At 38.0% G+C, this 72,089-nt stretch overlaps 1 protein-coding gene and 1 long non-coding RNA gene across 3 annotated transcripts; both read right to left on the bottom strand.

The window, feature by feature from the left end:
* Positions 1-5,535: 5,535 nt before the first annotated feature.
* LOC130927438 (uncharacterized) lies at positions 5,536-37,209 on the bottom strand. Its single transcript, XR_009066429.1, has 3 exons — positions 37,096-37,209; positions 36,888-37,010; positions 5,536-5,652 (listed from the first exon to the last, which is right to left on the bottom strand). It is a non-coding gene; the product is annotated as an uncharacterized LOC130927438 (long non-coding RNA).
* A 6,106-nt stretch (positions 37,210-43,315) lies between these two features.
* On the bottom strand, positions 43,316-58,017 carry sp3a (sp3a transcription factor). Of its 2 annotated transcripts, XM_057853474.1 has the most exons (7): positions 57,860-58,017; positions 57,511-57,608; positions 57,088-57,183; positions 48,782-50,030; positions 46,218-46,404; positions 45,923-46,119; positions 43,316-44,826 (listed from the first exon to the last, which is right to left on the bottom strand). In XM_057853474.1, exons 1-7 carry the CDS (start codon positions 57,864-57,866, stop codon positions 44,534-44,536), a joined length of 2,127 nt encoding a protein of 708 aa, XP_057709457.1. In that variant the 5' UTR covers positions 57,867-58,017; the 3' UTR covers positions 43,316-44,533. The 2 variants fall into 2 exon arrangements, with proteins under 2 accessions (XP_057709457.1, XP_057709458.1); XM_057853475.1 differs by lacking the exon at positions 57,088-57,183 and having other exon boundaries at positions 43,317-44,826.
* Positions 58,018-72,089: the final 14,072 nt, after the last annotated feature.

Raw genomic sequence — 72,089 nt, forward strand, 5'->3', positions numbered from 1 at the left:
GTGGCAGGAAATTATCGGTTATCGATATTGGTTGAAAAATGTATTATCGTGCATCACTAGTTCCAATGCCACAGCTTTATTGGGTCGCACAGCGGATCAAGCAGGTTCCTGAAACAAAAAGTGGTCAAAATGTTGCAGGGAAGTAAAGAGAAAAATAGCACGATAAACTCCAAATTGGGCCAACCAAAGTTTGTTCTCAGATCTAAACAAAAACTTCCTTCAGGTCTGGCAGTCCAGTTTTCTAGGTCTAAGTCTCGTCTCCTCCACCACCCTCCTCCTCTCAGTCTGGGTCTTTTTTATTCACTCTTCCAGGCCGGCTTTAATCAAGTGGCTTAAGCAGCCACACCTAGGTGAGCTGTGCGGAATGCTGGGAGACGTAGTCCCGAGACTGGCGGCCATATTGTCTGGATTCCTCAGCTCCTGCCAAGGAATGTAGCGCCCCTCCATTACTTGCCCCTGTGTGATGTCACCAGTGTTGTTAATAAGAGCGTGTCCATCCATCCATCCATCCATCCATCCATCCATCCATCCATCCATCCATCCATCCATCCATCCATCCATCCATCCATCCATCCATCCATCCATCCATCCATCCATCCATCCATCCATCCATCCATCCATCCATCCATCCATCCATCCATCCATCCATCCATCCACTGCTTAATCCTGGGTCGGGTCGCGAGGAGAGCAGAAGACAGACGTAATGTATTGTTTTACTGACCTGGTTCTGATGGCGCAGCATGTCAAATACGTAACACTCAGCTATGTACTTGTATTCCATGAAGCCGGAGGTGTTTAATCATTTTGGTCAGGCAGCCACCTTTGCATGATATACTGTAGTTGTGTGGCAAATGTTGCACTGAGCTGACTGGTCTTTTTTTTTTTTTTTTTTTTGTAATGTTGAACCAAACTTTTGAGCTCCGCCGCACCGTGTCCATGATTGTAATCAAGTTGCAATGCACAAACATGCGCTTCCTGGCTTCTTCTCCGTGGTTTTCGGCAGCAATTTTTTCTGCTCGGTGGTCAGGGCATGGAAACATGGAATCAAAATTAAAAAATTCGAACGGTTCCGGGAGAACCGGAGTGTACGAACCGGGTCTCATCGATGCTCGATGTTTGATGCACAACCCTACTAACAGCGTTATGTTTTTTCAGTTTGAAGCGGGAAGTAACTGTAATATACTGTACACAGTATATATTTTTCTATTACCCAAAAAGTCACTTGCCCTAAACTTTTCTTGAATGACATAACACATGTCAAGTTTCAGTGTGTATCTCGGTACGGGGGTCACGGTTCAGTACAACAGGAAAAACAAAAACGCTTTTTTTTCTCACATCATTTGATAGTTAAAATTTGTATACTGTCACACTCTTACATTGGTAAAATTTTAAAAAATGCATAAAGTGTGACCTACCTTTTTTTTTTTTTTTGAATAAAAAAAATATCAGTTCAATTCAATCACTTATAAACATCTTTGATGTGAAAGATGTTGTAGAATGTAGAATGCAAGAAGGTCTAGAACATCCAGAACATCAGTTACTTTGCTGAGTAACTCATTACTCTTACAATGAGGTAACTGAGTTACTAACTCAATTGTTTTAGTAAGATTAACAACACTGGATGTCACAATATTTAGACTGAAAGGCATGCATTGGATTTCGACCATTTTTGATACTAGATAACATGTGAATAAAAAGTGCTAAATGAACACGTCAACAATGAAATCTCTCTTTTGTTGATCAAAATGTAATAAAAACATCATCATTTCACCAAAATTCAAGAAACATCTTAAGATTTTTATAAAAACGCATTGATTCTAAAAGGGGTAAATTTTCACCACACTCATAGAAGAGTGCTGGTAGGTAGGGGAGACATCCTAGGGTTAAAATTTCACTTGGTGGTTAAAACGGACAGATTTGTCATTGATATGTGGCATGCACCATATTTTTCAGACAATAAGTCGCACCTGAGTACTGTATATTAATCGGACCAGTCCAAAAAATGCACAATCAAGAGGGGGAAAAAAGCATCTATGTCTCACTGGAGTATGAATTGGATTTTTGTAGGTGGTTATTATTTTAGCTGAGAAGAACAACAACTATTAATAATTCAAATAATAGTAATAATAATTTAAAGCAGAAATTGGTGAACAACAGAATAAGTAGGGGTGTGTTAAAGTGCAATATTAACAGTTATTCAGATAACTAAAGCCTGAACAACACAACTTGCTTACAAAACTCTCGATCTTGCACCAAATTAAAACAAATCAATAATTGTCTTCATCCTCAATATTACTTTTGAACAACGCCGCCATCTCTGGCGCAAGTCGCGCCTTTCTCACGGCTATCAGTGTGGGAACAGATTAGAGTCGAAACTGAGTATAAGTCAGCGGTACAGACGAACTACGAAAAAACGCGCAATTTATAATCAGGAGATCATATGGTAATTAATTATTTCTAATTGGAAACATTAATTAAGATAGAAAAAAATTAGAGGTGGATTGACATGTACAAGGAAACAACCCACAGTCACAAACACATCCTTGGTTTAAAAGGGAGTTCAGTCATGATTGCCTGAGTGTCACTTATAACTGTTTTTGACTCAAAGAAATTTTGGCAGAAGAGGGCATAGCAATTAACATCTCAAGCCAAGTAATAGCAAAAGGAGCACCAATTTTAGATCCTCATCTGCAAGTGGGCATTCCCTGCTGAAATATCCTGTTCCTCTTAAGGTTGCTTCAACAACTAAGTGAAACAAAATGCTACGTGCCTCCGCAGTCTAGCACATATCAAGAAGCGTGCAAAATTGGGCTGAGAGACTCTTTCGCTAGGCAAACAAAAGGCGATGTTCTGGGCCATGACAACTTTTTGAGAATGACAAAACCCTGCCTGACAAGCATTCAAGGGATGGTTAAGCACTGGCAGATTACACAGATCTTTATCTTTTCATAAAACAGAGTGCAGCATTTAAGTGCCACTGACTGAGAATACAATCTGAATTGTAAAGAGTGTCACAGCCATTACATGGAGATGTTGGGGACCGTAATGGTGGGAGTAATTGTGTGATGACAGTTTCACTGTGCGGTGACATTCTCTAGGGCATTTTCAACCATCCCTGCCAGGTAATGCGGGTTAGTCCGCTGAGAATGGGCCGTGTCTTACGGTTAGACTCTCCTTCACGGTAAACACCCACCGGTCCCCCTAGCCTTCTGTACTTACAGCTCTGTCAAACTCACCAAGTCACACACTACAGCTGCAGGTCTAAGTGAGGTAATTAGATGTTAATGTGAAAGAATGGCATCATGGTAGATTGTTACATAGAGAGAACGGTGGATGTAGATGTGATTTCCGAGTGAGGAGAACAATGGCTTGAAAATCAAAACATGCTGTCAGAGGCTCAAGTAAGCAGCAGCAAATGCCCTGACTCTGGAATACATTACAGTGGTAATTGCTCTGACAAAATTACCTTGTCTAAGATGAGCTCAGCGAGACATGCGAAATGTGCATGTCGATCGCCTCAATTTCCTGATCGTTTGGAGGATGAAATGACCATTGATATAATTTATTTTTTGGTTTTAAATCAACTATAAATGACATGGAATATTTTTGGAATTAATAGTGCATACACTGCTTTTGGGAGGTATGTGTTTTTTTAAGTTTAGAGGTCAAATAAGTCACAACAAGGAATAATTTGCGTCTGTGACAAAGCTCAGTTTTATTTATTGAACAACTATAGCTAAATTAAACAATTTAAAATTGATCATAAACATAATATTATTGAAAACAAAGTTAAAATAGTAATGACACTACAACAAGGAAAGAGTCTAACTCTGTGTTGAAAGTCGAGGAATAAAAATTAATTTTAAAGTATGTCTTCAAAATAGCGACTGGGGAGTTCCACAATTTGAGCCAGTTTTGTTTTCGGCAGCCCTTTTAATTTTCGTCTTAGGCGCAGTTTACATGGCGACTCTGCGACATGCAGACGCAATGACTGTGTTGTGGAGTGGCCTCACGTGCATACGGTGTCGGTGAAGACGAAAAATTCTGAATCCTGCCTCCAAAGTGGAAGAATTCGATTGTGGGGGATTGAGGGGGGGCTATCATGCATATCAAAAGGCGACACCGCGCCGATAAAGTCAGCACTCGTACACGTCACATTGGGCGTGCGCAGCGGTGCTACTAAACATTAAAAACAGCAAATATTACGGAATGTTGGCTTTAATTTACTGTTTTAACAATATTTTTTAATTAAATATGTTGAATGTTTCCATTTTTGTGCCTTTTTGAACAAAAGAAAAATGCCATCGCTTCGAGCGGGCATATTTTTTCCGGGCTGAGGAGCTTTGGTGGGGTCAAAGTGCATCATTCGCTGTCGTCTTGTAAATCTGCACTGCCCCCTAGGCCCTGGCATAAATATTACATCGTTTTCATGCGGAATTGCGACATTTGCCACGTTTACATGGAGCCAAATATTCCAATTACAATCGGAATATTTGTTCAAACCGAATAAATGTGTTCCATATAAACACCTCATTCGGAATGAACAGGCCCAAACCGAACGGAATTTCATTCCGATTCACAGGGGTGGAATATTCCTTTTCCCAAACCGATTAGAAGTAAAATTATATCATGTAAACAGGGAAGCGGAATTGTGTCTGGTTGCGTTCTTTCTGCGCATGCTCCGTACTGACGTGGTGACGTCACTTTGTGACGTAAGTAACGTCACTTGCAACATGGCTTCCAAGCACACGCACAGCGCACCCACACAACTTTTTAAATGAACGGCGTATCATTCTGAAGTTTTGTTTCCACTCGAAAAGTTAAAACAGCAGCTGATCTGACGATCGATCTCCATGTTTTGCAACGTGACGCTTTGTTTTGATTAATCTGCGCATGTCAGACGGCAGTTGTCAAACGTCCTTTCGGAATAAAGGCAGTCATATGTAAACGCTGGATCGGAATAGATGAAGTGACATGTAAACAGCTGATGTGAAATTTCCATTCGGAATGATTTGAATCGGTATGAATAAAAGTCAGCATGTAAACGTGGCTAGTGTTCGAATGGAGACTGGTCCATATAAATCCAAATTTGAAATTTTTCGTATTCTCGGAGAGTCACCATGTAAATGGCCGCTTAGTCATATTTTATTCATTTGAAAAAAATGTGTTTGTCTTTGTCTAGTTTTAGTCGACCATTACTCAAAAGGTTTTCGTCTATAAACTTCAAAAGTTTTAGTCCATGAATAAATAAATAAATGGTTTCCAACAATTTCGAATCAACATCGACAGATGAGCAAATTGTTGAGTCTACAAGGACATCACCCTCTTCGTGAGGATAATAAACTCATCAGGAAAACAGTACATTATTTTCAATTAAATAAACTCACCTGGATGCCACGAACTGTATGTTTTCCAAGACTTTCAGACGACACTGACCACGCTAAATGCAAATGCTAATGTGAAAGCTATGCTAATGCTACAAGTTACATTTATTGTGTGATGATCACTGTGCACAGACCTTTAAAGGCTAAAGCAGCATGGCATATTTAGCCAAGATAAGAAAACAAAACTTACCAAGCAGCTCCTGACATGTTTCACAAAAGTCTGGAGTCTGGAGAGGACAAACACTTATTCGCCGGTTGGTGAGTAAGCCTGTGTGTGGGGTGAGAGGGGAGCACAGCACGTCACATGAGTGACACGGCCAAACACTTCTATGATGCGTGTTAACTACACATACGATAAGAAAATGTCACACATTGTGAACTTATGACGGAAACGCCAATTTTCAACTCGTTCTCGTCAGACGAAAGCTGACCTCCATCTTGTTACGTTTTTGTCGCCCAAGACACATTTACAGCTTGTCACCGTCACGTCATCGTCATGAAAAGAATTAGTTGTTGACAAAATATTTTTGTTATCATCACCGTTGACGAAAACAAGACGGATTTGAGCAATACGGGAAAAAAATTCCTTTATCACGAAATAGGCCATTTTATATTGCGATAACGATATTCCACGATGTGTCTTATTAACTATTTGATGAAAAAATGTTATTTGTTCATTTACCGTTATGCTTATCCTCATGAGGTTCGCGGGGGTGCTGGAGCCTATCCCACCCAGCAAAGGGCTGTATAAACGGTTTGATTTATTTAATTCACCACATGTTTATGTTGTGTGGTGATTTATCACAACACTGGCTTGCTGATTTAGGCACTTCTAGTGGCTTTTCCACATCATTGATCATAGTGTTCACTATCAGTTGACGAGACAGCTCCTACAGCCATGGTGTGACGGCTTCCCGTAGGAGGCCGGGCCAGGGAGAGCGTTGTGTCACCTTACACTGCGATAAACTCAAACACACGCTTCGTTCTAACGCAGAATTTCGGTGGAAACAGGATGAACGTTTTAGTGCATACAAGCAGGCAGGAGTGTCTCAAGAGTGAATTGATTGAGGATTCAAGATAGTTGTTATATAAAATAGCACCATGCATGCACTTTGAAACATTGTGAAAAATATTACATGAATGGGATAAAATTTGCGTAACTTCAGCTTCAAATATTTACATAAAATTAATGATAATTGCCCGTTTTTTCACTTTTTAATCAAGAATCTAGACTGTTTTACATTCATATCTACAGAAATTCCGGGATTTACGCATTTACTTACAATAATTTTCACCTTAAAAAAACCCTTTGTTTTGTGACGGCCGCCACGATGTATTTTGTATCTTTACACAATAACATAACTTTACATTCAAATAATCAGGTAATTTCCCACCTACTGCCCGTTTTTGGGGGAAAAAAAATAGTAATTCAGACTTTTCTGTGTCCGTACCAAAAACAAATTCGGGTTTTACGTGTTTTATTTTATGTAACATTTCAATCTAAAAACGATGAGGGCAAGATATAGTCGGAAAGATGTGCTGAAGCAATAGTAACATTGGAATTCAACCTAAATAAGTAATGATTGTATATAGAAAAAAAATGCTTTTCTTGAGTAAAATTGATTCTGCATGTTTTCCTCAAATATTAAGTTTCTGATGAGAAAATTGAGTGATTTATTAGCTGTTGAAAACTTAAGTCAAAATTGCACTAAATTAAAAAAAAAAAAAGTTGCTGTTTCGGGCAAAAACTTACACGATACTTTAATTATTGCTATTGATCCTGAAAACAAAAGTGATTATCTCTGCATTTGGTAATTTTTTTGCATCTAGTGTAAAATCTGAGCATTTTATAGCCATTTTAAGTTTTGTTATACTTATATAAAAAAATAATCGGGATTTTATTTGGGAACGAGTTGGAATTTTTTTATGTCACTGCTCACGGAGACTCATATTGTATATGCCTAAGGGAGGAGCCTGTTTTGGTTTTAGGTCGCTTGCGGCTTTGGTTTCAAAAATTTCTGAAAAAGGGCCCCCTAGGGAACGGCCCTGCGCCCCATTTCCCGTTAACTGATAGTGAAGTCTATGCATTGATTTGAGAAATATTATTTCCACTATAATATACTATTAAAATTGATGATAGTGATGATTGAAGGCATTTGTGACGATACAGGATTTACTATCCTGTGAAACCTCCCAGCACAAGTTTGAAGGAAACCCAGTTATATTTCCTGTTAAAAGTAAAGATGCGAACTTTTTTTTGACCAAAATGCAGAACATTTTTCCTTCCAAACAACACTCAGTTAAACTGACAGTATATAACTTGAAATGAAAATACTCTAAATCTCAGGTAGTGGACCATAGCATATATTTCAAAACTCTTATTTTGTGGTACAATTTTGACACATCGCTTTAAAGTGCCTACGTAACAACAGTAACGGTGTAGTCCAGTTTTTTTAAGTGACAAAATGTTACCAGTGCTGTGAGTTTGTTAAACCAGTGATTCTGTAACTGTGAGGTGAAAAAAAGGGGGCTGAACGACTGCCAAAACTGAAGCAACCGTCTTAATAAACAAAACCACAGCATCACGCATGGACTTCAGCTTTGATTATAAGTTTTGCTTCTTCGCGGTGGGCGTTCACATTAGCAAAGGAACAGTAACAATCCCCTAGTGTCTAAGATCCGATGAGGATAACCTTCACCCATTTGAAAGGTGATTTCTGAGCAAAATTGTGTCTCCTAACACATTCCGCCTGAGGCGAGAGCACATTTTTCCAGCATGTTAACAAACATGTAATTTCCATAAACATGTCTGATAATTGACAGTTTGATTTGGGCTGTGCCAGTGAGCTGACAGGCTGCTCTTGGCTCGCTTTAATGCAAACAGAGCCGGACGGTTTAAGGCCTCACCAGGCTCTAATGAGCCTCTCAGGGCTTTGTCTGGATTAAGCTTCCGACAAGAGTCACACACAAATCCCATCCAGCATTCTTTATCTTGTTAGATGACATCATTTACTGTCATCAATGATATCACTAAACAACTCCATTCAGTAACAATGAGTCTTTTAATCTCATTTGCGTGCTTTATTTGTTGACAAATCATTGCTAAATCTTTAATCCCCTCACAGTTACAAACAGCAGATGTTTAAAAGGGATGTACATGTTAAGATACGTTACAATTTGAAACACTGAGTACAAGAGCATATCTGCCGTATCTGATCGATGTGAAAAATTACACCCAGGGTCGCGTTAACCGAATATTTTCCGTCGTTGACCGATTTTTTAAAACGGTGACGGAAAAAACTGAAGTCCATCCGTCATTTTGACCGGTTGCAATTCACACCCCAGACCACAGGGTGGCGAGTGAGCATATTAATTAGTTATTGTCTCTCTTGATGCATGACGTCGTTGGCCTTACTCTGAAAAATGTCAAGGCAACTGAGTGTCCGAAGTTTCTTCAAAAAGCCCCAAAACGACGATGGTGTTGATAAAAGAGGTGATAAAACAGGGACTGTACAAGCTGGCACGCAATTCAAGTCCATGCGCACCAGGAGGAAAGTGTGAGACTAAGTTCAGGCCACAGCAGGTGATTGTTCCATATGCTACATATGGTAGGCTACCTAACTACTGGGGCCACAGTCAGCTGTTTTTGTCACTGGGGAGAAAAGGTTACATATTCATCTGCTTGATGTGTGATGGCACGGTGTGGATTCTCTGTTAAGCTTGTTCGGACAGAATATTAATTTAAAATGAATGAAAACTAAATACTATTGAATATGTTGAAGCGGTATGCAATGTTAAGAGTCTTGTTAGCTGTAGGCTCACTATCCTAGAACCCTCACTATCCACTCGCGGGGGCCTGCGCTTGTCAGTGACGTTCCTTATTCTCGCTAGATGATTATACAACTTTAACATTTGTTAATAATACGCTCTGTGTGTAGTATCATCCATCACTTTTCCTTTTTAAATGGGCACTTATAAGCGAACGCAAGAAGTAACAACGGGAACATTTTTAAACAGGAAGTTCACGGGAGAGCATTTCGACTCGTCGGCCAATCATATAGCGAGAGCGAGTGGATAGTGAGGGGACCGCGCGCGGCTCTTAAAGGCTCAAACACACCAGCAACGTGAACGTCGCGTCAACGATCTCGCCGCGATTACGCTTCGAAACGCGGCCGTTAAAGTCAATCAGCCAATGCACACCAGTCGCAGTGCGTCCGCGTGTTAGACGCGTCCCAGAAGCGCTAAACGCGACGCACGCGAAAAAAACAGCAGAGTTTGTTTTTTGACGCGAGACGCAGCCCCCCTGCGTCAATACTACTAGGTAGGATCGGGCAGGCCGGAAGTCATTCGTGTAAAAATACGGTGGATCCGGTCGATTTTCAAAATAATATGCAATCGTAACTTCCTATATAAATAAAATAAACTGAAATGAGCCAAAACACCTGCAATTAATACGAATAACACACAAATCCTGCTACACAATAAAATTAATTCCTGCGTGGTGCTTTAACTTGAGAAAAAAACATCAATAAAGCTTAGAAAAATGTTCATATAAAAAAAATGTTAAAATCTTTGTCATTGGGATTGCTTTTTGCTTTAGCACATGACTTCTTTTTTCTTCTTTCAAAAAGAAAGCTCGCCAATACGCGGGGTCTGAAAGGCAAAGTGTTGTTGTTTTATTACCTTTAAATACCCGCTATTCTCGCGCGATCTTGCAATCCTCGCGTGAACAGATCAAGCCGCTCCACAGACGCGCTGCTCGTGAAACGCGTCCTATGGAAATTGACGCCGAGCGTCACTGGTGCGTAATCGCGGCAAGATCGTTGACGCGACGTTCACGTTGCTGGTGTGTTTGAGCCTTAAGTGTCTCTGTGACGTGACTGTCGTAGCCGGGAACGCGCTCGGCCAAATGGACACACAAGTACAGAAGGTGAATTATGCCAAGCAAAGGGTCACCACAATGTCATTATCATCATTTTAAAAATTTAAGTGACGGGTAAAAATAGATTATGACTGGATTTTTATGACCCTGTCAGTCAAAACGACAGACAACGAAAAAGTCTAGCGCAACCTCTGATTACACCCGAACAAAAGATAATACAACATTTTTGTTTATGATAATTGTTGCAATTTCTAGCATTTAGAATGTTTGAGAGGAAAACATTTATTTGAAAAAAGAAAAGAGTGCAGTTACAGCAAATATTTTTGGTAAAGTGTATATCAACCTCAAGTATAATACATAATTGCATTTGGAATTAAAGAATTGTTACATTTAAGTCACTGATTCTCATACTTTTGACCGCACCAGAAAAAAAAATACTTGAATCTTCATGTACTGTTAACATACCTGTCAAGTTGTACAGTTTCGGTGTAATTTGTACAAGTGACCACTGATTTTTAAATGTGTGCGCCGTACATTCAAAATCTGTACGTTTTTCATGCATTACGTTTTTTTTCCCTCCGCTCAGATTTTGTCACTGTTTTGGCAACGAGACAATGTGCATTACTATGCGTTACTATGTTGGTTGAATGACGCGAGAAAAGTCACAGACGGAGAGAGAAGAGCGGGAGTGGGAAAGAGGAAGTTGTGACGCTGTTGCAAACGCGATGCTCGGCTAGGTGGCTCCAATAATACCTGACTGGAGCCGACAGCCTACAAACTACGCCCACATGATGCTACGCCAGATATCACATGTATATGAACTAGATGCGAAATGATACACTTGCCGGCGTTGATAAACAGCCACCATCTTAAAGCAGTAGACTTCTCAGAAAGGCTCTGTTTAGTAACTTTTTACTTAAAACTTTTACTTTTTTACTTAAAACTTAAACCGTTTTAAAACTTTCACATGTCGAAAGTAAACAGAAGGGAACTAATGCAAAAATGGGAACAGTTTTAACAACTTTAACGGTTGATTCACAACATTAAATGACTTCCAAACATAGCAAAGGTTACTACGTTTTTTATTTTTTGTTGTTGAAAAAATGAAAAAAAAAAACATGAAGGGTAACACCAGTTACTTGCCAAATAACTAATTACTCTTATATTCAGGTAACTGAGTTACTAACTCAATAACTTTTGGGGAGAAGTAATTTGTAACTGTAATTAATTACTTTTTTAAAGTAAGATTAACAACATTGGTCATAAAGATGAAGTCTGCAGAATGAAAAGCTATGCTGTGACGAAAGCGAAGATTTTAGTCTGCCAATTTGTTGCCGAACACAATTTGCCTGCAACTATTGCTGATCACTTCTCGGAATTAGCAAAAGAAATGTTCCCGGACTCAAAGATTGCATCAGTAAGTTAATTTCATCAATTGACCTTTTTAATTTATAATTGGACACACTAAAGAACTACCTTCAAGTCAAGCTGAATTGCGAGCTGAAGTGCCATGAAGTGCCGCCATCAAAAGACATGATAGAAATTGCCAAAAGTGCTACATACAATTATAACAAAAGTCACTGTTAAATTTTAGTAATCAAGATGTAGCTGAAGATATTGATTTTTCTATGATTGCACCAGGTTATAAGTGACAATATTACCAATAAATTCAAATCATTTTAAAAATTGAGTTTTATTTTTGTTTCATTTTGCACGCCATATACGACATTGTAAGATTAGTCACCAATTTGTAAGGGCATACGTCACTATTTGTAAGATTGCCAACAGCCTCGGGTTGACAGGTATGTGTACTACCCTAATGATCAGCATTATAATACAGTTATGTAGTGGACCCAAGGGTGAAAGTGGGTAGAATTTCTTGACGGAACTACCTTACGTAAAGGATGGCATGAAGCCCTTTTCAAATGCCGAAATGCAAAAACTGCTTTTGACACAGTTTTAAATATAACACATAATAAAACAACAGGTTTCACGCTCACAGTGGTTAGCAAGTCCACCTCTCAGTTTTGAGATCAACGGTTCAATCCTTGGCTCCGGCCTTCCTGTGCGGAGTTTGCATGTTCTCCCCATGCCTGCGTGGGTTTTATTCGGGTATTCCACCCCACATCCCAAAATCATGCATGGTAGGCTGTTCAAACACTCTAAATTGTCCCAAGGTATGAATATGTGCGCGAATGGTTGTTAGTCTCCTTGTGCCTTGCGAATGGCTGGCAACCGACTAAGGGTGTACCCCACTTGCTGCCTATAGTTATAGTGGCGCCTCCAGAAATTGTTCATAGGGGTGGCCAGACAGGGCCACTTAAAATCTTGGGGTGGCATACCAAAACTAAAAGCCATAATTTCAGGTTTTCACTATGTTGTTGCAGTAAAAGGCCAGAAGAAAACTATCAGAAAGACTTAAAGACACGCCTACTGATATAAGTTGGTGTATTGTGCTATATTTAATGTTACTAATGATTTAATGTGCATTGCCCATAACAGTACAGTCAACATTTTGAGTTCCACAGCTACTACAATCTGACATTACACTGCAGCAGCGCTGGATGTCACTCACAGCTTTTTTAGTTTTTCCCATCCAAGAAGAGCCGTTTTGGTCCAAATTTCTCATGATTGCACATTTTCTCCATACATGCTGGATAGTTTACATACTACGACTAGGCCACAACAAAGGCAGCGTTCTATTACAGTGTGTATTGGAGTTTTTGTATTGGAAATAAAAGCGCCTGTGTACTATAATGCAATTTACCTGCTGCTAAACGGCAATGACACATGAACACATTTGAAAATTAAAAGGTCCAATAAGCCTCGGTCTAACACCAGGGGGTGCTGCAGCACCCTCAACACCCCACTTCTCATGCCACTGTTATACTGGCCACTCGGGTGGCCAGTAGGATGGCCCAAAAATTTATAGGGGGGGGCCGTGGCCAACCCTGGCCACCCCCTGGTGGCGCCATTGTTTAGTTAGCAGCCGGGACTGGCTTCAGCGCCCCGTGACCCTCGTGAGGATAAGCGGCTTGGAAAATGAATGAATGAATGAAAGGTTTCACATGCATTAGGTTATGCATTACACGGAAACAAGGCATAAATGAGAAACTGATTTCCATTCAAAATCGTATTTTTTAATAGATTTACAAAATTCCATCTAAAACTCCATCTAATTTTTATTTTCCCTCGTTCCCTCAAATTTAAATGTAAAACCTCCATTTTAACCAGTCAAGAACATAGGATGTACATTAAAACTGAAGATAAGGGAAACATTGTTTTTTTTTGTTTTTTTTTAATAATAAAGATATGAGTAAAATACATTAACAAAAACTTACATTATGCACAGTGAAATGGAATATATTTAGAAGATAAAGCAAACATTGACTTTTTTTTAATTAAAAAGAAACAAATAAGTAGCCGTACATAAATTAAAAATAAGTACAAAGTTCACATTAACATGGAAGATGTTCTGAACGTCTTAAATGAAATCGAATAAACCTCATAAACTCTTTCCTTTCTCTTAAAGACCTGATCAATTTTCCATTGTCTTGCCCTTTTAATTCGGCAAGATTGTTTTTTCCTCTATTTGTTGTTTAAAAAAATGTGCATTTGAACCAACCAGGGCTAACTATCCATGCTGATCACATGTCAATATGTAAGCCAATTGAACGGACAGCAGAGTCCAGGTTTTTTTTTTTTTTTTTTTTTTTTTTGCTGCCTGCATGTGCTCAGTGACGTGACTTGTCAGAAACAGACTGACGCTGGGAAGAACATCGTAGAATAAATAAATGAATGATAAATATCGGTGGAAACGGATTATGCTACACAAGCACTTTATTAGGCTTGTTGTTAAGATTTGTGTATGTAAATCTGACGTTAGTACAGTATATTGTTCTTTTTGGAGATGCGTGTGTGGCAGCGTGGCAGTTTTTTTTTTTTTTAAACATGGACTTTTGAAAGTTGCCATCATATTTTCAGGATCAAAGCACTGTATGCCGGCCCTGAAACTCATGCCGGTACAGAGTTCCGGCCCATTCTGGCCCACTTTCACCCCTGAGTAGACCTGGGTGTTCATTCAAACAATGCAGGGGATTCAACTTTTAAAAGTATAAATAATTTTGTAGACCACTGTAACATGATGTGGTTTGTTGAATATTTCACACTTGAATGTAGGAAAAATGCACTTTACTAAAGTGCTATATAAACAGAGTTGAGTTAAAAGATAAATACTGTATAACTAATATGTACGTCATTTTGCCAACTGTAGTGGATTTTAAAAAGGTCACAAAAGGTTACAGTCTACAAGCATCATTGCTATAGTTTTGATTATCTTTAAATGTTGTAAATACTTCATTCAGATATTCTTTTTGGGTACCACTAGAGTGAGCCCGTGTACCAGTACTGCTACGCAAGTTGTGCAACTCTTTGACAATCCCTTTTTTAAATTCGGGTGCTGTTTAGTGAACCATGGAGATTAGGCAGATTATACATTAATCCATTTAAGACATTTCCTAAAGGCTAAATTTGGCAAAACTTCAAAACCTAAATATCGAAAACATTTTTGAGTTTTCAAATGTATACTTAAAATACAGTTCGGAAGAGACAGACACGGAAGCAACGACGCTTTTGCATCATGAACATCAGCAGCACGTTCTGGTCGATTCTTGTTCATCAAAGACGGCCGCATTGAGCAGAAGAGTGAAAATAGACTCGGCTAAATCTGTATTGAACTGAGCGTGAAGGCTGTTAATACATATTAATGGTGACAGGAGTATTTGCAAGTGAATACATGGGGCAAAGGGATTAAACATAAGTCACCATACAAGGGGAGGTATCATCACTCCCATTCTGGCGTGGGACTGGCCTCTATCAGATTCATCCACATGCACATTGCCAGCAAACACTGAGCCCTTATCTTCTCACTGGGCCTCTCCGGAGAGTTTACAATTTCTCGCTTCGCTGGAGCCTGAGCTCAGCTTGTTACGGGCACAAAGGCTGCGAGGTGGCCTGCTCGACAGCACAAAGCTCAGCCCTCACCTCTGGACACACGCATTTCCCCCAGATAACGCCGGACGTGTTGGACAGCGGCGCAACAACGACCCTTCACATTAGTGAAAACAGCACTTGAGTCGTTCTCGGAGTTGGAATGGTAGAATATAGGTGCGTCGAACTTGTTACATGGCTTCAGTGAAGGATAGACCACTGTTAATGAGCTGACATGAGGCCAGCTGATGTGACTCTGTCCCCAAGAGACACTTCGATGGCGCACGTGATGATGAACATCACATTCAACGTCCTTTTCGCTTCTACGCTCATCACATGAACTCCCTGGAGAGTTGAATTTGAGGCCAAGCAGCCAGAATCACATGATCACAATCAACACAATTTTTATGGGGGGAAGAAAATAAGTGAGTTAAACCTACACAATCGAATGGGAAATGTGTCCAATTTATGCTCAATTGTAATATACTATATTGTCAGTGTGATAATTATTGATAAATATATTCATTTCCTGATTTGTTAACATTGGTTTCAATTATTTTAGGGGGGTTTAAAGAATTGATTTTCTTTTTTAATTGCTGTAAATAATGAATCTATGAAATCATGCTTACTTGTATTTAATAGTGTATTTGCATTTCGTGGACAATTCACCTATTATGAGACATAAGGTCTAAAACTGAACTCCTAAAATGAAGGGGCTTTACCATTTCAAGATTTTTTAAAGGATACCATCATCATATTAAATAAAATGTATGAGTTATTAATAAGTCCATCTATTCCAGACATGTCCAAAGTGCGGCCCGGGGGCCAAATGCGGCCCGTAGTCAAATTTCATCCGGCCCCCAGCCTCTGTCATAAGATTAATAATGTCTGGCCCGTACACAGACTTAATAAATTGGTCAGCAGTATTGCTACCAACATATGAAGTAGCTTACACGTTACATGCCGCTCCTCATTTACCCACTAAAAGGCAGCAGCACTCTAAGCAACATTACCCCTTGTGACGCTTGACTTCCAATTTTCTAAAATGGCAACAATCAACAAAAAAAAGTTGACTACGACGGCCGACGCTTCAAGGATAGGTGGAAATTGGACTATAGTCGCTGTTTTTAAAGAGTTCAATGTGAGGCGATATTACCAAACAAGACACGCTGACATGTACAACAAGATTACAGGGAAGAAGCGAGAAAATAAAGCAACTTGAAGCGAGTTGAATTTCACAGAAGTAATATCCCGAGAGTCGAACGCCACAAAGGCTAGTTGCGAGATTCTTGAAATTATTAATTAAAAAATAATAATAATAAGGCAAATGTGACACACAGAATGGCTTGCTAAAATTTGCTTAAATATATTGTTCTACGTAAAGGGCGTCAGCCAAGGTCGGCCCCCCACATTTTTACCACACCAAATCTGGCCCCCTTTGCAAAAAGTTTGGACACCCCTGATCTATTCATACAATTTCTGAATCGTCACCAGGGTCGCGGATGTTCTGTGGTCTACCCCGACTTTGGACAGTTTATGACTGAGGACTGATTGAACTGGTTGCCAGCTAATGTCAATACACATCATGCACATAAAACCATTCAGGCTCTGTCTTCACAACTATGGAAAATTTAGTGATCAATTACTTACTGTGCATGTTTTTGAAATTGGTAACTTGGAATAAAATAAATAATTAATCGTTTAGATGTTTTTTTCCATAATTGTGTTACTCTTTATCCAAGTGTAATATAATAAATTGTCCTGAAAAATTACTATGTTTTTCTGACTATAAGGCGCACTAAAAATCCTTAATTTTACCTAAAAGTTGACAGTGCACCCTATGCATCAATTCTGGGTGTGCTGAATGACCTTGAACCTGTATTATACTCCTCCAGAAAGTTCTGAAGGCATACCGCATTTTTCGGACTATAAGTTGCACTAGCAATGAACGAGTTAATTTTCAAACATAACGCAGCGCACCTGATTTTCAAGCGCTTTGGTATATAAATGTACTGCATTTGTCATTTGTTCATCTTCAAACATTGTAATTATTGTTTTATTTATGGGCAGGCCCAGAGTGCCTAATCGGGAGGATCGGGGCAATCATTTGGGCCGGTTGTAATATACATTTTTAATAAAGGTGTCAGTTAAACTCATTAATAATGGCATTAACGCAAACCTCTTTGCGCGATAAATTATGGCCCTTCTAGCATCCCATAGATTGGAATTCAAGACCCCGCGACCTGCTCCCAACGCCGCCAGCCCAGCTCTAGGAGTGAGTATCCTCCTGTTGACTTGATCCCTGGGTTTTAATGGCCAAAATGAGGCACGTTGAGGCAGCGTGAGGAACCTGAACCCTTCTGGCTGTTGGAACGACCCATTGTTGTTGTTTTGGAGCATGTTTGGATCAAAGTACAGTGATGAACCTACCGGCGTGTTGGCCACCTGAGACACCCTATTGGCGAGCACAAGCACACGGAGGCAAACGTAACTTTGTCTTTTTTAGACCAAAATGTGATACTCTTGTCACTTATTACTGCAATGCACAGATACAGTAAACTGCGAATGAACATGTAGAATGAAAGAATTTTAATGAGAGCCCCACGAAAACCTCCAGCTAACTATTTTTGGGCACAAAGACGGAGAATTGGGGTGAAATCCACCTTCTCAGGCAAAATATAACTTTGACATTTTAACCCAAAATATTGCAGTCTGAGGTGGACTGAAGGGCGCGGACTACCCTGAACTGCATAGATGTTCGAACTGTATAAGTGCTTTGGGAGACAGCCGTTTGGTGAGTTCAATCATTTTATCTTTCACATTTATTATTATTATTATTTTTTTGTAATTTTATGTCATAAATAATATTAAAACAACAGTGATAACAAATGATATATTACATTACAGTATATGGCGGAAAACACTCAGGTGACTTAAAGTTCCGCTCTGAGACCCCCAATTTGGCCAACTTTCAAAATTGTCAGATATGCATGTGTGATACATCATTGGAAAGCTTAAAATCTCAATTTTCTGGGGGAATAAAACATTTGGACAGGAGGGCTTTTTAAAAAAAAATTTTTTTTTTAAACAGCAAAACCCTATCTGGAGGTGAGAGCACGCGAGAGCAGACGCCATGACTTTAACCGGATATTATCGTGTACTTACCTCTTTTCGATCCAAATACTCCATGTATCATGTATCACTGAGTGTCAAGACACAGCTGTGAATGGCTACAGCTGGATTTTTGGGGGATTTTATGGCTGAAACATGGTAATATAACAAGGGTCACGATGCAGAAATCGCAGACATCAAGGAGTCGTTGAGATTTTCTTTTTCATATTTTTACCCTTTTAAACATTTTTAAAAAAATTTTCTTTCTTTGGACCAATTATATATCATCTAACATATCGGAGAAAATGCGACAGTAACAAAAAAAAAAATACAATTAAGCGATAGTTATGAGGTAGATATCCGTGTCTTTTTCAAGACGCCATTTTTCTTCATTGTGACATAATTTGTTTAAAAGTTTAAAACATGTGAGTGAATAATTTTTTAAAGTCGTTTTTTTTTTTTTTTAAACAAAATATTAGACATCAATTAATGATTGTAAGCTAAACATGTCAGACATTTTGAATAATAAATATAATTAATTACCTTTGTTTTATGGCTGGGTTGAAACAAAAGCGGTTGCGCAACGTCTGTAAATGGGGGTTTCCAGGGTAAAATGGACAAATTAAAAATAGTTCGGGGGCTTAATGCGCCATGAATCTGCAATGGCCGCATATAGACATATTATTCTATCAAACACAACAGTTGTTTTGGCTTAAAATACAGCAGTTTTTTTTTTTTTAAAGAGAAGTGCAAAAACAGAAACTGCTTTTTCAGTCGTGTCTGTGTTTTCAGTCATATTCAGTACTCCCCGAAAAATTTTAATATCAAGTAAAAGTTATTTTATTTATTTTGTCAATTTGCATGTAATGGCTCATCTCAAGCAGTTTCTCGTAACTATTCTGATGCTGACACACAGAACCCGTACTTGAGCTCTTGATCTCAGAACTGGCAGCGGACATGTTAACCACTCTTCCTCTGTGCCTCCCTTTTTAAAAGTTATATGATGAAAATTCATGTATAATTCATCTTTACAAATGTAAAGTTGTTTTTTCTAATGAGGCTTAAATTGGATGTAAGGTAAGCACATTGATCAACTCCTGTGCTAATAGATGTATTTAAAAATTAAAATATATAATTTATGCATTTAAAAAATGCCGCTAATCGCAAGTTTACTATTGACAGCATGCGATTAAGCGCGATCAAAATTTCTAATCGCTTGACAGCACGATTATTATAACAACATTTCAATACGGTAGGTCATGATATAAAGTGGTCTGTGGCATGAAACACCCGGGCTGAAAATGAGTCCCACTCTGGCCCTGTTCATCGGTTTAATGCATGATGAATGTGTGTCTTGAGAACTTTCTGGAGCAGTATGATAGAGGTATGCTTCAACAAAATAGGTTTGAGGTTTATAAGCCACAACCAGAATTCATACAGTACATAAATCATGCTGGACTATAAAACATTACGTACATTTTTAGAAAAATTCAGGATTTTAAGTGCGCCTTATAGTCCGAAAAATGTTTGGGTTGAAAATCTTACTCTGTCCTGTAATTGGCTTATATATTTACCGTATTTTTCGGACTATAAGTTGCATCCGAGTATAAGTCGCAACAGCCATAAAATGCCCAACAAAGAGGAAAAAAACATATATAAGTGGCACCGGAGTATAAGTCGCATTTTGGGGCGAAATTTACTTGATAAAATCCTACACATACATAGAACAGATATGTCATCTTGAAAGGCAATTTAAAATAAAATACAATAGAGAATAACATGCTGAATAGGTGTACAGTATGATAATATTGCATGATGCATGAACAACGCAATGTGGCCGGTATGTTAACGTAACATAGCTATTAAAAGTTATTCAGATAACTATAGCATAGAAAACATGCTAACAAGTTTGCCAAACCATCAGTGTCACTCCAAAACACCAAAATAACATGCGAAATGATATAATAATGTGTTAATAATTTCACACATAAGTCGCTCCTGAGTATAAGTCGCACCCCCAGCCAAACTATGAAAAAACTGTGCGTCCAAAAAATACGGTAGTCAAATCCCTGTAACGAGTTTAGTGTTAACATGTTACTAACATGAATGCCACTTTCAGTCCTTTTCGGTGCATAAAACAATGACACAACTAAATAACTACAATTCTAAATGATGTCTATAAAATTTGATTTTAAAATACGCACTTCTGATTAAAAAACGAATTCAAACAAGATGATTTAATATTGCTGCAGGAGACGTTTTCTGTCTTTGATGTCAGCACATTATGATTGACAGGATAATAGACATCCACACTCACTGTCAGAATGTACAGCACAGAGAACATAAACAACATTTTGTCTATACATTTATAGAGTGTTAAAAAAAAAAAAAAAAACGGATTACAGCTTGTCTCATAAGAGGCCTCCTGGTCGTTACAATGTCAGCAAACGTGTTGCTGAGACAGCTCAGCCATTGTTTCCACGGGCCACAATGAAATTCTATTTTCGCTTTTACTCGGTGCAGTAATTATCTGCATTGTTGCTTGAGAATAAAGAAAATAAAGTACATGAATATGTGCCGGTCAATTGGATTCTGTCACTTCAAACAGAATCGAGTACACAAGCGAGCGCCTTGCCAGCTTGTAATAACGACAGCGTTTGCGTGGAACAATTTGCCCTCTAAAACAGCTCATCAACACAAGAGAGTCTGTCACCGCGGCGACGGACTGACAAGTCTTGTGCATCTCTGTCTGTTATTAGCATGTCTCTGGCGACAAGCTCAATTATCTGACACTGCCCGTAATTTCCATTTCCTTTTTCTAGCACAATGTAAACTTTTCCTCTCATTCGCTTTCAAAAGCCGCTCGTTTGGGATGCTGATATAAGAAGAAATGCGTGGGAGGAGGAAGTGGAAAACATCTGCACGTCAGAGGGAAGCTGCCACACTCGCCATGATGAGGCCTTGATGCTGCCTCGACTCTAGTGCTTGTGCTCGGATGAGTCCGTCAAGAGGAAGAAATGGCAGAAACACTTCTAAGTCCAATAATGAGTGAAGCAACAATTATTTAAAGGGGGCTTAAATCACTATTATGACATATTTAAGTCTTGCAGCGGATGTCAAACGAGCCTTCATGTTAAGTAGAGGTTGAAAACCAGCAACATGAAAAAGACTGGAGTGTACAGCAGTGAATGCAATGAAAAATTGGGCAACAGGAAAATGAAAAAGAAAGAACGTGGCCTGGTACAGTCATACTACATTCTTTTTCACTGAATGAATCATTATGGAAGTAAGTGACAAGGGCAGGCAGCGAGGGTTCATTTTCCACTCTGGCGCCTAATTCTGAATGGAGTCCATCTTTTTGTAAATTAACATGAGCACAGGAAGTTAAAACATCATTACTTGGGGAAAAAATATACAGTGGTACCTCGATATATGATCGCTTCGACACACGATTTTTTCAACATCAGATGTAAAATTTGACTCGCCATTTGCATCTACATCAGACGAAATGCTCGAAATACGATGATTCATGACAGCGTAGCAATTTCCTTGTTTTCCCGCAAGACCGACGCACAGCAGATTTTCTTGTGAGAGAAATCAATGTGGGTTCAAAGAATGTTAAGGCAGGTGATGAAAAAAGAAAAAAAAGGTGAGGCTTACCATTGTAATGAAGATGAAATTATAGAAAAATATGAGCGTGGGGTGCGTCTCCATGAACTGCTTGACAATACTCCTCCGACCTCTGTTCGCCAGTCTTTATACGTTAAGGTGACAATTAGGGTTGTTCCGATCATGTTTTTTTGCTCCCGATCCGATCCCGATCGTTTTAGTTTGAGTATCTGCCGATCCTGATATTTCCCGATCCGATTGCTTTTTTTTTTTTTTTTGCTCCCGATTCAATTCCAATCATTCGCGATAATTTTTCCCGATCATATACATTTTGGCAATGCATTAAGAAAAAAATGAATAAAACTCGGACGAATACATACATTCAGCATACAGTACATAAGTACTGTATTTGTTTATTATGACAATAAATCCTCAAGATGGCATTTACATTATTAACATTCTTACTGTGAGAGGGATCCACGGATAGAAAGACTTGTGACTTTGTATATTGTGACTAAATACAGCCATCTAGTGCATTTGTTGAGCTTTCAGTAAATGATACTGTAGCCATTTAACTTCTGCCCAAATGCATGATGGGAAGTGCAACCATGACTGTGCGTCGTGGTGGCAATTGATATATCTTCTCTGCGTTGGGAAATAAATAGTGTGTTAAGAAAAAGATCAACTACTACCTTTCTTCCCCACATTGCTTCCCACGATTATTCTAATCGTTGGGAGAGGGATTGTAAGGCTTTAGCCATTTTAAAAAAGGCTCCAAAGGATGCCAAAATTCACTCTACTCGTTTTACGCTGCCTTTTAGCTCTATTTATAGGTAAAATGGCGCAATTACAGATTCAATGCGACAATGCGTGAGTGGGTCGTGCAGCGCATGCGTTAATTGCGTTCAATATTTTAATGTGATGAATTTAAAAAAAAATTAATTACCGCCGTCAACGGGATCAATTTGTTAATCCTACCTTAAACCTAAACTAAAAACTCTGGATGAGTGCAACATATTATGTTTGTAACGTTAAATACAATTAGAAAACGATTTAATTAAAAAATACATATATATTAAAAAAGGCATTTCCGATATTTTTTTGCCGATTCCGATACTTTGAAAATGATGTGATCGGACCCGATCGATCGGGACATCTCTAGTGACAATTATTATTCTGGTACCATCGCCAAAGAGATCACCAGCTTCGTCAGGTTTTTAATAATTTATTTCAGAACTTGTGGAACACAACACGCGTCGCCAACTGATAGCAACAACAGGACGTGAAAAGAGAGTCAACTGCACTGTCTCACTCTGCCGTCTGTCTGCCGTCAGCCCCGCGGTGCGTTCAGGTACACGTCGCAAAATACATAATGTATTTGTTGTGCTCTTGTAATTGCTATTTGCAATAGTAACAGAAGTATTTATTAAGGATTTTGTAAAAAAAAAAAAAAAAAAAAAAAAAAAGCATTGAGCTGGTCTGACTGGAAGAATTGATACCACTGCAGATAGTCCAGTTAGAACAACAATGATGCCCGTCCCGAATTAATCAGACCAAAACTTTCTCTTCATCAATGCGTTGCCTTTTTATTTTCTTTCTATGAGAACGTAGGCTTTAGCTCTCTTTAGGTGGCCAAAATATGCCTGATCAGAAAAACAAACAAATTGCAACTCGCCACCAGCAGGATCCAAAACATGTAACATGCAAACAACCTGGCATTTTTAACAGATTTAGTGTAGGTTTTGGGCTGTGGAACAAATTAATGGAATTATAATGTATTCTTATGGGAAAATCCTACTCGACATACGACAATTTTGACTTACAAACAAGGTCTTGGAACGGATTAACTTCGTATGTAAAGGTACCACTGTATACTCGCCATTTGTATCTACATCCGACGGCATGCTCGAAATACGACGATTTATGATAGTGCCGCAGTTTCTTTGTTTTCCCGCAAAACGGACACACTGTGGATTTTCTTGTGCGCGAAATCAGCATGGCTTTCAAGAATGTTAGTGCAGTTGGTAAAAAAAGGAAAAATATGAGGCTTACCATCGAAATGAAGACTGAAAAACACGAGCGTAATGTGCGCGTCCGTGAACTGCCTCAACAATATGGCCGCCTCGATGGTACTTATCCCATTTCAGTTTGCCAGTCTTTATAAGTTAAGGTAAAAATTATTAGGATTGTAACATCGGCAAAAAAATGGCCAGCTTCGCCAGGTTTTTAATCGATTATTTCAGAACTTGTGCAACATAACATGCCTACTATTCGCCCCAGCTGAACATGAAAAGGTAAAGTAGAAAGTCCTCTCTCACTCTGTCATGTCTGCCAAGCGGTGCATCCAGGTACATCACGCAAAACACATCCGCCACAATAGAACCCGATTCGTTACATTATTACAGGTATTATTATTATTACTATTATTCTATTATTATTCCATTTTTATTCATAATTAATGTGTTTTGCTCTGTGTAATTGCTATTTAAAATAGTACCAATAGTATTTATTAAGGATTTTGTGTAGATTTTTGGGCTGTGGAATTATAATGTATTCTTATGGGAAAATCCTTCTCGACATACGACCATTTTGACTTAAAAACAATGACCCGGAACAAATTAAGTTCGTATGTAGAGGTACCACTGTAATTAGAAACCTTTAAACAAAAACTCATAACCTACCAGTTTAACTTACATTGTTCAGTGTCATTGGGTACTCTGAATTGGGTACTATCTAAGTCAAAGTTGTTGCTATTTTTATTCATCAGTCCATCTATTATGTACTCCTTGTAACTGTGTCATTATTGTAAAGTGCATAAAAGTTTGGTGTAAGGTTATACATGTAGTCCCCAAGTTACGAACGAGTTCCGTTCCAACGCTGGCAACGTAGTCGGAATTGAACCTTTAAAAACGCAAAATAACTATCCAAAAAGTTCAAAAGAATTGTATTTTCTTCAATGGTGGAGGATACACTGTCCTCTGGAGGCAGCGTTGGGTCTGGCTGGACTGTCGTTCAATAATTCTTCCATACAGGAGCAAAGGATAGCTGTGCTCTGGTTTGGCCCACATACAGTGCTGCTCAAAAGTTTGTGAACCCCCTCAACATTTTGGAATTTTCTATTATTTCAACCTGATTTCCTAATCAATCAATTCAGTAGTTTTTTTTTGTTTGTTTTTTTAACAGTTGTGTTGTCGAGACTAAATTAAAAAGAGTTTTCATCAACTGATGTAGGTGCAAAATTGAACTGTTTGGTCACAACCAAAACCGCCATGTCTGGCGAAAAGTCAACACTGCATACCACCAAAAGAACCTTCTCCCAACAGTGAAGCATGGAGGTGGGAATGTCAAGATCTGGGCTTGCTTTTCATCCTCAGGACCTGGACAACTCCACATAGTCCAGGGAATCATGAATTCTGAGGAATATTGTCAAATCCTAGAACATAACCTGACGCCATCTGTTTTGAAGTTAAAGCTTGGCAGAAGGTGGATCATGCAACATGATAATGATCCAAAGCATTCCAGCAATACAACCAAGGAATGGCTGAAAAAGAAGAAGATTCGTGTTCTGGACTGGCCCAGTCAAAGTCCTGACCTAAATCCCATTGAAATGCTGTGGCGGGACCTGAAGCGAGCAGTTCATGCCAGACGCCCATCAAACCTCTCTCAACTGACTGCGTTCTGCAAGGAAGAATGGGCAAAAATCCCCCAAAGTAGATGTGAGAGGCTGATTAGTCACTACAGAAACCGTTTGGTTGAGGTAATCTCTGCAAAAGGAGGCGCAATATCCTATTAACTGAAGGGGTTCACATACTTTTGCACACATGATATCTGAGTTTTTCTTAAATCAACCACTTTTGTTAAATAAAGAATGACAATATAACTATTTCTTTTGTTTCAGTCCATTATTTGGAATGTCAGTATTGTGGATTTGGGTATAACTTAACATTTAATAAGGTTATTTTAGTTTTTTTTACAAAAAATCTGACCATCGCTGTGGGGTTCACAAACTTTCGAGCAGCACTGTACGTTGCTTTAGCTAATATATGTTTGCGGACTTTTGTGATGCAAATTTGGCTAATTTAATCTACTATATTTGCATATTGATTAGACTAGATGGACGTTTGAACACGAATTGTTTTGTGTCGAGTGTTTTATTGTTAAAATGCGTGTTTTTTGAATAGACGTGTACATCTGTGTGTTACAGCTTTACAAATTGTCAAACGTGAAAGAAGTAAAAAGCTTAAAAAAAAAAAGCACAATTGCTTTGTTTGCTGTCTATCAAGCTGAAAAACTTCAGTTTCGTTAGGACAGAACAAGTCATGTTAATAAGGTAAATTACAAAAAAAAAAAGATTCGGTGAGGTACAATTAGGTACTGTTTGTGCAGAAAAAAAAAGAAAAAAAAAAGAGATGGCAAACGAGACTCCAACGGCGTAAAGTCAAAATCGCATAAGTAGAGTATGTCGTACCCAGGGACTAACTGTAATAGTTTGAACTTTTTAATTATAGTTTAATTTGAAATATATTTTTTCGAAAATTGAGTAGAGATCATCCGATATGGGTTTTTTTCAGGACCGATACCGATTATTAGTTGTTAGAGGGGCAGATAAACAATTTTTGGAGCCGCTATTCATTTGCAGTAAAAGTGTAAAAATTGGCATATAAAATGAATAATGCAAATACTGAACTTCAATGAAATGCTTAAAGCATGTTTACTGAATCACACAAATAGAAAATAATAGCTCCACAAGTGCCTGGATTTCGTAGACTCAGAAACAGGTTATATATATCAAATATTTAAATATATAAGGTTGAGTTAAAGCTTAAATAAATAGCTTTCTGAAAATTTTCCACAGAAAATACAATACAACAAAAATACAGGGAGTTCTCAGGCTCAGCAGCACCTTTTGTAAAGTTAAATAAAAATTTAGATAATCGCTCCCTGATTTTTTTCACAATAAATAAAATAAAATTCCAATACAACTGAAATAATTTAACTTTGTTTTAACTTCAAACAAAAACAAAACATGCAGTTCTCAGGCTCAGCATTATCTGTGGTAAATACATATAAAAACCATTTAATGACCGGATGACCATTTCACAAATGAGAAGACAGGGTGAATACTAGTGCAGGAGAGAGTGGTGCGGCTGCATCTGAGCCGAAATCACAAGTTTTTAAATTGATTTTTTTCATATCGGCCTGTCTGATTTAAAAAAAAAAGGCCAATACCGTTATACGTCAAATTTTCAAATATCGGCGTCGATAATCAGTTTATCTCTAGAATTGAGTGACCTTTAGTTTTTAAAGTGGATTTACTAGTTTTTTTTTCAAAAATGATTTTTTTCACAGTACTTTTTAAAAGCGTTTGTATTCATATAGTTTTTTCCTACTTTAGGTTGTATGTCAGGTATAGGATTTACTTGGATTAAATATCAAACAACAAAAATAACATCTTTCAAAACATGTACATATTCAGTCATTTTGAATTTTTATGTGAATTTAATGTGTGTGAATACTGATTCAGAAACATGAACAAAAAATGAAAAGAAAGTGTTTAGTGTATTCAATTTCCCTAGTTTTGTGAACACAATACAGTTTCAATTGGTTATATATTTTTTCTTTTTATTAGTTTTAAATTGGGGTGCACGATATCTATTTTTTGAAACCAATATCGATAAAATGATTTTTTTTACAGTACTTTTTATTAGCGTTTGTATTCATATAGTTTTTTCCTACTTTAGGTTGTATGTCAGGTATAGGATTTACTTGGATTAAATATCAAACAACAAAAATAACATCTTTCAAAACATGTACATATTCAGTCATTTTGAATTTGTATGTGAATTTAATGTGTGTGAATACTGATTCAGAAACATGAACAAAAAATGAAAAGAAAATGTTTAGTGTATTCAATTTCCCTACTCTTTAGTTAGTTTTGTGAACACAATATAGTTTCAGTTGGTTATATATATATTTTTTTTATTAGTTTTAATTTGGGGCGCACGATATCTATTTTTTGAAACCGATATCGATAACTCCCTGCCCCTCAAGATAACCGATTTTATATATATATATATATATATATATACAATTTTTAAATGTATACTCACCTGAGTTTTTCAACACCTGTAGGTCAAAAATACTAGTGGTGGATTCAGCATAGATTTGCCTTAGACTTAACCAAAATTTTCATGATGACATGCAGGGGTCGCGTTAACCGAATATTTTCCGTCGTTGACCGTTTTTTTAAAACGGTGACGGAAAAAACTGAAGTCCATCTGTCATTTTGACAGGTCGCAATTCACACCCCAGACCACAGGGTGGCGAGTGAGCATATTAATTAGCTATTGTCTCTCTTGATGCATGACGTCGTTGGCCTTACTTGGAAAAATGTCAAGGCAACTGAGTGTTTGCCTGGCACGGCCACACTGTTCTCCCTGTATTTTTCAAACACTGAGAGAAAAGTCTGGGACACAGCCTCTCGAGTAGGTACAAAATCAATCGACAAATCAGATTTGTTTATTTGCGTGAAGTGTTCTTTACGGGCAACGTCACTCTTGCGCGTCGAAAGTCGTCTCTACAACAACACGAATGGCGAACGGGAGAGCCGAGAATATGTTCCAATCCGCGGTAAATTCAGTTTTAAATGAGCTAAAACACATCGACACGAGTCATTGACAACAGTCTGTCTCGCGCTAGCCATGTTGAATAAACTCTGTTCTCCTCGTATGTTTACTTCCACGCGCAAGTCCCTCGTCCTGCCCTCGTCGCTTTGCTAATGGCACGTCTGCCCGTCGCTGATTGGTGCACTCTGCTGTCTGTTTGCCTCTTGTTAAACTTGTTCGGACAGAATATTAATTAAAAATGAATGAAAACTAAATACTATTGAATATGTCATTATTATAATTTTAAAAATGTAAGTGACGGGTAAAAATAGATTATGACCGGATTTTTATGACACTGTCAGTCAAAATGGCAGACAACGAAAAAGTCTAGCGCAACCTCTGATGACATGAACATTATTATAATGAACAAAACAAAGACGAACAGTTTTGACTTCAAATAAAGTGCCCATATTATTTTTTCAAAAATATAATTTGAGTCAATCACAATCAATCTGTCAATGTCATTGGCGATGCGTTCACCTGAACAATGAGCACTAAACTAAAACAAACATACTGTAAACCCAAAAGGTATTGTGCTTTGTCAGCAGATAAGACATTTGGTGCAACAGGACAGGAGATGTTTGTGGTCTTGGTCCATGAAACAACTTCCTGAACCTGGCAATTATAGGACAACAAGCCTATCAATAACCAAAAGGCCTCTCAAGAACTTGTAAACATAACACTGTAAAATTCAAACATTTGCTAATTGCCAGTAAGGTTTATCACTCAGTGATGGGAAAATACGGCCTCTAGAACAGTAACAAAACTTTGCATGCTGGCAAAACAGGAGTGGAAACCAAAGCACACATCCCGATCCACCGACACCGTGCTAAAAATATATTATCGGGCCTATTACCGCATTGGCCCGAATATAAGACGGCCCTGATTATAAGACAACCCCCTCTTTTTCAAGACTCAAGTTAGAAAAAAGACTTTTTGAACACCAAATTAATTTTTATATAGAAAAAAAATACAGTACATCTGAAACAAATGATTATAACAATATATTTGAGAGAAAAAGCATGTTATTTTGCCTCATTCAAATCTTAATATCTGAACATTTAAATATGTAAACTAAAGTTCAATCACATTCGTAGATTAATGGCTTCTGGTTTTTGAAATGTAAATAACAATATATTTATTTATTTTTTTATTTTTATTTCAGGCATGAATCCAAACAAACATACAGCATTTATATGTTTTTACAATTAATTCAACCCGAAAAGAAAAGGGCTGACGGGAGAAGCCGAAGCTTATTGAAACCCGTCCCCAGTATACCATACAGGACGCAGAAAATGCGTCCTTCGCCTTCAAATGTCTGAGTAGTAAATTTGAGAGAAAAAGCACGTTATTTTGCCTCATTCAAATCTTAATATCTGAAGATTTAAATATGTAAACTAAAGTGCAATCAAATTCGTAAATGAATGGCTTCTGGTTTTTAAAATGTAAATAAACCAATCTATTGTGATAAAACAGCAAAATTGCAATAACTGCATTAACAATCAAAGTGAAGTCTAACTGTAACTGTAGTCTTGAAACAAATCTGAATAAGGAAAAACATTGCAATAAAATAAAATAATGCAAACTGGTTAAACTTGAGAGTAGCTGAGATCTGTCATGACAGAACATCGCTTCAATGACATCTGGCACCATCTAGCGTCGTGAATCGGTATAATGTCTAAACCGCGAATATAAGACCACCCCCACTTTCTCAGTCTTATCTCAATGCAAAAAACACCGTCTTATATTCGGGCCAATACGGTAATAATGTTATCGGATTTATTGGAATGACGTCATAATCGCTATTATCAGACCGATAATTATCGGACCGATAATTATCTTGCACCTCTAGTTTTTATATATACAGTATATCAGTTAACCAAATTTTTTTTTTCAATTCTAGTTTTCTTCATTTAATTTGTTATTGATAACAATAATAACATTGATTTGTAGAATCACTGCAAGGATTGTGCTAAACAAGATTGTCAGAACCACAAGCCACAACCCCTTTAACGCTAATAAGAACAGATTTCATAGCACAATTATAACGGTTGAGGCAACTGACAGTGATCCAAAACACTTAAAAAAAATTTTTTTTTTTTTAAATTTAAAAAAATCTAGTGTAGATTATTACATTCAAAGAAATCGGAGTATAAACACGATTCCTAATTTGACAATTCTATCTCAATATAAATGTCGAGATCCAGCACTGAAGCTGTTTGCCACTCAGTGTGACTGCAGACAAGAGGTGAGAATGTTAGTCCGAAGTGAGCTATCGCTAAGTGTGAGAGTCTGTCTTGCTTATGGGGCGAACGTTGGAGGAAGTGGTAATGATGACAGCTCTAACGTAGTACAGGTGCACTAAAGCATGGCAAGCTGTTCAATTGCCCAGAACCCATTACCGCTCCCCCGAGAGCAACCTTGTAATGTGCGAGGTACCTTCTGTAGAGCGTTGACCTATTGTCAACGGAGAAATCGCTCCTATTTTTACGTGGAGACACATTGCAAAGGTGAATTCTGCTTGGTGTTATTTAATTTCTGAGTAGCTCAATGTGAACTTACGCGTGTGCATGTACAACAAAGTGGCTGGTTTGATATGTTCTTTTTCATAAATATTTAATGTAATCCCACAATAAAAAGGGTGTAGACGGCACTCTCAATGTGTTTCTCTTTGTGAGTCAGTAATGCGTCTGCATTATTTACGCATTACTCACAAATGAAAGCATCTAAAAGAAATCAAGTACAATCTCTGTTTTTTTTAGATAGACCACAAATAATGAATACCCTCATCTATGAGTTTTTAATCTTTAACCTTCCACCTATAAATACCATGATGGCACTGCTTGTTTTTTTGTCATCTTCTAGAACCAGTAAGTAGCCTGCAAGCTAATGAACCAAAGCTTGGAAAGTCAGCTGTGTCAAAGGTCAGCGCTCTACTGAAAGAGATCATAGTTACACTCTATCTGTTTGCTGTATTTTCAACAGGTCATTGGAGTATGGCTGGGAGGGGAAAATAGTCATGAAAAAACGAACAAACAAAAAAAACAGTGTTTAAATTTTGAAGGGCTCGCCATGTTTGCTACTCACACTCCTAAACAGCAAGACTGATAATGCACAGTAATGCTAATGGTTTCAGAAATACAACATGGATGACAAAAATGAAGCTTTTTTTTTTTCTGAGCATGCACAAAAGAAACATAAATACAGCATAATTCAAAATAATTATTTACACTCGAAAGGGAGTGGGAAGAAGAAAAACTTATTTAATTCCACCCCTGTTCTCATCGTCCAGCATCCTTATTTTGTGGGATACTCCTATCCACACAATGAAAGACAGAGAGAGACAGAGAGAGAGACGGAGACAGAGAGAGAAGAAAAAAAAAACAGAAGAAAAAAAAAAAAAAATTTTTTTTAAATCCAACAAACAAAAACTAAACCAAACAAAGTCAGAGTTGGCTCATTAACAATAATTATATTTGTGTGTATAATTATTATTATACACACCAATTGACAAGAACAGCAACACGCATTTTCAGCAAATGCCATTATACTGTGACCAGACCATATTTTTATACAACAATCTTTCAATTTCAATATTTTGACAATGCTTGAAGTGATTGTCTAAATTGGTCGAAAGTTTCACTCCACATACAGACACACAAAAAACGTTTGCGAGTTGTTTAAAATCTGGGCAACACAAAATCTCCAGAACCTTTCAGACGGTGCATACTCTCCTGAACCTTAAAAACATTTTATATATTTATTATATATGACATATGACATATGACATACTGTATATATGACATTATAGATGTATAATAGTTGACAAGATCTTTGATTTTTAATAGTTTGTAGCAGTCTTGTTAATAACGAGTATAACAGCGTTATTTTTTCAGTAGTGAGTAATCTAATTAAATATTTTTCTCATCTTTGCAACGCTGCTACCGTTACTGAGGATGTAAGGGCGTGCGTTACTAAGTGCTATTACAGTGGCTGATTGACCCAGGAAACGTCACGGAGAGAGCAGAGCGGGAGTGGGGAGGAGGTAAGGGAGTTGTGACGCTGTTGCAAACGCGATGCTACGTGGCTCCCATAACAATAATACCTGACTGTAGCCGATAGCATACAAACTACGCCCATATGATGCTACGGTAGATATCACATATATATAGAACTGATGCAAAATGACAGGCGCGGCGTCGTTAGTACATGTGTATACAACTAGATGCGAAATGGTAGACTCGCCGGCGCTAGTAAACAGCCGCCATCTTAAAGCAGTAGAGTTCTCAGGAAGGCGCTGTTGTAGAGAACCTTCCTCGCGAACCTAAGTAACTTTCTATCTAAAATACTCCTAAATTGGCAAAATCTTGACTTGAACCTATTTTTAAATATTGAAACTAGGGTTGTTCCGATCATGCTTTTTTGCTCCCGATCCGATCCCGATCGTTTTAGTTTGAGTATCTGCCGATCCCGATATTTCCCGATCCGATTGCTTTTTTTTTGCTCCCGATTCAATTCCAATCATTCCCGATAATTTTTCCCGATCATATACATTTTGGCAATGCATTAAGAAAAAAATGAATAAAACCCGGACGAATATATACATTCAACATACAGTACATAAGTACTGTATTTGTTGATTATGGCAATAAATCCTAAAGATGGCATTTACATTATTAACATTCTTTCTGTGAGAGGGATCCACAGATAGAAAGACTTGTGACTTTGTATATTGTGACTAAATATTGCCATCTAGTGTATTTGTTGAGCTTTGAGTAAATGATACTGTAGCCGTGCCCAAATGCATGATGGGAAGTGGAACCATGACTGTGCATAGTGCTACCAATTGATATATCTTCTTTGCATTGGGAAATAACATAAGATGTTAAGAAAAAGATCAATTGCTACCTTGCTTCCCCACATTGCTTCCCATGATATTTCTAATCATAAAGAGAGGGATTGTAAGGCTTTAGCCAATTAAAAAAAGGCTCCAAAGGCTGCCAAAATCCACTCTACTCATTTTATGCTGCCATTTATCTCTCTAATTAAATTAAAAAATATATATATATATATATATATATATATATATATATATATATATATATATATATATATATATTAGGGCTGTCAAACGATTAAAATTTTTAATCGAGTTAATTACAGCTTAAAAAATAATTAATCGTAATTAATCGCAATTAATCGCAATTCAAACCATCTCTAAAATATGCCATATTTTATGTAAATTATTGTTGGAATGGAAAGATAAGACACATGACGGATATATACATACAACATACTGCACACCAGTACTGTATTTGTTTATTGTAACAATAAATCCACAAATGGCATTATTAACATTCTTTTTGTTAAAGTGATCCACGGATAGAAAGACTTGTAGTTCTTAAACGATAAATGTTATAGTTACAAGTTATAGTAATTTTATATTAAAACCCCTCTTCATGTTTTCGTTTTAATAAAATTTGTAAAATTTTCAATCAAAAGTGGAGTTAATATAATAATAAGAAGAATAAAAATAACAATAATAAAAATAGAGTGAAAAGTTTTACTTGTATTTTGCATAGCTAAATTGATATGGAATGCCAGTTTATTTAGCATTGTTGTTTAACTGTGTGTCAGAATAGGGCCTCATTACTATAGACTGAAGTGCTTTTCTTTTTGAGAACATTTTTTTTTTTTGAGAGATAGGAATATTATTTTTGTTGTGCTTTCACTAAAGGATACTTATGTTTGTTGTGAAGGAGAAGCTTATGCCAATAAACGGCACGCCTGTGTCCACTCGCCTTTACTGTATAACATATACAGTGGGGAGAACAAGTATTTGATACACTGCCAAAACCATTTGGCAGTGTATCAAATACTTGTTCTCCCCACTGTATCTGTACATATCTTACCCAAAATAAAACAAGAGACACATAATTGCCTCTAAAAGAAAGAAAACTTACCGAAATATGTGTGGAGCACAAATAGCAATTTGAATTGCATTGTGAATACAGCATAAACGTCTCACAACTACTAATTCTCCCACGTTTAGACGACATAACATGAGTATGGAACGGCGCTGCCCCCAAGCGGCCGGTGGCATTCTCTTCACTCTTAATGTCCATAAACGGCCTCATTGTAATGTTTGAGGGAATATGCCAGCGGGCGCATTAATTGCGTCAAATATTTTAACATGATTAATTTAAAAAATTAATTAACGCCCGTTAACGCGATAATTTTGACAGCCCTAATATATATATATATATATATATATATATATATATATATATATATTAAAAAGGGCATGTCCGATATTTTTTTGCCGATTCCGATACTTTGAAAATGACGTGATCGGACCCGATCGATCGGCATCTTATGGTCATTTTTTTTTTTTCTTTTAATAATTTTTTACACAAATACATATATATATATATATATATATATATGTATATATATATATATATATATATATATATATATATATATATATATATATATATATATATATAGCCTATTTACAGTGGCAGCAGAGAGCTGGAGGTGGGGGCGCGAAACATTTACGTCTTCCTGAGGGGGCGTAATAGAAAGTAATTGAGAAGCTCTGCACTACACACACAATGTCTCAACTTCATTTGACTGGGGTTGTACTTTGAGGTCATCTTGATTAAAAATTTGGAGATTATGGATTTAAAACTACTCCTGTGCTTTTATTACATATTCAGAAATGTTACTTAAAGTTCAAATATGTTTCTATATTATGTACATTTTACGGGTGGTAGATCACCAATTTCATGAGATGATATTGTTTCATTGGACAGCGATACGATATACGCCGATATTACAAAGTCTGTCACGATTCGATTCGATTCAAGGGCCACATTGACCTAAAACAAACAGATCAGAAGATTAATGAGTTATATTTCCCCTAAAGGATAAAAAATACAAAGCAACGTTGCAGTTTTTGAAAATGTTGCCGTTGAAACATTTCAGACATTTGAACAAAAGAAAACAAAACATTGTTTTTAACCAAACAACATCTACAACATGCTTTTTGAACAATTTCAGTTCGATTGTGCATAATAAATCGATATATCAAGACTAGGGCTGTCAAACGATTAGAATTTTTAATAGAGTTAATCACAGCTTAAAAATTAATTAATCGTAATTAATTGCAATTCAAGCCATCTAAAATATGCCATACTTTTGTGTAAATTATCGTCGGAATGGAAAGATATGACACAAGACGGATATATATATATTCAAAATAGTGTACATAAGTACTTCATTTGTTTATTATAACAAGAAATTCACAAGATGGTATTAACATTATTAACATTCTGTTAAAGCCATCCATGGAGAGAAAGACTTGTAGTTCTTTAAAGATAAATGCTAGTACAAGTTATAGAAATGTTATATTAAAACCCCTCTTAATGTTTTCGTTTTAATAAAATGTGTAAAATTTTCAAACAAAAAATAAACTAGTAGCTCGCCATTGTTGATGTCAATAATTACACCGTGCTCATGGTGCTGAAACCCATAAAATCAGTCGCACCCAAGCGCCAGCAGAGGGCGACAAAACACCAAAAAACAGGTAACAAATGGAAATGACACTGTGTTGTCATTGTAATCTGTTTGAGCGGGGCAAGTGCAGTAAATGCGTCAAATATTTTAACGTGAATAATTTAAAAAATTAATTACCGCCCATTAACACGATAATTTTGAAAGCCCGAACCAAGACAGATTGATTAGTTGTTACACCTAGATTTACGTCTTGGATTTGGACTAAAATACATCCAGCTTTAAGTAAAGGAATATTTTTCCAGACAAATGCATATTTTTGTGTTTATCACTACACTTGAATTTTGTTCCAACTGTGATATTCAGTCACATGATATTGAACTGCAACTTTTAATCAATTTGAAAAGTTGAAAAAAAATTCATTTGGGTCACAGCTAGCCTATAAGTAGTGATGGTAGGTCCATAACATAAACCTGCTTGTCATGACTAGAATTTGAGTTAATGTCATTCATGGAAAAAGCAAAATCACACAATTTCACTTCATTGCCTCAAAAGTTGGAAGTATTATTTTTCTGAGCCAAGGATGTCTATTGTGCAAAACAGGGCAATGGGTTGACCTTCTGTGCTGCTCGCATCTTTCTCCTAGTGGCATCTTCTCTACTGTTTGATGTCAGTTTGCCTGATGCATTCCATGCTAAAAAGGTATAAATGGGACCAAATTGAGCTCACCTTCTAGGCCGACTTGAGTCCTCTTGAATGCTGAAAAGCCTGGAATGAGCCCAGTGCTGGCAGTCCTTGTTTTCCTCCCTCAGACATGTGTAATCAGAGCCAAAGTCCAGCACAGATTACAGTCTTCAATCAGTCAGGGAGGAAAATGATATGTACATTATTGTCTCTGTGGCACATCAGCGCCACTGTCATCTTGCATGCACATTACCTGTGTCAAAACTGCCACAGAGCCATCACACAGCGGTGTAGATTCCTGCCAGCTCGCACTCACCGCGGGGGGACTCTGCCGTGACCTCGGAGGATGTTGTTGACACCATTTAATGTACATTTCCAGACACAAAAACGTCTCCTGTCAGATTCCAAATTGTCTTCCAATAGGCTGAACAAGGCTAACGGCCTGCTCTTGTCACCCAAAAGACAACAGCGAGAGCACACTGCTCAGTTCTGCCTCAATTCGAGGGAGCTGAAGCGCGGCTGTCAAGCTTGACCTTGAGGTGAGCAATGAAGGAGAGTTATTTTGCATAGCGAAGGAAACTGTACAGCGGCGTCTCTACATCATCTTATGCAATTGTCTCGTCAGTAAAAATAGACACAATGGAAATCATTACGAAGAATATGCGAGGTAGGTGGCCACATTGTTGTCGTTTCAATTTTCACAGCTGGGTGCAGATACGAGTAAATGCAAAACAGCGGGGCAGAAATTCCACAATGAAGATTGATCCGATTTGAATTTTTTAAAAAAGAGAAGTCCGGCCCATAATTCCACGGCTGCAACGAGTGTTTGATTTAAAACTCAATGGCACCTTGCCACATAACTAGATGATGGGAAATAATTTAGTAACCATAGCAATTCAAACGTCCACACCGGGGCACGCATGTATAAGGGTAAGCGTCACCTGAAAATACATGAAAAATGTAATCTGCAAGCACGCTGGATATCGAGTTTGCATAATAGCACCCCCTCACTCCTTCCCTGTCCCACACCAGGTATCACCTTGAGAAATCCAGACCTAAACACGCGGTCGCATCACAACCACTTTTGCTCGTGCTACAATTGTGTTTGTCTCCTTTGGACCTGTCAGTGCACAGGGGGGTGGCTCACCAAATTGTCTGAAAGATTTAAAAAGAGAAAGAAAGGTGCTGACCTGATGCTAAATTGTCCACATTGAGTAGACGGACAATGTCAGGTTATTGAGTTGATCCATGCTGGGTTTCCTAGCTCGCGGAAAATGATCAGTGCTATTGTCTGCCTCGTGCAGTTGATCAAGGGCAAGGGTGCAATGGCAATGCAGCACCAAAAAGGACACTTTCAATCCTGGGGATTAAAAAAAAAAAAAAAAAAAAACACCATGAAATTAGATTTTAAGCAGTGGCATTTAGGAACATGCATTCTGTCTACTGTATTTTCAAGAATTCTGTAGCTTCTAAAAGAGGTGCTTTTCACACAAAACAGATGTACATGAATGCAGCTGTGGGGAACCAATGATCCATTGCGCTGTACTTCTTCCTTGAGAAAGGAAAATAATAGTCATTTGGCAAAATTGCAGGCTTATCTTGCCACGACTAGGGGAAAACGTTAAAAACTGAAACCGAATGGAGAAGAAGACAGCCCTCTTCCCTCAAGTGTTTTGTATATGAGGTACAGTAGAACAAAACATGCCATTTTTTTTGCCAGTGCACAAACAAGGTTAAAAAGCGTAATCATGAATTCTGTGTTTTTGGAAATGTCATTGCATGACTGCCGTGTTCTCATTCGCTGTGGATGCTAGTGCTAGTTAGTTTTTGCCAGTGCTTAATTTGTAAATCTCATGGTGCCGGAACGCAAAGTACATATGACAGCGCAGGGATGACGACACGGGGACAGGTCCCGGAACATATGCAGAAAATGGTGCTAAAAACAAAACGCAAATGCCCACTTGCCATGCTGTGGGACTTTTTTTTTTCTTTCTTTTCTCCGTGCTTTTCTGACGCGTTTTGAACCATCTTCCTTTTTTTGAAAAAAGACAGTTAATGCAACTGTCTTTTTGGCTTGTTGAAATTCCATTTGATCCTAGCTGCTTGCTCCCCAGATGCTGCAAATTTCAAATCACCGACTCTTTCAAATGACGTTAAAATTTTATAAACAACATGCAATTCTTTGGATTGTTGTGTAAATGAATTTATGCATATTATTATTTTATACTGTAATGTCCGTAACTGTGTGTAATATTCTGATGTTTTCCGAGGCACCCTGAAGTGCACGCAACGTTACTGTTGTTTTGGTCACGTTATGCGGGAATGCGATAGAGAGGCAAAGCCTGCCGAGAGCCGAGAGCTGTGTTCGTACTGTTAGCTCCATGTGCTAATAAAGTTGTCAGCACGTCGTGTGTTCGATATCATTGTCAACAAAACACAAACAGCACAAACAAAACAAGACACTATGCACGATCCGTTTAAGAGACGCTGGGACTGGAGAGCTGTGAGTAGTAGGAAGCGAGGGGGAGATGACCGAGAAGCAAAAGTTCGCGGTTGAATGTGACGGCAGTCCGCTATTATTTTGTTTATTGTTTTCTGATTTTTGCTACAATAAAGTGGAGAAAGCCATCAACGACCCCTCTCCTTCTTTCCCCCAACGATATTATTGTTATTTTATATGCACGTGAGGGGCCGGAGCTGCCCAAATAAGTCCCAGAACACAGGGAGGCCAAAATCAAGAGGTGCTGGATCTGGTTCTGGCAAGATCCGGCTCAAATTAACCCCTGGTTTTTGCTAGTGGCCAATGTAATGACATTAGCAAATTGGAGATAATGGATTGTACAATGTTAAATCTAAATGACAGAGGTGGTAGCGTAGCCAAAATTTTATCTAAAATAAGAGTAATGTTACTTCAAAATAATAGTACTTACGGAAAAGTTGTCATCCCAAAAATTTACACAGGTACAAATTAAAAAAAAAAGAAAAAAGAAAAAAAAAAAAAAGTATTTTGTAAAAAGAATACTCAATAGGTAACTGCTTAGAATATCAGCTTTGTTTTGTTTTTAAACAATAGTATATTTTTTCAGCACGTCATCTATATGAAGTGTTATTATTCTGTACATGATCATATTAGGCCCACCAAAAAACACAAAAATCATTGAATTCTGACTAGAAAAATCTACAGAAATGAAACATCACCCGTCCAAAGAGCTTAAGTGCCTTCTAGTAGAGATAACATATTTCCTACCATGAAATTAAAACGATCATATCTCCGTTTTCCTTGGTCCATCGGTGCCAAATAAATACAAGGAGAGAGGTTGAAATCTGCATTTTCAAGTAATGTTGACAGCAGCGCTCTATGTGAAAGTTTTTTTTTATGGTGTTTAAAAGACACCACATGATTGAACAGGTCAACGTGACGTGAGATTCTGAAAGTATGAGAACCTCAAGCAAAAATATCACCGTTTCATGGTACTGCAGTTACAGCTCTAAAATGTGTTACTTTGAGACATATGGGTTAAAAAAAAAAAATCCAATTGAACAGGATTTTTATTTTTCAAAACATATTAGCAAATTGGAACATAAGTACAATGTTAAGTTAAAATAAATAAATAAAAAGAAGTAACTGAAATAATCTAAATAGAATTAGAATAAATACAGTCCTTTAGGTGAGTCTAAACCCACAACCCAACATTATTACCATGAGAACAAAAAATAATTGAATTATTTTCCATGAAAAGCACGTATGACTCGTATCATTTTTACATTATACACACACTCTTTCTCAACACAGACAGTTGTCAGAGAGAAAAAAAACATGTTTTACCACCGCTAGACACACTAAACATGACAGTGTTTCCCTACCTTTAATTTTGTATAAATGCGAAATCATATTGGAGGTATTGCCTCCTCAGCAGCCACCGTCCGCAAACATGTTCAAATGTATCGGAGTAAACGTAACGCGTTACTACCCACCGTTGGTCAATGTTAGTGAGAAGATTAGTGAAGAGAGCATTCAAACATTAGGGAAAAAAATAAATAATAAATCAGGCAGCATACATATAATTCCCAGTCCTTGACAGCGATTCTTCGCAGCTGCAACGAACCTCAAACTAAGGCTAATAATATCAGAAATAATAACAGATCAAAGTAGTTCATATCGGTCAAATGTGCCTACAGTTCTAGTGAAGAAAGTGCGACGCTTCACGCAGATTGTCCCTGAGGTGTGTGCCTTGTAAATTTCATTCCTGCAGGGGAGCAAAGATTATTACAATATTCAGATTACAGAGCAAGGGGAAATTAATTGGACTAATTAACATACAAGTAAATGATGATACCGTTAACACATTTCATTAACTCAAACTGTCATTCTATGTTCTTGCTGCACTTGATATTGCATTACAATGACTTGGATTCATTAAATTATGCAAATGAAATGAGAAGGAAAGTGGACGAGGCCTCTTTAACAGGCAACACCATTTTACTTGCTTTTTATTTTCCAACAAAAAAAGCACACTGATTTACCTCATAAAGATTTTCATCGACTATTTTAATTATGTTCGTAGACATTAAAATCTAGTGGCCATTCAAATGTTCTTAATTCGCCTGTGCTCCTTTTACACAATATTTAAAAGAAAGAATTAGCAATATGGTCTAATTGGTAAAGTGTCCAATTTCAATACAAGCCTTTATTAGTCAGAAAGATGTAGAATGTAGTGCAAAATATGTTCTTTTCATCCAACACATTCCTGAAGATCAATAGGTGGACACCCTGTACCTTTTCTCCGAAAATTAAAAGCAGGTGTTGCCTGTTAAAAAGACCCCGTGTTACTTCATGTCATCAATATATTTTCCAATTATAATTATAGATTTTCTCAGTTTAAACTTTTGTTCTGTCATCTATGCTCTATTTTGAATAAAATATTAAAATTTGGCATTCACATCATTGCATTCAGCTTTCATTCACAATTTGTACAGCCTCTCAACTTTTCTGGGAGTCCATCCTACTGTAATGCCCCTCAAATGAAATTCTTTGCAAGGAATTGTCATGCGATAAAAACATAATTTGACACCTAATCAGGGGCGAAAGTGGGCTGGAACACAGTTCCGGTAAGAGATTAGGCACCGGAACGAGGCGGAACGGCACTTTGATCTCGAAAATATGACAGCAACTCTCAAAACCACATGCTAAAAACCTGCCTGGCTGCCACGCAGGCATCTTTCAGAGGAAAACAATCTATTAACGTCAGATTTATATACTCATGTGTTAGCAACAAGCATAATAAAGTGCTTGTTCAGTGTCATGTTTCCGCCGATATTTATTATTTATTTATTCCACGTTCCACCGATATTTATTATTTATTTATTCCACGGACAGCACGGAGCTCCACAGCTGCAGCAGATATCTGAGTCTGACGAGTCGCGTCGATGTGCGTATGCCAAATTAAATGACGTACTGACATATGATCAGCATGGATAGTTAGCTCTGATTGGTTCAAATGCACGTTTTCTGGGAGAAAAAAAGAACAAGCTTATTGAATCAATGCGATAAAAAAGGGCAAAGCAACGGAAAACTGATCAGATCTTTAAGAGAAAGGAAAGCCTTGAAGAGACTTCTTTTCTCTGATGGGGACGTTCATGTTAACCCTATAATGCCTGACCCCAGAAATTATGAACAGAAAATTCAGATATTTTTCAATTTGAAAGCTATATGTGGTCCTTAAATGTAATAAAATAATCTAAATTAATTGGTATATATATATATATATATATATATATATATATATATATATATATATATATATATATATATATATATATATACACATTCTCTAATTTGTATCATAAATGATACATTAAGCAGTACACGCCATTGTCATGGTAAAACAAATATAACTAAAGTGAGATTGAAATAGAATAAGGTTTTAATCATTTTTTAGACACAGGCAATGAGGTCCAAAAATGTTTGTCTCAAATATGATACATTTGGCAGTGTAGTTTATGTAGACTTGGGACTTATTTTAGTTCATTTACCCAAATTACCTGTTAGGCTTATTTCCTTATAATACAAAAGTCAAATGTTTGTGTTACCTTCAAAACACTCGCTTTGAATTGCTTTAGCAATGTTAATACAACTTAGAACAGCGCCAAACTGAGGCCAATAGAACATTTTAACATGATGCAGTACCGTGAAAATAAACATTAAATGAATACTTACCCAATACTTAAAATATTGGTGAAGCCGCCCATTCCTCCAGGTTGTGTTCATGAAACTCCAGACAGCATTGTTTCCGAATTTTGACCGAGAATGTTGCTGTTGGCCTCAGCTGACTTGCTGGGTCTTTGCTAAGCAAATCAGGTAAGGTCAAAAGGTTACTGTGGCCAAATCATCGCTCTCTTGGCTGCAGTGACATCTGCTGGACCACACAATCAGAGAAGAGACTACAGAGTTGAAACTGGAAATTGAAGTTTAGCTCTACGTTTAAAAAAAATTTGAAAATTCAAGTGTAACAGAAATTTTTATAATGACATTATAGACATGTTTTTTGTACAGTTCTAAACAAGTAAAAACTGCATTTCTTAGTACACAAGGAACTGAGTGTCAGTTGAAGACGATTATTATATAAAAACGTAATAACTCATTTCACCCATTCCTTTGGAAGCTGGGGGCAGAAATATTTAACATGGGAATGCAACACATTTCATATCAAAATCTATACAAGTAGAGATTCGCTGACTTGGATGCAGATAATAAATCAATACAAGAGAACAGTGCTGTTCAGAACCCCAAGTACCATCTTCAAAATGTCATTTACACTTAAATTGGACTGATTGTGAATTGCACAGCTGAGATACGGTCCAAGAAATGTGTTGTTGCCAAATGAAAAACCACATGGCTATTTTTTTTTTTTTTTTAAACAAGAGCAGGCATAATGGAGGTGCTGTCGTTCTTCTGAGCTTTTGGTCCATCTGAAAAGATTTGTCCCAAAAGTAAGACGCTATAGGGGACTTCTATTCCATTTGTGTCAATGCAGTCAAAACTCACCCTGAGTTTTAGGTAAATTTGGCAACTATCACCAAAAATGGCTTGAAAAAATACAATCTCCACAAAATTTAACCTATTCTTGATGAAACCTCTCGGCGTAAACACAAATTTACATTGCCATCACAAAGATCTGTTCAATGAAAAGTATGAAATAATCCAATGATGTGTTGGTCCTTTTGAAGTGACATTAGTAAAACTGCTGATTGTTTCCACCCAAAAAATTGCAATATGAGAATCGATTAACTGGAAGCACTCTGTGGGAAAATTCAACACAAAGAAAAAAAAAAATCTTAAATACATTTGCATCAAATACAGTAATTGTACTTGGAGAAGCTTAGTTTTGGCTCACAGAAAAGGGCAACAAGGACAGAACGAAGATAAGAAAAGGTGAAAATCATTAACAAAGTTGATTGAGAACACCATAGAACTACAACTATACTGTATTGTACAAAATAAGGCATTTAATTGTGTAATTACTGCAATGTCTTTTTCTACTCTTACCACCATTCATGGTATAAAGTGGACAGGATTTTATTTTTCAATGGTAAAATATATATTGGTTTTTTTTTCTCTTCAAAACTGGAATAAAAATGCAGGTAGGAGTATACGAGAATGGTGTCACGCGAGTCCCAGCGGGAAGCATCAATCACTCCATGACTTCACTGGCAGCTAAGGTGGTGACGAGCTGCAGGGGGATCTCTGCGTTGGCCAAGATGTCCTGGGCGTTGTTGGAGCCCTGCTGGATGTTGGTTAGGATGAGGGTGGTCCCACCCGGAGTGGTGATGAGGCTGTCTGAGGACCCCGCCGACTCCACTGACGTTACCATGGCGCTCCCAGAGTTCACTCCTTTTTTGTTCTGGTGGGTTTTGATGTGCTTAGCCAGGTGGTCGCTCCTCATAAAGCGCTTGGAACATTCGTGACATACGAACTTTTTCTCGCCTGCCAAACAAAAGATGCTGAACCTTAGAAAGGTCTGCCGGCTGAAATTTCACATAACATATCCGTGAAGTAGATAGACAGGTGTACACATAGCTTTTCAAATTGTATTTTTTTGTGTGATATAAGAAGTGCGATATAAGAAATCTAGGCCAAGATGATTCCCCTGCTTTCCAATAACTAGTGACAAACTGCAATTAAACTTGTGTCACCCTTCTATTAAGTCTGAGTGTTGAGGAAGTACACCAAAATGATTACCAGAACCATTACAATTTCCGAGCTCATATTCAATAAACTATACTGTAGTGCTACAACGATTAATCGATTAGCTTGATTAATTCGATTAGGAAAAAAGATTCGAATTAAATATTGCAGCTTCGAGTATTAGTTTAAAGTGGCTTTACAATGGTTTGTTTTGAAAGTGTTTGCATTTAGTTTTATTGATTTGGATGGATACATTGCCCTCTAGTGGCAACAGTGAATGACATGACAGCTTTTCACATGGCTGAATCCAGCTGCTCCCTGTTAAGACCAACATAAACTAAGTTTTTGTTTGAGCTAATGTTTTTTTTAATGCTTTAGTAATTTAGTTTATAGGTACAATGTGTTTGAACCATTTGTTATAAGCAAAAAAAAAAAAAAACAACAACAAAAAAAAGTTTTTTTATAGCATTTAATCTAGCGGACTTTTGCCATGTAAGTTAGTCAATTGTTCTTCTGTTGTACTTAGATCCTCATTTGTTATTTTTTTATACTGTTTGAGGCTCAGCTGAGGTATTTTAATTTTTATGTTTCTTATCCGATTACTTGAACTAACTAGTTCATTGATTAATCGACTACTAAAATAATCGATAGCTGAAGCCCTACTATACTCTACTTTGAGTTTACCATTAGCGGCTACAGACAAGGAGCATTGTAATATATCTCACAACCATCTAAGGAAGGTAATTGAAAAACGTGACATTTATCAGATTAATCGTTTAATTAATCGATCATAAAAAAAAAATCCTTAGTTACAGCCCCAAAATTGGGTCCAACCACCATTTGCTAGAAAGTTCCAGCCCAGAGATAAATTCAAGACACTGATTTAGTGGGGCACCTGTGTGTGTTCTTCTATGTCTCTGCAGCTCGTCACTGCGCGTGAACCTCTTCCCGCAGTACATCCAGGTGCAGACAAAAGGTCGCTCCCCGGAATGCCACCGCAGGTGTGCTCGCAGGTGTGACGTCTTTCCGTACACTTTCCCACAGCCTGTGATGTGGCAGATGTGCTGCTTTTTCTTCCCCACGCCAGATCCCCTGAGGAATATGGCCCAGCACAATGAGCATCCCGGAATATTTATTTACACAACAGCCGCAGTTTTTGCCATTAAAGTAATGCCAATAATGGAACACACCTCCCACCAGACTCTTTACAGTTGGGGCAAGTGCACGCCACCCTTCGCAGCCGCTTGCCTCCCAGACCTATGTAATCTTCGTCCTCCACCAGCCTGACCTGAAGGTGGGATAAGTCGCTGGTGTTAAGGGTTGAATCAGAGCTTAGCTGCCAGTCTCCCGATTCTGGCTCCTCCTTTATCCGGACATCTGTAGAATGCAGAAAATCCACAATCCACAATCAGTCTGTGTGTGATATCGTGTTTGAAGGTAGAATTTATGATGTCATATTTAAGTGTTAACACTGTCAAGATGTTTTTGAGTTACAACGAAGACATTGTAAGCAAATACCGCTCTGACAGTGTTGTCTCAGGCTGGATTTACACCACGGGGCGGGATGTCCAATTTCGATTTCTTGTTAATTCAGATTTTTTTTTTTGTCTTTGTTCACATTGCAAAAACAAAAGCAACTTTTAGGCTGAACAGAATGTGCCCGTGACACATACACTGCTGGAAAAAAGTACTGGCACCCCTGCAAATCTGTCAGATAATGCTCAATTTCTCCCAGCAAATAATTGCAATTACAAATGCTTTGGTAGTAATATCTGCATTTATTTTGCTTGCAATTAAAAAAAAACTAAAGAGAATAGGAAAAAAATTAAATCATTATTATTTTACACAAAAATATAAGGTGTTAAAAGAAAAGAACATGGTCCCTAGTCAAACATGGCGGAGGTTCCCTGATGTTTTGGGGTTGCTTTGCTACCTCTGGCACTGGACTGCTGGACCGTGTGCATGGCATTATGAAGTCTGAAGACTCCCAACAAATTTTTCAGCATAATGTAGGGCCCAGTGTAAGAAAAGCTGGGTCTCCTTCAGAGGTCATGGGTCTTCCAGCAGGACAATAACCCAAAACACATTTTAAAAAGCACTAGAAAATGGGTTGAGAGAAACCACTGGAGACCTCTAAAGTGGCCAGCAATGAGTCCAGAACTGAACCTCATAGAACACCTATGGAGAGATCTGAAAATGGCAGTTTGGAGGAGGCACCCTTCTCAGAGACCTGGCGCAGTTGGCCGAAGAAGAATGGTCTAAAATTCCAACAGAGCATTGTAAGAAAATCACTGATGTATACCGGAAGCGGTTGTTCGCTTTATTTTGTCTAAAGGTCGTGCTACCAAGTATTAGGCTGAGGGTGCCAATTTTTTCCATTCTCTTTTATGTTTTTTTTTTTTTCATTGCCAGCAAAATAAATTAAAATATTACTACGAAAGCATTTCTAATTGCAATCATTTTCTGGGAGAAATTGAGCATTATCTGACAGAATTGTAGGGGTGCCAATACTTTTGGCCAGCAGTGTATGTGCACTGTGACATGTTGCCGTGTTTACTGGAGTAAATATGGGCCCCTCAGGTCCCCACAGTCATGCTTTTGTGACAATTTCGAGGATTTTTTGCAACCACTGCCAATATTCTATTAACCTGACTGCTTCATGTCTGGGAAGAAAAAGTATTTTTCAGCTTTGTTCATGATTGCTCGTTCGCATGTATTGTTTTGTCGAACAGTATTGATGTTATTGCCCTGTTGATTCATTCATATGAATCGGCATTGAAGATGTAGAGGTTTCGAATAGATAACTGATTTTTATCCATATACAAATGAGCTCTTCACTGCATGAATGAAAAAAATTGATATGTATCGCATATAGGCAAAAAAATCAGAAGTGACCTGCGGTAGGGGTGGGAACTTCTTGGTACCTCACGATATGATACGATTTGCGATACAAACCTCACGATAACAATGATCTGACGATATGGCGATACAACGATTATCGATACATTTGCAGGAAATCATTCTAGGATTTTCTACAAACAACTAATAGACAGAAAAAGTTTCTGCTGTGAATTGGAATAAGTTTATCACTAGCAGACGTCCAATCAATTTGAACTGGGAGGGTGGCAGCGAATGAACATTTCGCTGCCATCCCTCCTACTTCAAACGGATTGAACGTCTATGGCCGTCAGTGTAAGCCAATGCCAGGCAATGAGGTAATTTTGGGCCATTTAAGGTCATTTACCTGTTGATTTTCAGTTACTTCCTGTTGATTTTGGGGTATTTTATGGGTCACTTCCTTTTTCTTTTGAGTTACAGAACAGGACGTGACCTGGGAATCACCCAAATGAATAGGCAGTGACTCAAACTCAACAGCAAATGACCTGTAAATGCACCGAAAATCGGACTGAATGACTTAATGCTCCGGTTTTGAATGAATGAATGAATGTTCCCAGTCTAAATGGATTGGGCGTCGAGCACCGTCATTGGCAGCCTTAGAGTTAACTGAGACACCAATATGGTGGAAGATTTTGGTAGCAACTTGTGGGTTCATTTTTATTTTTAGACATTGACACCTTTTCAAAACGATATCTCAATTCTTGGCAGGAGCATATCGTTAACCATTTGGGATACAAAGTATCACGATATATCACCATTTCGATATTTTGTCACACCTCTAACCTGCAGTGTGAATATAGCCTTTGATTTGAATTTGAGGTTATTTCACTTCTATTGTAAGTAATTGATAACGTACTTTCAGTTGTGTCTGCAGTTCCTTCCTGTTGTGTCGCCGAGTTGACGGTCACTGTTTGTAAGTTGGGGATCTGCCCAGAGTTGGTGCCGACTGAACCCGAACCCAGTGAGAGGGTTTGGACTGGAGCCAGAGTAATCTGCTGAGGGACTGTGGTGGGAAGCTGAAGGTTTTGCAGGTTCTGGACACCTTGCACCTGGAAGGTCTGCCACTGTATCTGGCCTGACGGAGTCACCGTCTGGGCTTGGATGATGAAGGTCCCAGGGTTGATCAGCTGAAGGTTTTGCACGCCTTGGCCGCCCGTAGCCAAAGACTGGACTACCTGCCCGTTGGTGGTCTGCAGCGGCACCTGCTGCAGCTGGACGATAGGCTGAGTGGATGTCACTTGGGTGTTCTGCTCTTGGGTCTGGTGGATGAAGCCCTGTTGGAGGCCGGCGGTTGAGTCGGACTGCTGTGTGGCCACGGTCGACAATGTGGCGTCTTGGGTCAGGAGACTCGCTTCACTGGTGGGATTTTGTAGGTGTGAGGAAGACGTCGGCACGAAAAGCTCAGGGTTGGTGTCATTTACTGGTAGAGTTTGTGAGAGGGGGTCGACTGTCTTCTCCTGATTCTCAGAGCCAGTCGCCGGTTGGTTTGCCATGATTAGCTGGCCGTCGGCAGTGACGCCCGTCGCTATCGTCTGGGCTCCGGATAGGCTGAGCGCGTCTAAGTCTATGCTGTTAATAGGAACAAAAGTGATGTTCCCTGGCAAACCCACAGGCACATTAGTAACAACCTGACCCTGGTTGTTGAATGCAGAGCCGCCAATAGAAATCCCCTGGATCTGTTGGATATTTCCAGTCTGTGATATGAGGTTCTGGTTGTTCGGAAGGATGCTTGCAGTGGATGTTACACCGAGACCCTGGCTACCATCAGGCAAAATTTGAATCTGCCCAGCCACATCCTGACTCAGACTCGCTCCTTCCATGCCCGTGGTGGCGAAGCTCAACTGTCCGTCTGTCGTCTGAATCTGAGGAATTACTTGGTACTGAATGTTAGGCACTGAACTGGCAGAGGCAGTGTCGCTTCCCGAAGACACAAATATTGGCTGATTTTGCAAACTCTGGAGAGGAAGAACGTACTGTCCGTTTGACGTTAATATTCCTTGGCCTTGAATCTGTATCATACCAGGGTCATCCTTTGCGCCCGTGTTAGGGGCTAGCACCTCCCATTTATCAGACACTGCAAGCTGAGCAGATGTCTGATCTGTAGTCTAGGAGAGAAAATGATAGATATTACACCTGCGATAATCCAGATGACATCGATGCAATTAATTTATATGTACATTTGTAAATTGTGGCATTCTGTGATTTTATTTTTCAAAACAAATCGTGTACTGTAAGTGCTGAGCAAGGAGGATATTTCTATCATTTGGTTGTTTTATGTATAACCACCCATCCAGAAGCTTAGCTGTATTATTCTGGAATTCTAATCATATGATTGGTAAGGCATTAATGTAGAAATATGGACTTGGAGGGGAAAAAAAATTTGGCACATGTGGGTGAAAACGTGATATCAACCATGATTTATCCAGTTCTGGCAGAAAGTCAAAATTATAATAGGGAAACGGGCTAATATGTTAAGAAGCTTATACAGTATCTGTCAAATTAAACGACTAAGTCAGTTTGAAATATGTCAGTCATGTACTATCATTATATATTTTGTTCGCTTTGAGTCGAGAGAATGAACGGTTTTGGACGAATCATGTTTTAACTATCGAATATTCTTGGAATAGATCATGTAATCAATTCAGTGAATATTCAGGATTCAAGATCAAGATGCAAGCATGATGATCAAGCATGCGTCATAATGAATAAAGATATTTGTTCCCAAATTACACTTTATGAACCAAATAGTGATTTTTATTGTATGTTACTTAATAATTACAACAACTAAATAACAACTAAATAAACAAGATTTTAGCAATATCATGTGAGAGGGAGTAATGTTGTACTATAAACCATTGTGAAACTGAGCTCTCCTTCTTGGATATTGATATTCATTCAAGGGTTACTTTTACGATAAACACTTATGAAACTGCTTTAGGTTCAAACTGCATGCATATTGCAGGATATTAAAATTAAATTATTCCTCATAGTAGATTGAATTTACTTTTTTTTTCTCCATGAAGTGATTTTGATTCAGTTACTGACTGACTGTAGCATGTCAGAAAATAGGGAAAAATATTGATTAATATTAAATATTGATAAACTATCAATTCAGTCCATCTGGAACTGGAACAATAGGAACTGTTGTGTTCATTTTTTTCCTCCATCCTTTATAACATTTGAGCGTGTTGTACAGCAGTGCTTCTCAACCAGCAAGCTAGGGACTGGTACCAGTCCGTGGCGCATTTGCTACCGGGAGCAGAGAAATAATCATTTGTTAACACCACAATCTGGCATGTACCTCTTGACACATCAATATACCTGTTTACTCTATAGATATAATAATAAAACTTGATAGGAGGTCATCATTGAAATCTATTGGAGCTAGCATCTATTCTTTTTTTATTTTCATATCCATGTGTGCTTGTCCTGGATAATGACATAGAGGCATCAGATTTGTTCCCAGAAATAATAAGCCCACACGTTAGCCAAGATGACTGAAAAAAAAGAGGTCTTTTGAGAGCTTTTTTATGGGGAAAAGGTCACCTAATGAGCCAGAAGAGGCGCTTACAACCAAGTCCATTCTGCAAAGCATGTGGCTAAAACCGAGCAAACGAGGCAGCAAAAACAAATGCACTGAGAGCATCATGCCTCATGGCGAACCGTATTGGTAAAGCTAAGAAACCTTCCACGATTGGAGAAGAACTCATTATGCCTACGACCAAGGATATTTGTCAAGTTTCAGGATAGGGTGTTGATAAAAAAAAAGGTTGATTCAGCGTATGGTGAGTTACATTTTCCCTGCACTTAATGTTCGTTTTTAAGCCCCCCTGCGTTATTTTATATTTCCTGGAATGTTCTGCCACACATTGCCAATCCGTGAGAAAATGGCTCCCATCACAGTGGTCCGTGGTGCAAAAAAGGTTGGGGACCACTGTTGTACAGGATTTATTTTACCCTAAATATTGTTCTAATTATTGACAGTTGCTTTATTTATTTATTTTTGCATTACCACATATCACCAGAAATTGTTGTCATGAGGCAAATTTTGATTTGGCACTACTATTGATAGTAATAGTAATGGAGGATATTTTTGCATTATTCTTGTGAATAAAAAAAAAAAAAAATAGCGGTAATGTACAATAAAAAATGGTAGAGTATGGATATGGAGTTGAAAAGTTCCTGACAATATTAGTTACAACATTGATAACCTTGTGCTCTGCACTATCACAGTAAAAGCAGAGTGAGAAATTAAGGTAATCCACTGCACATCAAGAGGCCTGTGATTATTAGCAGTATGACACAACAAACTCATAACATGCAGAAATCGTTGCTGTGACCGGCCCAGAGCAAGGATAATATACATGACAAAACCACATGGGTTAAAAATGATGTTTAAAAAATCTGAAATGGTGCACTACCATACGTTGTATCAACAAAAAAAAACATTACCAGCTACAAATGTCAGTCATGGATTTGACAAAATGAAACAGCAAAGCATTATTTGCAAGCTTTGCTTCTCTGCCTCGACAAATAGACTTGAGATCATTGACAGACAGCCTTCCACTGCAGGACCTTACAGATAGTTTTATGGAAGTTTAGATAAATGTTTCACAAATTAGCTAGCCTAATGTAAGTACCGCAAACTACCAAAGAGAAAGGATTATATTATGTAAACACCAGATCTTTTTAATCAAATCATTCTTGAGTCCATTCCACATGGCAAATAAATTCTTTCTATTGCACTTATTCTCACGTGTGTCACAGGCGAGTTTGAGCCTTATCCAAGACAAACAATTTGGAAAAATGATTCTCAACTAGTGGTCTGGATGCCATGAGTAGGTTGTGGAAATGTAGTAAATATTTGTGATGCAGGATAATACATTTTCAACCGATACTGATAATTTCCTCCTTGTTCCAACCAATAACCGATAATGTCTAGCCCATAATTCTATTAATTATCAAATGTGAACAAGTAGTAAATTCTAACATCTAAATAAAGACAGATTGTGTGACATTGTGTAATAGTAAACTTTTGGCAACAATTACTTACAGAGTAAATAACTACAGTAGGTTGCACAAAAATGCCTTCAAAAGTAAGCCATTCTCAACATATAACATTACTACACTGCAAAAACACACCTCCTTAAAACTAGTTAAATTCCCTTGTTTTCAGCGTAAATCTATTGGAAAGAAGTGACATTATCTGCCAGCGCTTCAAGTATATTTCACTCAGATTTCTTGAAGAAAGATAGCTAGTTGAAAATAATCTCAACAGCCTTATTTTAAGTAGTGATGCACGATAATACAATTTTCAACCGATATCGATAATCGATAATTTCCTGCCCCTTCCACCCGATAACAGATAATGCCACGCCGTTAATTCTATTCAAATATGTATGTAAAATTTTAAAGTATACAAAGATCAAATGTTACTGTGCAAAAAGGTAATTTAGTGCTATTTTTTTCACATCAAATCTGAACAAGTAGTAAATTCCAACATCAAAACAATGGCAATGACATTGTGTAATGGTAAGCTTTTGGCAACAATTACTTAGAGAGTAAACACCCAAGTTGCAAAGAAATGCCTTTAAAAGTAAGCCATTCCTAACATATATCACATTACTACACTGCAAAAACACCTCCTTAAAACTAGCAGAATTGGACAAAACTGTTGATTGCGCACATTTGGAGGCTAAATCAAGTATATAATTATCGGATTGCATTATCGGCTGAATTTTTTAAAATCTGGATTACCTGTGTGACGTCATATCTGCCATTATCGGCAGATAATTATCGGTAATTGATATTATCGTGCATCTTTAGTAAAAATTATATGTGATCCTTATTTTTTTTTTTTTTTTATCATCATGGCCTAGTTTTGATTTTACGTGAACATTTTTTTGGGTAATCATTCACTGCAAGCATTCCCAGTTAACTCTCACAAGACATCCCCTTCTTTCAAGGACTATAGAATATTTTGTTCTATAGCTACATGAACACAGAACTTACGAAAAGATTAGATTTCTATCTTCCATCTCGTGTTGCAACAATTAATCAATTAACTCAAGTAATTCGATTAGAAAAAAAGATTCCAAGTTAATTTTGCTGTTTCGACTATTCGTTTATTTAAAGTTGGTTTGTTTTGAAAGTGTTTGCATTTAGTTTTATTGATTTGGGTGGATACACTGCACTCTAATGGCGACACTGAATAGGACATAAAGTATTTCACATGGCTGACTCGAGCTGCTCCTTGCGAAGACTGAAGTTTTTGTTTCAACTAATGTTTTTTTAATGCAATCGTAATTTAGTCTATTGGTACATTTAGCCATTTTTGGTTGGGATATGTGTTTGAACCATTTGTTAAGAGCATTTTTAATTAAAAAAAAAAAAAGTTAGCATTTTTTAGAATTTAAGCTAGTGGACTTTTGCTATCTAAGTTAGCCAATTGTTCTTTTGTTGAACTTAGATCCTAATTTATTCATTTTTTTATACCGTTTGAGGCTCAGCTCAGGTATTTTCTATGTTTCTTATCCGATTATTTGAACTAACTAGTTCATCGATTAATCGACCACTAAAATAATCGATAGCTGCAGCCCTACTTTCATCATCAAAAAAGTTTCTCATTTCCGATTTTTAGTTATAAGCAGTTGAACATCATAAACAACATTATTTATACATCTTTCGTAGTGAAGGTGCTAAAATGATTTGACATCAATCAACATCAGTCGCAGCTATAAGGCTACACATTAGCTAGTGGTTAACACATTTCGAAAGCAGGGTCCTCCATCTTGTGTAGCGTTTGCATGATTGTCCCTTGTCTGCAGAGATCTTCTGCTGATACTAAGCCTACATTTCAAAAACTGACGCAGTATCTTAAATGAAGATTCTAAATCAGTGTTTTTCAACCGGTGTGCCTCAGCGCACTAGTGTGCTGTGAGAGATCGTCAGGTGTGCCTTGAGAAATTACCTAATATTGCATTTTTTTTTAAAAAGTTGTTGGGCGGAGTTTGCAGAATAAAGTAAACAAAGTTCTCGGTCGTGTGCTGATGAGCGAGGTATTGCTCGTGTCGTGTTCAAAAACTGCTCGGATTTCTAGCCATCAGCCACCTTGTTGTCCGTGACACTCTGGACCCCAGCACGTCCACTGTACATCATTTGATTAGACTCGTCAAGTGTCGATATACACGAAAGTGTCCTTTCCATTTTATTCATGTGTGACGACTGTCAATCCTCCCCCTGTGTTCTATTCCAACACATTGTCGAGGACAGCAAGGTGGCCGATGGCTAGAAATCCGAGAAGTTCTTGAATGCGACACGAGCTATCCAACACCGCCATGGTGTCAAGCAAGCTTAAGCATCATCTCCTAACGAAACACCCGTCGCTTTAAACTGTAGACTATTTTGTTCGCCTTCATGAAAACATGGAGTAACAGGCAACTTGTTTTGAGAAAAACTACAAAGGTAAATTAGAAAGCCTTCAATGCTTGTTGCTGAACTTGTTGCTAAATCCAAAAAGTCCCACACTTTGGCAGGGACATTAATACTACCTGTCTGCAAGGCCATTGTCAGCGTGATGCTTGGCCCTGATGGGGTTAAAGACATTGCTAAAGTCCCAATGTCCGATCATTCTGAGCTTTTCAAGCCTGACTGCTATAAAAAAATAAATAAAAACAGAGCGAGACTGAGAGCCGTTGAAGAAGATTCCTGCCAAGATATTGTCTTTGTGTTCATCTAAACAGGCTCAAGTTTCACACTGAGTAAGTATAAATACTGAGAAATCATTTTATAACTAAATATACTGCACAGAAAGTCCTTTTGAACATTTTTAGTTTTTGGTGTGCCACGAGATTTTTTCCAATGTAAAAATGTGCCGTGAATCAGAAAAGGTTGAAAAACACTGTTCTAAATAGAGGCGTGCAAAATTTCCGATTCTTAGATTATTCGCGATTCGGCCGTGGAAGATTTGAGAACGATTCACAAACATCCAAATTCCGATTATTGAAATATGCCAAGTAAAGCGGAAGTACAACACACTCAGCGCACCGCGCGGGCTTCGGGACAGAACGGAGCGGGAGTAGCTAAACATTATGCTTCTCATTAACCGGCCCCTCGGGTAATGCCAACGCTCAACTCACGGCTCTAGCTCAACTCATGCCACGAGATAAAAAAACACAACAACATACCTGCCTGCTGCCGAAAAGCTGCTACAAGTACAGCTAAGCTACATAATGTTACGGTAGATATCATTTATATAGGACTAGATGGATTATAGACTCGGTAGCGGTAGCAGCACATCTGCAAAAAGCTAGATGCGGGCGTTAGTAAACGGCCGCCATCTTAAAGCAGTAAACTTCCCTGCAATGCTGTTGTAGCGAACCTTCCAAGCAAACCTAATTAACTTTTTATCTAAAATACTCCTAAATCGGTAAAATATTGACTTGAATCTATCTTTAAAATAGTTTTAAAACTTTCACATGTCAAAAGTAGACAAAAGGGAAATTATGGAATAACGGGAGCAATTTTAACGGTTGATTCACAACATTAAATTAATTGAATGTAGTTTAAAGCTGCTGATACAGAATGGGGACTGGAGTTTTTTTTATTTAATGTTATTTTTGTATATTTGTTTACTGCTATATGTTAACTTGATACTGAAATAGTAGTTTGGTTTAGCCTGAGAGTATTTTTGAACAATTTTGGAACTAATGTACAAAACTTAATTTAAAAATTAATTAAATTTTTTTTTTAAAAATTAAAAATTAATTTAAAAAAAAAGGAGGGGGGTGCATCAATAATCGTTTTATAATCGAATCGGAGCCTCTGAATCGTAATCGTAATCGAATCGTTAGGTGCCCAAAGATTCCCAGCTCTAGTTCTAAATCATCCAAATGTGGGAAAATTGCTGTCAATATATGCCCTATATTTGTCTGGAGAGCAGCTCAGGGTGTACGTCGCCCCTCGCCTAACGCAACCCAAATGAGGAATAGCGAAGCAGAAAAGAAACGCATGGATGAAAAATTAATAAAGAACATAATAACAACAATTATGTAAGAATGTACAAGAAATGGAATGTCCATTGCGGTGGTGAACTGCCTCATGATGAAGGACGCATGATTTGATGCTTCTAATTCTATCAACGCTACAGAGGTGCCGACTTACCACGCCAGTGGCAGCACCTCTGTCCACCTCTGATGCCGGTGAGCCCACCTTAGTGCAGGTGCTTGCAAGCAGGTCGAGGGGCGACGAGTCAATGTCCTACCCACCGTGTGCAAGTTTAAGGGGGGAGAAATTGAGTGGCCATTAGTGAGGGCCAAACAGACAAAATTGACGTGTCACATATTTGTTTTAGACAGGAATTGACACGCAGGATTGTGTTGAGCCCCTCAGACATTCATTCACATAATGTTTACATCTGATCGAGATTTTCAGGCGGTCTCTTTGCCCGGAGCCGAGAAAGAAGGCGGGATTTTTGCACCGCCTCAGAGGAAGCGTTTGTCTGAGGGCTTCAAAACCCCTCCAACTTTTCACTCAAGAGCCGCAAACTCCACGCATGTACTGCTAAACGCCGCAAGAAATCCTCACCTGACTGCCCGCGCCGTCTTCATGTTGCAAAAAGTTGCTCTGGCTGCTGTTGACGTCCAAAGCAGCCATTTCATCGGCTTTCAGCGGCTGTTCTGGCGCTGTGAAGGACAACAACACAAGAGTTTACCGGAGATAAACAAACACCGTCCCTAAAACGAAGGGTATCGCAGTTGGCGACAATCCTGCTTAAAATTCTCAAAAATGACAGGGCAGAAATATGTTGCAACCCCAAGCGAGAATGAAATCTAGTTTAGGAGATAGCGCAGCGTTAGCGGCTAACAGAAGCTAATTTAGCCGAAGGATGCCTGTTAGCTTGCGTGGGTGAGGAGTACGATGAGAAATGACATACCAGTCATGGCGTGACTTGCCGTCAAACGGATAGTTTTCACAGTTACAACCAACCCGACATGATCGCTAGTTAGTATTGACGGCAGCCGCGTAGAAAAAGGTGATAACTGTCAAGATTTGTTTCTATTTTGATTGACTGGCGGTCAGCAACACAAAGGGTGGGGCCTGCACTGTTGACTGGAGCGTTGGCGTCACACACAGGAAGTTCCACCTATTTTTCACTTGTCGTGTATTTCATTGGTCAACATTCTCAATCAGCGCATTCTGATTTGTTAGGGTTTATGTCAATTATTCTCTGGCAGATTATTTTCCTGTTCTGCATTTTATTACTTGTACAGTCAGTACTGTACACAGTACACTCAGTACGATTATGTAGTGGTTGCCGGTGTGTAATTGTTGGTATTTTAAAAAGAAAGGAGATACTGGTGTTATATTTAAACCCGCAGAGCAAATGAGAAAATGTAAAAAGAAGGCATGACACTCTTGTCAAATGTTTTTATAATGACGTGAATGGGAATCTCGGATTAAAGACTTGTAGGCTCTAATAAGACACAATTGTTCTCTTTTACGAAAATGTTATTTGAAACACATAAAATATTGCCATTGATTTAAAAATCTATAATATTTAGTACATGTTTTGACCTAAGGAGGGTGCCATGTTTTAATCGTGCAATGGACGCTCGGGGTGATGACGTGATTATCACTGTCAATCGACAAATACTACCGGGTTACTGCAATTCCCTCTACATGGCGAGATGTCCAACACATGCGCTCATCGGTAAAATGCAGCAAGTACTATATTGGCCCGAATATAAGATGGTGTTTTTTGCATTGAAATAAGACTGAAAAAGAGGGGGTCGTCATATATTCGAGGTCTATACATTATACCCATTCACGACGCTAGATGGCGCCAGATATCATTAAGCGATGTTCTGTCATCACAGATCTCAGTTACTCTCCCCATTCACGACGCTAGATGGCGCCAGATATCATTGAAGCGATGTTCTGTCATGACAGATCTCAGCTACTCTCAAGTTTAACCAGTTGGCATTAATTTATTGAAATGTATTTCCTTATTCAGATTTGTTTCAAGACTACAGTTATAGTTAGACTTCACGTTGATGGTTAATGCAGTTATTGCAATTTTGTTATTTCATCACAATAGATTGGTTTATTTACATTTCAAAAACCAGAAGCCATTCATTTACGAATGTGATTGCACTTAATTAACATATCTAAATGTTCCGATATTAAGATTTGAATGAGGCTAAATAACATGCTTTTTCTCTCAAATATATTGTTATTATCATTTGTTTCAGATGTACTGTAATTACTTTCTGTATAAAAATTAATTTGGTGTTCATAAAGTCTTTTTTCAAACTTGAGTCTTTAAAAAGAGGGTGTCGTCTTATAATCAGGGCTGTCTTATATTCGGGCCAATACGGTACTTACTATTTGTGTTTTTATTGAGTCTTTTATTACCTTTTCATTGCATCAAAATACTTTTTGCATGTGTTTCCCTCTCATACTTTTTTATTTATTTATTTGTTTAATTATTATTTTTTTTAACCTGTCCTGTTCAGCTGCTTGACACGGAGAATGGAGATCTGAGTGTCCGATTGATCTGAACAGTTTTAATGTATCACATAGGAGTATGACATACATCCATTGTGATTATTCAATGTACCTCGTTTATTAGGAGAAAGCAGCGAAGAGGTGGGGGTTTTGGAGGTACAAAAGAAAGGAGGGAGAGAGAGACAGAGTATGACATACATCCATTAGGATCATTCAACGTACCCCGTTTATTAGGAGAAAGCAGCGAACAGGATGGGGTCTTGGGGGAACAAAAGAAAGGCGGGAGAGAGAGACGGAAAAAGTACAAACAACAACTAGAAATACATTAAACACCTACTCTAACTAACTATGAATATGTTGGAGCTATCGTTGGCTAGCTGGGGCCTGATAACCAAGGAAAGATGGAAGTGGGTCTGAGGGATAAGTGAATGGAAGGGGTGAAGTGTACCTAAAACAGCCATGTGGTCTAGAACCCAGTATTTGTGTGAATCCCTTGCGAGTGTGAGTATGTTGGCATCCTATTCTATGCTGTCTCTTCGCAAATCCTGACACAGAGCTTTCCTACTTGAGTGTGTCTAATTTCACCTAGTCATGCGTGCCCCGGCCCTGCCCAAGCCAATCTTAAGGCATATTTAGTATGTTCTGTCTCTCGTACTTTGAGTGTCAAATTTATAGGACGTTTCGCCGGTGTAGGACATCTTGGCAGAACACCGTTTTTATTTTTTTTCAACCCCTACTACTCTCATCTCGTCTCATCCCGTCTTTCCTGTTCATTTTATGTTTGCTGCTGGTTTTGTGAAATATCGACAGTGCCGTCATGCTCATTAATGTTCCTCTTGGTTTCAAATTGACATGTTTTTGTCTCTAGAGTCATACTCTGGAAGCCCGGCAGCGTAACCATGTGACTTCACTGCCCTGCAACGTCAACAACAATGGTGACCTACTAGTTAAATTAATTTTACAAATTGTTTAAAAACGAAAACATCAACAGGGGTTTCAATATCAAAATTATTTTAACTCATAATAACATTTATCTTTTAAAAACTACAAGTCTTTCTATCTGTGGATCCCTTTAAACATACAAAATATTCACATATTGTTGTGTTTCTCAAACTTTATTGAGTAAGAGCACTTATTGTACAACATAGTAAAATATTTTTGTTTTAAAAAAAGGCACATTAAATTAGAAAAGTTAATGCTGTCTTTTTTTTTTTTTTTTTTTTTTTTTGCCAGTGATTTTCTGCATGTCACAACACGTCACCAACATAGATAGTTGGACATACATGGTTTATTGTAAATCAATCATTTTTGGACCAGTAAAGTGAAATTAGGTAATTCCTGCAGACATACCTAGTGAGCTCATACCATTTGCAAATTGCCGCTGCATAAAACTAGAATAGCCCACTCAAAGACCACACGATGAGTTACCTGTCCATAGAACACTTTTATATCATACGAATGTTGCGAAGTAACAAAGTGGTGCATATTGATAATATTATGTTTCCCACCTAATTTATTCTATCCCAATTCCAATGACGTTGTAGTAAACAGATAAAAACAAGACACTGAATGGCAAATTATGTCCAATCTAAATTTAATTGAATACAGTGCAAAGTCAAGATATTTAACTTAAAAATGGATTAACGTCATTGTTTTTAGCAAATAATCTTTAATTTAGAATTGTATGGCTGCAGCATGTTCCTAAAAAGCTGGGACGGTGCCATGTTAACCACTATTTTATGTCTCCTTTGATTTTAACAACATTCAATAATCGTTTGGGGACTGAGGACACTAATTGTTTGTGGGTGGAATTGTTTCCCATTCTTCCTTGATGTGCAGCTTTAGCTGTTCAACAGGCCGCGTCTCTGTTGTTGTATTTTACGCTTCATAATGCGCTGCACATTTTCAATGCAGGACGGGTCTGGAGTCCAGGCAGGCCAGTCTAGTACCCGCACTTCTTTGCTACAAATGCCCGCTCTTTTAACATGTGCAGAATGTGGTTTGGTATTGTTTTGCTGAAGCAGGCAGGGACGTTCATGAAAAACAAGCTGCTAGGATAATAGGGTTGCCAGTGTAACGGGTACACGCAGGTCCGTGTGTGTGAGCGGTGCGTGGAAAGCCTTCCCTCCGATGCCTTCATGTGGATGCGCTGGCGACTGGGCTGTCAGCTCTGGCTCATGGCCTAGCGCTTAGTGCTTCCATCTGCCGAGTGGACGTGTCGTGTGGTGCGGGTTCGAGTCCTGACTTAAGCGAGGAGGATTGTAATGCAGTGGGTGCGGCACAGACACACTGGTTAAACCAACCCTACTATCGCTGCAGTCGGCGATAACAATCAGAACTTCCTACATTGCCCAATCCAAGACTGCTGGCTACTCTATTGGATGGCAGCATACATTTCTCCAAAACCCATATGCTGGCACCGGTCGATCGGGATCCTAGTCCGTATGGATCAGACGTCTATCGCTGTCAATGGTAGTCAAGACGTTGGTGGTGCTGGGACATGCAATTGGCACTAACATCACAGATGCTGGCTATTGAACTTTACATCTTTTCACATGTGGGGTATTCCGAACAGCTGTTTGATGAGAATTACTCAACTATCTTGTTCTTTTTCTCAATTGTTTTGAACGAGCTCCAACAATAAAATTCTAAATTATGATTATTTGCTGAAAACAATGAAGTTTATCAGTTTGAACATTATATGTTGTCTTTGTAGTGTATTCAATTTATTATAGGTTGAACATGGTTTGCGAATCTGATTTCTGATTTTCTTTAACACAACATGCCTTTATCACACTTAGTAAATGTATCACGTCGTTAAATGTCATTGTCTTCTCAGTGTAGATGCTGGTTAAGGAGAATAGGCTTTGTTTATGACAATATTGTGCCTTCTATCAAGAAGGTGCAACTCAAAACACTTTAAACTGCCGTGAAACAATTTAGGAAATCGTTTTGACCATTTCGTAATGTATTTTAATCAGGATGTGCACATATCGAAACAAACTGGAATGAAAAGATTTTCTTGTTGTTGAGTTGGACCCTCATAGCCCTTGTACACACAACATTGTGAAAATCCAATGGAATGATCGTGTGCATGTTATTGTGCCTGCCTGTGATGCTATCAGTACAACGCTTTCGAGGGTTTTTTTTTGGTATGTGTCAGTTCCTCAGAGCACTGCCGCAGTGAGGCTATTTCTCTCAACCTTCAATTCAAACTTGGCCCATTACAGCCAGAGTACAAAAGCACTTTCCTTGCACTCAGGAGCTCACAGCAGTGAATGGTGGATATTTCCAATCACTTCACTGTCAATCCAAGTGTCAGGTAAACACAGACCATTGGCAGTAGCTTTAGGAAAAAAAAAAAAAAACTTTCAGCGATATCTGTCTTGCTCCGGGAGACTGGGAAGGTATAAACAATTTGCAAGTACTTCAAAGTAAAAGAGATGAGTGCAATACCCTAAAAGCTGCCCGAATGCAAAATCACATGCCAGATATTAGACTAACACAATTGGCTTTTCACTATTTTAGTGAAAACATTGGGTTGCTGTTGTTGCAGAGAGACACACGTTGAAATAGAACGTGAACGAACCAACAATGTTTCACATCAACATACTAACAATTGCTGTCACCATAGCTAGTCACAAATTGTGAGTGACCCCACAGTGAGAAAGTGTCCTGCTGGAGGCACCATGAGGGACACTGAAAATGGAACTTGAGCAAGACATGAAATTGGTGCAGTGTGGAGACATGTCGATAGAATACCTAATGAGCGTGAGCTGCCATCACAAACATACAACCTTTGAAACAGAAACAAGTTTTTTGACCCAAGAAGAGACATAAATGAAAATGTGCGGTAAAATATTTGATCGTATTTGTATGATGCAGAGCTAACAGCTCTAGATGTTTATCATACAAGAAGCAGAAAAGCCTGGCGTTGCCGGGCATATTACAGTGGTACCTCTACATACGAAGTTAATTCGTTCCAGGACCTTGTTTGTTAGTCGAAATTGTCGTATGTCGAGCAGGATTTTCCAATAAGAATACATTATAATTCCATTAATTTGTGCCAGGGCCCAAAAACCTACACTAAATCCTTAATAAATATTGCTGGTACTTTTAGAGCTGGCAATTACACAAATAAAAACAAATAAATTGTAAATAAAACGCGATATAATAATACAGTATAATAATAATAATAATAATAATACTTCCTATAATAATGTAACGAATTAGGTTCTAATGTGGCGGATGTGTTTTGCGTGCTGTACCTGCACGCACCGCGAGGCTGACGTGACGGAGTAACTTATAAAGACTGGAGAAATGAGATCGGAGGAGGACCGTTGAAATCGCAGACATTCTACGGCCATATTGTCGAGCCAGTTCATGGACGCACACAGCACTCTCATATTTTTCAGTCATTTCCATCTTCATTTCAATAGTAAGTGTCACCTTTTTCCTTTTTTTACCACCTGCACTAACCTTCTTGGACCCCATGTTGATTTATCTCACAAGAAAATCCGCCGTGCGTCCTTCATGCGGGAAAACGTCGCTTCGTCGCTGTCATAATTCATCATATTTTGAGCATGTCGTCGGATGTGGAAACAAACGGCAAGTCAAATTTTACTTCGGATGTCGAAGCGATTGTATGTCGAGGTACCACTGTACTTCTGCCGGGTTGTTGGGGCCATGGTTTGTTAAACTGACACATAGGAAACCTCGAAATAAAGTCTTCTCCATGAATTTTAGCCACCAATTTAGTGGCAAGTTGTTTCTTTTTGTTCCCCTGAAAAATGGTTGAAATTTTAAAAAATGAGTCTCAATGTCAGATTGCAGGACCAAATGAAGACCACATAATTTTATGGCCCGAACTACATGACAAAAACAACATTTTTGAAATAGTCCTATCAATGGTTTATCGATTGTCCATTTGTAGTTGTCTAGTCTAGTTGGGGGTGCTCCAGTGTGAAAATTTCCATGCTGACAGTCAATGAACACAACAATGAATCTGCCAGTTTTGGGGATTTTTTATTTTTATTTTTATGTTCTTCACTATTGAAAGCTCTGCAACCTAGGAACTTCCGAGAAGCACTGCTGATGTCACTCTTTGAGTTTTAAATTTAGTTAAAATTGGGCCATTCCCTCTGCGACCCGATTTTTTCGATTATCGATTTTCGATGCTTATCGGGGGTACTTCCATTCAAAATTTACCTAAGAACATATGCAGACACTTATAGTGCAAACATGTACATTTTCAAGAAAATCGGTCGAGGCGTATCAGAGTCCATAGGAAACGGAACGAACACACACACAGACACACACGCAGACACACACCCTCACACACAGAGAAAGTTCCATTTATATATAATGTCAGATAACAGCAAGTGTAAAAATGGTAAGTATATTCAGATTACAGATGGACAACCAGACAGATTTTATATTAAAAAAAAAAAATTCTCAGATATCATTTTAACCTTATGATGGATGAATGATGAAATCCTTGATCAATATATTTTTCTGATGTGTTTTTATTCTTCTTAGGACATGAAAATAATGTTCAGTTTCTTATTTATATGATTTTTTCATGAAGTTACAGATATGTCCAATCCAGTGGACTCCTTGCACCTGCACACTCAACATAAAACAAAGTAAATTTACGATAAAAAATGAATTAACTTGTGTTCTATTGTGAATTTAGAAACCCTTGCTCCCTTCTATGTTTTGAGGGTTAAAAAATTCAAAAATTTTGGGGAAATTTTAACACCTTCAACACTATAGGCACAACGCATAGGCCTAAATAAGAAAATCAATGAAACTCTTAGTTGTGACTCCTACACCTCAGCACCAATTTCTCTGTTGTTGTCTTGCAGCCACTCTTCATCACTGTTGTCACTAGTCATAATCACTGAAGCTGGATGGAATTTCCTGGGCTATTCTGTAAACTGCCTTGTTCTTTACTGCTTTTGAAGTCTACAAAATAGGATAACATGCATATAGTAATGCAAACTACAGCTAATCAGCACAACAATGTATATTTTAAATGATGTGCTTATTAATATATCAATTATATACCAACTTATAACTAACAGTCATAAAAACAGTGACCCATTTTGTAACATGTGTTCAAAAATTTACAGTACTGGGGGATGCATGCTGTTTACTTCATTAGACACAAATATTTCGTATTCCAAACATATTATACTTGCAGTTACAGCAACTGACCACCGAATTGACCTCATTAGAGTATAGCAGCAGAAAGCACTCTTGAGGTTGCTATGCAGCAAAGCCATATACAGATAGTCCTCGGGTTACGACGGACCCGACTTACGTGGTTTTGACTTGCGTCGTTTTTTTTTTTTTTTTTTTTGTAATGTTGACTTTCGTTTTTTGTGATGCATGCTTTTATTTTGGTGCGTGAAGCGTAGAACAGGAAGCAAGTGCATGTACAGATGCGCCCGCCCACCCCAAACATGCACAGACAGAAAAGCCGTGACAAAGGTGACAGCCTGCGTGCACATTTGTTGCTTGTGCAGCATCCAGCGGCAACAGTAGTATATAATCCCTTTTGTACTGTTTATTGTGCGTTTTCAATCGTGGTCGAATACTTGGGGCGAGTTTATGTGATTGTTTTTGATAATGTGCGGACGCTAACTGATACATGCTAATTGTTTGTTATCTTTGTAGCAGCAGCTTCTTGTAAACACAAAATTGAATTGCTGTCTTTGAAGATGAGACTTATTTAATTCCATTTTATTTTAGTTTCATTCTGCAAGTTTTGATGTCATGAGCAGCTCAACAAAGTCAGCAAACCACACGGATGTCTGACATCGTCATTTCAAAGATTTGCTCACTGTCTAGCTCTGACTTAGCTCCAATGTCTTGGCGAGGACAGTACAATGACGTATAATGCATGTTTTTGTATTGTTTTTTTAAATTTTTTTATTAGTTTGTTTTCTTTGTGTTGAAGTATATAAATGGTTAATTCTGACTTATGCAGCGATCCGGGTAATATCGCCAGCTCAGGAACAGAACTCGTTTGTAAACCGGGGACTTCCTGTAAACCAATGCATTAAAGAGAAAGGTACGTTTCAGTGGCTGTCCACTGTAGTGACCACTATGCACCAGAGGGTTAATAGCTACAGTGTATTATATGTTAATGGGAAACAAAAATTCTAACTTCATGTGAGATCCAATATTTTAAATATTTAATTTATCTGACCAAATGGAGAGGACCAGGACACCATCACCAAGTTCAATGGTTATTAGTTTTTTAATCTTACCTTCATTATCACTAGACGGACTTGACTTCAAGTGACAAGACTGCTGACCAAGGAGTGCGGGTGAACAAGATTCACGAGGAAGCAATTAAATGTTTCATGCAGGAACTTAATAAGCTCCAAAACTGAGCTATGTAGTGCATGCATCTTCTTCGACAAAATGCTGTTTGTTTAAAGAAATGGCAATGGTTATAGCAAGGCATCCATTTTCACTGGCATCCACAATACTAGCTAAATAATGTGGAAAAAGTACACAACTATTGAATTACACAAACATTAATATTTATTTGTCCTCATGGTTCTTTGTTCAAAGATCTTTGGTGTGTTATTTACCAAAGCACTCTGTGGCCTTTCACCCGCTTTTATGTGTGTTTTAAAATGGAACGTTCCACTTGTGGTCTTTTTGGTCTGATGGCACTGTGGTTTGTCGGCCCAGAGTGGCACCGCTTGATTGATGGTGCTGACTGTTCATATCGACTGAGTGAGGATTCTTCCCAGTTCTGCTTTCATGTTGTCTATTTGGTTGCCTGTCTCTAGGCAGCTTGTATAATCAATGGTATTTAATGGAAATAGAACCAAAATGTTGGTATTACTATGGATAAGCTGATCAAAACGTATGGAAGCAGGGCAAACTATTGCCATCATGAAACTGGTATTGACCAAAAATTTTAATTGGTGAGTGTTAAGTGAGTGCCCAAGTATGATTGACACTTTGTGCGGTACTTCTTTGCTTACTCTTTACTCTTCTCTCTTCTCTTGTAGTTGTTCCTTTTTGGATAACATTAACAAAAAGCAAAATGGGCTTAAATGGGTTATGCTTTTTGTCATGATACATCTTCAGGCATCTTTGTATGAGAATTTGGGGTACAGTGGTATGAAAAAGTATTTCTCACATTTCTGCATAAAATCACCATCAGATTTGAGCTGATATTTCTCAAAATCACACAGATGAAAAAAACAGTGTCTGCTTTCACTAAAACATTTATAGGTTTTCATATTTTAATGGGGATAGTATGCAAACAATTACAGAAGGGGGAAAAATAAGTAAGTGAACCATCACATTTAATATTTGGTGCCCAACACCCCCCCCCCCCCCCCCCAAACTTCAACCATGTGCTTCCTGTGGCTGCAGATCAGTCTGGCACATCAATCAGGCCCATTCTTCTCTACAAAACTGCTGAAGTTCAGTCAGATTCCTGGGATGTCTGCTATGAATCGGTGTCTTTAGGTCATGCCACAGCATCTCAGTGGGGTTGAAATCTGGACTTGGACTTGGCCATTCCAGAACATGCATTTTGTTCTTCTGAAACCATTCTGAAATTGATTTACTTCTGTGTTTTGGATCATTGTCTTGTTGCAGCATCCATCCTCTTTTTAGCTTCAACTATCTGACAGACGGCAGGTTTTCCTGCAAAACATCCTGATAAACTTTTGAACTCATTCTTCCATTAATATTTGCAAGTTGTCGAAGCCCTGAGGTAGCAAAACAGCCCCAAATCATGATGCTCCTTCCACCATGTTTCATGGTGGGGATGAGGTGTTGATGTTGGTAAGCTGTTCCATTTTTCCTCCACACAGGACCTTGTGTGTTACTACCAAACGATTCAACTTTGGTTCATCAGTCCACAAAATATTTTGCAAAAACTTCTGTGGAATTTCCAAGTGCCTTTTTGCTACATTAAACAAGCAACAATGTTTTTTTTTTAGACAGCAGTGGCTTCCTCCGTGGAGTCTTTCCATGAACACAATTTACATATACGTAGTTGATGTGTGCACAGAGACATTGGACTGTTCCAGTGAGTCTTTAGCAGACACTAGGGTTCTTTTTTTTTTTTTTTTTTTTTTTAACCTCTGTGAGTATTCTGCGCTGAACTCTTGGCATCAACTTTGGTGGATGGCTACTTTACAGAAGGTTTTGTATCGTTTCCCATCTTTATACCGTACAAATCAACAATCCTTGATCGCAGGTCTTCAGACACATCTTTTTACCGAGCCTTGATGCACATCAGACAATGCTTCTCATCAAGACAATTCTTACCAGGTGTGTGTTTTATAGTGGGCAAGGCAGCTTTAAACCACTCATCAGTGATTGGGCACACACCTGACTTTGTTTGGTGAAAATTTTTTTTCAATTGCTCTTTAAATCTCCTTAGGCAGAGGGTTCACTGACTTATTTTCCCCCCTTCTGTCATTGTTTGCATGCTATCCTCATTAAAATATGAAAACTTATAAATGTTTGGGTGGGTTTAGTTAAAGCAGACACTGTTTTTTTCATCTGTGATTTTGACAAAGATCAGATCACATTTGATGGTGATTTATGCAGAAATGTGAGAAATTCCAAAAGGTTCAGATGCTTTTTCATACCACTGTCTAATCTGAACACGGTTTATGATAATGTTGTATTTTTCATGATAACACTAATTCTCCTCGCTTCCTTGCTTAAGGCCTACAGTACAGCTGTTATAAAAATCCGTTCAAAATCAACTCCAAACGCTCATGTATGAAATCATTTGATGAAGACAAAAACTGAAGATATTTTCACCGAAATGAAAATTAGTTTTGTAAAAACTAAATAATAATAAATAAAAATTGTCATTTTGGTTTTGTTTCATTCACAAAAATGTTTTTGCATTTCAGTTTTGGTTGTTTTATTCATTTTTGTTAATTGCAACAACACTGATCCAAACTGATCCATTTCAAGGATGTTTGATTACACCCATGCAAAAATGTATTACTTTTGTCTTTTTGAATTACTTCAAATTCAAACACTAATTTTAATCCATGCATGTCAAAACATAAGAAGATGTTCATCCAGATTAAGACATTATATTAGTTCTAAACATCTGCTTCATAATAAATAACACCATTATGTCTTCTGAAAGGATTATGTAATTTTACGAATAGCAAAACAAACCAGACCACATATGAACATCTTGCACATCCTCAATGCAACGGCGTATAAATACGATTCTATGTGGTCAACGCAATCATTAATCATCATCTTCAACAGCATGAGTTTTGTCTCAAGTCACCATTGTGGTCTCTGGGGCCTTTGCATGGTTTCAATCAGAAAGGAGTCATGTAAAAAAAATATGTTGATGTATGGAACCCAGTGTACGTTGGTGGCGACAGTTTTCCTACAAAGACTTCCTGTGTGAAATGCTTGCAAGAATAACACGAAGCTGCCAAACAAAGACGGTCTAATGCTATTTACGACACGCCAGACGGCTTTTGCTGCATCTCACCACAGTAAACATCAACCTATATTTTAGCACTGATCTCAAACCTCAATGACTATAATCCTGCTGATTTCCATGACAAACACAATGCTCGCAAGTGTCAAAGACACACTGCAATATTCTTGCCTGGCAGAAACCTAGATTTGCGATAGTATTTCTGAAGAATGACCATTTTATTCAATCTTTTTCCTGCCATCAAAAGGGCATTTTGTTCTCGGCGGCGTTAATGGTTACAAGAGATTCGGCAAAGCGCTGCTGATCTACTGCTCTTTGTGCGAACTCCCACCGAGAATGCAATCTTACTTTGGCTGAGGTTGTCCGATTCCATCAACATAAATGCTTCACAAACACTTTCACAGAAAGTATTAGGGAGGGAAAAACATTACTTCAACACGAATCCTTTTCGAGTAGTACTTCAGGCTGGTATGACTATTTTCTTACTATACAAAAAATAAAAATATGGAATTATTAAAGAGGATATGAATGTGCATTGGAGGGCAGGTGTGTTTTTCCCCTCTTGGAGTGCTCAGAAAGATATTTCTTATTTGCATTAAAATGTTTGACATTCTAATTGAAAGTGTACACAGTATTGAGTACATGTTGTAGTGATTGCAGTGTGTAAGTTTGGGCTGGTACAGGAGTCTGCATTCGCCTGTATACATATATACATATATATGTATACATATATAAATATATATATATATATATATGTATGTATGTATGTATGTATATATACACACAAACAAATCTCGGTTTGGTACGTACCTCGGTATTGAGGTCACGGTTCGGTTCATTTTCGGTACAAAAAAACAAAAACTAAATATATATATATATATATATAATATATATTAAAAAAACATATAAAAGTATAGTATAGTATAGTATAGTATAGTATAGTATAGTATAGTATAGTATAGTATAGTATAGTATAGTATAGGATATTTTTAGTAGATTTCTCTGACTTTTTATCCAGTATTTTGCTAAGCTGGGATCAGAGGTTGCGCTAGACTTTTTTGTTGTCTGTCATTTTGACTGACAGGGTCATAAAAATCCGGTCATAATCTATTTTTACCCGTCACTTAAATTTTTAAAATGATGATAATGACATTGGGGTGACCCTTCGTTTGGCATAATTCACCTTCCGTACTTGTGTGTCCATTTGGCCGAGCGCATTAGCGGCTACGACAGTCACGTGACGCGCGCGTTCCGGCTTGAATAGAGAGTCCACAGAGAGCAGCAGAGCTACAGCGGCTGGACACAGCAATTCGAGCTAACAAGACTCTTAACATTGCATACCGCTTCAACATATTCAATAGTATTTAGTTTTCATTCATTTTAAATTAATATTCTGTCCGAACAAGCTTAACAGAGAATCCACACCGTGCCATCACACATCAAGCAGATGAATATGTAACTTTTTTCTCCGCAGTGACAAAAACAGCTGACTGTGGCCCCAGTAGCTAGGCTACGTATGGAACAATGAAATTAACAGTTCACCTGCTGTGGCCTGAACGGAGTCTTACACCTTCCTCCTGGTGCGCATGGACTTGAATTGCGTGCCCGCTTGTGCAGTCCCTGTTTTTTCACCTCTTTTATCAACACCATCATCGTTTTGGGGCTTTTTGAAGAAACTTCGGACACTCAGTTGCCTTGACATTTTTCAGAGTAAGGCCAACGAAGTCATGCATCAAGAGAGACAATAGCTAATTAATATGCTCACTCGCCACCCTGTGGTCTGGGGTGTGAATTGCAACCTGTCAAAATGACAGGTGGACTTCATTTTTTTCCATCACCGTTTTAAAAAATCGGTCAACGACGGAAAATATTCGGTTAACGCGACCCCTGGCTGGGATAGAATTATAATTGTAGGGGATTTTAATATTCATGTTGATGATGACGGTGACTCTCTTGGTAAGGCTTTTTATGACCTACTAGACGGGACTGGCTTCATTCAAAATGTATATAAACCAACTCATAGTCACAAGCACACACTGGACCTGATTTTAACCTACGGTACGGAGATTAGTAATCTTAGTGTCCATCCCCACAACCCCATACTGTCTGATCATTTTGTAATTACCTTTCAGTTTGTGCTTCAAGATAATCCGTCACTAGTGACTAGAACTCAGATGAAAAGGACATT

This window comes from Corythoichthys intestinalis, chromosome 12 (genome assembly GCF_030265065.1).
Source record: "Corythoichthys intestinalis isolate RoL2023-P3 chromosome 12, ASM3026506v1, whole genome shotgun sequence".
Classification (NCBI taxonomy): domain Eukaryota; kingdom Metazoa; phylum Chordata; class Actinopteri; order Syngnathiformes; family Syngnathidae; genus Corythoichthys; species Corythoichthys intestinalis.

Excerpts from the sequence above, each read along its gene's own strand:
- sp3a (XM_057853474.1), bottom strand. Across the intron at positions 50,031-57,087 it reads GAGGTGCTGCCACTGGCGTG|ACTACAGATCAGACATCTGC; the intron begins GTAAGTCGGCAC and ends TTTCTCTCCTAG. Across the intron at positions 46,120-46,217 it reads TGTAAAGAGTCTGGTGGGAG|GGGATCTGGCGTGGGGAAGA; the intron begins GTGTGTTCCATT and ends CATATTCCTCAG.